Source organism: Nicotiana tabacum, chromosome 6 (genome assembly GCF_000715075.1).
Source record: "Nicotiana tabacum cultivar K326 chromosome 6, ASM71507v2, whole genome shotgun sequence".
NCBI lineage: Eukaryota > Viridiplantae > Streptophyta > Magnoliopsida > Solanales > Solanaceae > Nicotiana > Nicotiana tabacum.
Window position 1 is genome coordinate 185,578,009 of NC_134085.1, and position 72,089 is coordinate 185,650,097.

At 37.7% G+C, this 72,089-nt stretch overlaps 1 protein-coding gene across 1 annotated transcript; it reads left to right on the top strand.

Annotated features, from left to right (window-relative positions):
* Positions 1–35,463: 35,463 nt before the first annotated feature.
* Positions 35,464–38,563, top strand: LOC142182230 (uncharacterized). Its single transcript, XM_075256344.1, has 4 exons — positions 35,464–35,887; positions 35,993–36,485; positions 36,700–36,976; positions 37,748–38,563. Exons 1-4 carry the CDS (start codon positions 35,464–35,466, stop codon positions 38,561–38,563), a joined length of 2,010 nt encoding a protein of 669 aa, XP_075112445.1.
* Positions 38,564–72,089: the final 33,526 nt, after the last annotated feature.

Here is a 72,089-nt window from a genome sequence, read left to right on the forward strand (position 1 = left end):
CAGCATTCGAGAGATCATATATCACACTTGTCTGATACATTTTAGATTTTACGCAAATTTAATATGAAATTAAATCCAGAGAAATGTGCATTCGGTGTCGGATCAGGTAAGTTTTTGGGTTTTCTTGTTTCTAACTGTGGTATTGAAATGAATCCCGCACAGATTAAGGCCATTGAAGAAATTCCTGATATGCTTTCAAGCAAAAAGAAGTACAAAGGTTGACATGAAGAATTGCAGCCTTGGGAAGATTCATTTCTAAATCATCAGAAAAGTGCTTTAAATTTTTTTCAGCTCTTAAAAAGCAATATCACTTTGAATGGAACGAGGAATGTCAGCCGACACTCAAAAATTTGAAGAAATATTTATCAAATCCACCATTGCTCGCAAAATCCAAGGCTGGGGAAAGACTGCTCATCTACCTTGCTATTTCAGAAGTAGCGGTAAGTGTTGTTTTAGTCCGTGAGGACCAAGGTAAACAATCTCCGATCTATTATGTTAGCAAATCTTTGTTGTCACACCTCCTTTTTCCGCCCCCGCGAGGGGTGAAGGAGTTTTTTCCAATTAAAGGACAATCGAAACGGGATTTGTTTATTTATTTCAGAGTCGCCACTTGGGAGATTTAGGGTGTCCCAAGCCACCAATTTAATCCCGAATCGAGGAAAAGAATGACTCTGTATTACAGTCTGCGTACCAGAAATCCGGATAAGGAATTCTGTTAACCCGGGAGAAGGTGTTAGACATTCCCGAGTTCCGTGGTTCTAGCACGGTCGCTCAACTGTCATATTCGGCTTGTTTATCTGATTTTATACAATTATGTGCTCATGTGCAAGTTTTAACTCTTTACCGCTTTTATTATTATATTTTAAAAGAATGTGAACATCGTTTAAAAACATGTCTTTGGATTGCGTCACATGAAATGCACCCGCAATCCGGAACACATTTTTATTCAATGTTTTGGGATTTGGATTTGGGTCGCATGAAATGCACGCCCGAGTTTAAGAAGGTAAGATTATTAAAATGCGCGCCTAAAGTGATTAGCGTATTTATTATTTTTTTGGGTAAGGCCGTGGAGTTCGCTAAGCGGCCGATCCTGAGTTCTAAGTAATTAACACATACATTTTGTGAGGGCCCCGCAATCTGTGCGTTTTATTTGGCGAGGCTCGTCTCATTTTTATTTAAAAGGATAAACCTATAGTGACTACATTTTTTCTATTAAGTTTGTCTCTGAAATAAAAGAAAATCTCTCAATTAATTACATGCTGAAAAAGACGTAACTTATTAGTTATTATTTTACGGCTAATGCAAATGGAAAATTGCAATCGAGTTTGTACAAAAAGAGATTGCTTTCGTTCTATATTCTATTATCTAATAACACTAGAACATGAGATTGACACATAACATCAAAACAAATTAACTATTCTTTGATTAATTTAAACTAACATTATTAGATGAAGGAGCTATTATACATATGCAACCCCATTACTCATTAATCAATCAACTACATTTTTATACAAAGAAAGAAAAATTCTATTCAAGCACAAATCTAAACAGGAGGAATTCAACAGGAACAATGCCTAATCAATATTTCATTTCACCTCAAGCCAAGAGTGTACAAATGTGTACCTGAAAATGGTAATACAATGAGAAGAGAAGTTGGAGTCAGCAACAGTAATAACAAAGCAACGCAACAGCAACCCAACAACAACAATTTGAACCAGATTCAAGGCCCAAAAAAATTTGAAGAAAAACCAAACAAGCTCAATAGAACAAACCCAAAAGTTTGTAAACAAACTAAACAGCAACAACCCACGTGTGTATTAAAACCCGAAACTAAACTCCTTTCTCACTTTGTTTTTGTTTTCTCTTTTTAAACTCTCTAACACTCTTGAGATTTTCAGAATGTCTTCCTAAAATATTCTCTCCAAAAATCTCTCTCTAAGTAAGTCTTTCAAGTTCAAGTGTTCTCATGTTCAAGTCTTACTCTCAAGTCTTAAAGCTCTCCTTAAAATGTGTCAAATGACTCTATATATAACAAGACTCTTGTCTTGAATCCCCAACCCGAAATATTCCCCCAATTGCATGCTTTATCCCCACTACTTAATGTTTTCTTTATTTTAAACCCTTGTCCCCCATTCCCACATGTTTTGTCCCCCACTATATTAAATAAATGTATCAATCTCACCCCATTACATCTTGTCCCCCATGCTTAACATAAAGAATTACATTATTCCCACCCCACTACATTATGTCTTGTCCCCATTATATTAAACAATTATATCAAATGTTCAATTCCAAAATACCCCTCCGATCTTACAAAAATTACCAATTTACCCCTGAATGTACTGCAATTTACCAAACTACCCTCATCAGCTATAATCAATTCACCTAATCGATTTCAACCAAAATACAACAAATATGACCAATTTCTAAACAAATTCAAACAACAAATCACATGAACACAGATTGAACAACATCAAATTAATGTGAATAAGTTAGCCATATTGGGAACCAATCCTGGTTAACTTAGACAAAATGAATGAGCAAAGAGACAACAATATCAACAACAAAAATAAACTGAAACAACATGAATCACAATTAATGGAAATGATGAAAACTTAAATCATACCATGAACAACAAAAAGCTGGAATTATTTTGACTGAACAAATTTTTAACAACAATCCTACTTTCAGATTTAACAAAAATAACAAATTGATCATAACAACCAAATAGATTCAAATCACTAAACTTCAATAAATAATTGAACTTCAAATTTAATCTAACAACATCATAACAAAGATGAATGATTCAAACTAAACTAAACACTCGACATTATGAACACACTTGAAAAATTCACAAAGCAACAAACTTAAAAAAAAATACATGAACACAAATTTTTTCCAATACAAACAAAGAACCTGGGTTCGAATGGCAACCTCGATGCGCTGTAACTCGACGAACTCGAACTATGTATGAACTGTTTCGACAAACTCCGACCAAAGCTTGAATAAGCGAGATGGTGAGTCTCGTTTTTTTTTGGATTGGAGGCGCCGGAAAAAGGGTGAAGCAGCAGTAACGCAGCAGAAGCGATGCTGGACGGGGCTTGACGTTGACGAAACAGCCGGTGAAGGCTGGCCAACGACTGTGTGTGTGCGTGGGACACACAGTCGAGCTTGGAGCGAGCTTGGAACTCACGTTGTTCATGGGAGGAGCCTTTTTTATTGGTTTTTTTTGTTGTAGAAGACGATGACAGAGAGGGTCTCAACGAGGCAGCTGGAGGTAACAACAAAAGCAGCTTGGTTTTGGAGTGACGGGGTCTGTTTGGACGTAACAGAAGCAGGAGCAAGAGATGGAGGAGGCAACCATTGGAGGTTCGACGATGGGGGAAGCTGGACGAAGCAGCAGGGGGTTGTTTGGGCGTGAAGGAGAAGGTGGTGGAGGGTTGTTGGTGCTGCTGCCATGGACGAGGCGATGAAGAAAACGAAGCAGTGGCAGCGAGGTCATTTGGTATGGCTATGGAGGTTCGACGACGACTGTGTGTGTGTGTGGTTGTTTGGACTGGGGTGGTGGTGGTTGTGTCGAAAGTGTTGGAGGTGTGAGGGGTGGCAGCCATGGTTGGCTAAGGTTTGGAGATGGTGGAGTCTTGGAGAAGAAGAAGAGAGGGTGGCAGATGGGATTAGCTTTTAGGTTTTAGGGTTTTTTGTTTTGTAAAATGTAAGATAGGGGGGTGTTGGGTATTTGGGTTATGGACCGGGTCGACCCGGTTTGAAATGGACCGGGTCATGGGGAAGGTTGGGTATTTTTTGGGCTTGTGGTTTGAATTTGAAGAAGAGCCCCATTCCGATTTTTCTTTGTATTTTTGCTCTCTTTTCTTCTTTTATTTTTCTAAAACTAAATTCTAAAAATCCTTAAATTATTATTAAGTTATAAAAGCGCAAATTAACTCCCAATAACAATTAACGCACAATTAAGTAATAATTAAGCATAAAATTGCACATTTGGACATTAAATGCTAAAAATGCAAAAAATACCTATTTTTGTAATTTTCAATTTTTGTAAAACAAACTTAATTACTAACAATTGTAGAATTAAATCCTACATGCAAAATGCGACATATTTTTGTATTTTTTATTAATTTAACAAATAAACATGCATAGACGAATACAAATAATTATCCAAAAATGTCACAAAAATTCTCAAAATTGCACACCAAGGAAAATCATTTTATTTTGAATTTTTTGGGAGTAATTCTTTCATAGGGCAAAAATCACGTGCTTACAGCTGCCCCTCTTTGCCCGAAGACACGAAGGGTTTTCGTGCAAAGATAAAGTGAGCGATTTTTGCCCATCCGAGTACTCCATGTGAAGCATTTTTTGAAAAAGATTTAACCGAACCTTTGCTTCAAAGGTTTCCTACATATCCCTGGCTAAAGGGGAATCAGGTTAATGTAGTTCGGGAAGTTTTGGTAGCTGGGACTACCGTGGGACTGCAATGTTACTGTTGTTGCATGCTATTACCACCGCTTACCGATCTCCTTGTTACACCGTGCTTAAAGAAAACAAGAAGCTAGGCTAGACTACGGATCATAAGATCTCATCTATCTTCAAATTGTTCTTGTTGCCTTGCTTTATTGTCGGCTTGTGCTTCCTCCGGTGCTTTTCTTCCGTGAATTTGGGGATGACACTGGCCTTTTGCCTTTCTGAATACCAGTTTTCATCATTTTGTTCGGTCCACTGGGGATATGGCTTACTTTATTAAGCTTTTCGGCGGTTCCTCTGGGGATACGGCTTTCTTCATCAGATTTGTTATGCTGGGCATAATTTAATGTTCACAAGCCGCTTCTTTCAAGACGCGTCTTTTCTTCCTTTTGACTCAGGCGCTTGAATTTGTGCTGGGACCTCTTGTTGCAAACTTCTACTTCCCGGTGCTGGGGATTTTTATTGTTTCCTACTGGGGATTCCTGTTGTAACCTTCTACCTTCCGGTGGGTTACTGATTTCAAGATCTGCAGTATAAGACTGAAAAGTATTCCTCTCGTTATACAAGTGGGCGCCTAAAACATGAAATGTAAAGACTGAAAAGTATTCCTCTCGTTATGTAGGTGGGCACCTGAGACATGAAATGAAAAAACAAACTGAAAAGTATTCCTCTCGTTATGTAGGTGGGCGCCTGAGACAGGAAATGTAAAGACTGAAAAGTATTCCTCTCGTTATGTAGGTGGGCGCCTGAGACATGAAATGTAAAGACTGAAAAGTATTCCTCTCGTTATGTAGGTGGGCGCCTGAGACATGAAATGTAAAGACTGAAAAGTATTCCTCTCGTTATACAGGTGGGCGCCTGACTTCAACAAACAACTCTGAAAATAAAATGCCATTCCTTTCTTTAGGCTGGCGAGATTTCAACAACTTTTAAAAATAAAACGCCTTTCCTCTCTTCAGGTGGGCTCCTGACTTCAACAACTTTAAAAATAAAATGCCATTCCTTTCTTTAGGCTGGCGAGATTTCAACAACTTTTAAAAATAAAACGTCTTTTCTCTCCTCAGGCGGGCTCCTGACTTCAACAACTTTGAAACTAAAATGCCATTCCTTTCTTTAGGCTGGCGAGATTTCAACAACTTTTAAAAATAAAACGTCTTTCCTCTCTTCAGGCGGGCTCCTGACTTCAACAACTTTGAAACTAAAATGCTATTCCTTTCTTTTGGCTGGCGAGATTTCAACAACTTTTAAAAATAAAACGCCTTTCCTCTCTTCAGGCGGGCTCCTGACCTCAACAACAACTTTGAAAAATAAAACGCCTTTCCTCTCTTCAGGCGGGCTCCTGACTTCAACAACTTTGAAAATAAAATGCCATTCATTTCTTTAGGCTGGCGAGATTTCAACAACTTTTAAAAATAAAACGCCTTTCCTCTCTTCAGGAGGTCTCCTGACCTCAACAACAAATTTGAAAAATAAAACGCCTTTCCTCTCTTCAGGCGGGCTCCTGACTTCAACAATTTTGAAAATAAAATACTATTTGAGGGCGGATGAACCCAAAATATCCTATTTTGAGGGTGGATGAACCCAAAATATCCTATTTGAGGGCGGATGAACCCAAAATATCCTATTTTGAGGGCAGATGAACCCAAAATATCCTATTTTGAGGGCGGATGAACCCGACTAGGAAGTGCGTCTCCTACGAGTAAAACTTGAATGAACCAAAATCAGGAAGTGTGTCTCCTAGTGGTAAACTCTCATTTTTAGGAAGTGCGTCTCCTAAAGCAAAAATATAACCTGAACGACCCAGACTACGAAATGCGTTTTCTAGGGGTGAAACTTCAATAATTCAAACTAGGAAGTGCGTCTCCTACAAATGAACTTAAATGAGCCAGACTAGGAAGTGCGTCTCCTAGGGGTGAAACTTAAATGATTCAAACTAGGAAGTGCGTCTCCTATGCATGAACTTAAATGAAACCAGACTATGAAGTGCGTCTCCTAGGGGTAAAATAAACTTAGGCAGTGCGTCTCCTATGAGTGAAACTTTGATGATTTTAAACTACGAAGTGCGTCTCCTATTAATGAAAACTTAATTTAGGAAGTGCGTCTCCTATGCCTGAACTTAAATAAACCAGACTAGGAAGTGCGTCTCCTATAAATGAACTTAAGTGCGTCTCCTAGGGGTGAAACTTAAATGATTCAAACTAGGAAGTGCGTCTCCTAGGGGTGAAACTTAAATGATTCAAACTAGGAAGTGCGTCTCCTATGCATGAACTTAAATGAACCAGACTAGGAAGTGCGTCTCCTAGGGGTAAAATAAACTTAGGAAGTGCGTCTCCTATGGGTGAAACTTTGATAATTTTAAACTAGGAAGTGCGTCTCCTATGAATGAAAACTTAATTTAGGAAGTGCGTCTCCTATGCATGAAATCTTAATTCAGGAAGTGCGTCTCATATGCATGAAATTAAACTTAGGAAGTGCGTCTCCTAGGGGTAAAAATAAACTTCAGGAAGTGCGTCTCCTATGGGTGAAACTTTAACTCAGGAAGTGCGTCTCCTATTAATGAAAACTTAATTTAGGAAGTGCGTCTCCTATGCATGAAATAAACTTAGGAAGTGCGTCTCCTATGGGTGAAAATAACTTCAGGAAGTGCGTCTCCTATGGGTGAAACTTTAACTCAGGAAGTGCGTCTCCTATTAATGAAAACTTAATTTAGGAAGTGTGTCTCCTATGCATGAAAGTAAACTTAGGAAGTGCGTCTCCTATGGGTGGAACTTTAATGATTTTGAACTAGGAAGTGCGTCTCCTATGAATGAAAATAATTTAGGAAGTGCGTCTCCTATGCATGAAATTAAACTTAGGAAGTGCGTCTCCTATGGGTGGAACTTTAATGATTTTGAACTAGGAAGTGCGTCTCCTATGAATGAAAATAATTTAGGAAGTGCGTCTCCTATGCATGAAATTAAACTTAGGAAGTGCGTCTCCTAGGGGTAAAAATAACTTAGGTAGTGCGTCTCCTATGGGGTAAAAGTAAACTTAGGATGTACGTCTCATATGGGTGAAAATAAACTTAGGAAGTGCGTCTCCTATGGGGTAGGAATAAACTTAGGATGTGCGTCTTCTATGGGTGAAACTAAAATTAGGAAGTGCGCCTCCTATGAATGAAATCTTAATACTTGTGTTGTCTTCCCTCGAAACTGCTGGGGATAACACTGCTGGGGAATTATTTACTTACCTGTTGGGGGATAAAATGTTATCAGCTGGGGATAACGCTGTCGAGGATAACACTGCTTGGGGATTTTGATTCCTTCAAAACTAGTGATTCACTCTTCGGAAGGCTGCTGGGAATGACACTGGCCTTTTGCTTTTTCCGAGCACAAGTTTCATCCTTTTGTTCTGTCCACTGGGGAACAACTTCCTCCATTGAAACTTATTATGCTGGGGGCAACACTGGGTCAAATACCACTTCCCTTGAGACTGGTGCTATCTTTATTCTTCCCTAAATGGTTACCTGACTTCCAGAAAATTTTCTAAATGAAAGGAAAATTTTCTGCCCTAGTTTGATAATCTCCCATGTGGCATGCATTTCTGTCATCAATGCCATTTCCTTTACCTGTTTCAAATCAAACAAAATTTGTTAGTTTAAAACGCGGTGGTTGGTTGTGATACTCCTACTGTGATGGCTTTTCCCTTTCTCCTTCCTTGTTCTGCGTTCCAAAAAACTTGCTGGGGATGATGTTATTTGCTGGTGATAATGCTTTTCTGTTGGGGATATCCCTCTTCTCTCGGAAACTGGCATTTCCCCGACCTTTTAGTCTCGTATGAATTTTCCAAATCATGCTCATTTGTTTCCTTGCTTTGTCCTTTCTTGATTTAGACCATTTGGATGTTCTAATCGGATCCGGTCTTGCATAATTGGAAAGCTGATGGCAGATTTTGAAGTCATTTCTCACTTGTTCTGACCAAATAGACTCTACTGGGGAATTTTTCTATGAAAGGAGAAAGATAAAAAGGAACAGAATAAAAGACAAAGGAAAAATATGACTCTTTAACAAAAGAAACTATAAATAAAAACCTATCAAGCACAGATACCGACTCTAATGGTCATAACATGCACATGTGACTTATCCTCCGCCGTCAATCGTCTTTCAAGCTCTTCATTTGGGGATTCCCCATCTGATTCTCAATCTTATTCGACTTGTAGTGACCGAAGGGTTTTCACTATCAAGCCTCTCTCATTTTGGTTTTTCTCTCAGCTTTCATCGCCTTATGGTGTCCATGAAGATTTTCATCGATAAGACTCTCTCATTTGTATCACTTTCCAGTTGGGGATTTGGAGTGTTGCCGGTATGACTCTCTCTGCTGGGGATTAGAGTCCTTTCTGCTGTGGAACAGAGTGTTATGTTCACCGGTAAGACTCTCATTTGTCTGACTTGGCATCTTTTGAAGACTGATCAGAAGGTCTTTCTTTGGACCGTAATATGGGGTTTTGTATAGGCTAGAAAGAAAGGGTATTAAAGGCTCAAAAAACAAATCAATTTGGGGTTCAATATTACAACCTTCGGAACCATATTTGTTTAATACAAGCGCAACCCTTGCCCCAGTTTCTTGCTTGGGGATTTTTAATTTTTCTTTTTTTTGTTACACTATGCCACTATGCACATTATGCACATTATGCATCCTATGCACCCTATGACCGAGCCGTGAGGCTCCTACGTATCCTCTTTGAGGAATCAGGTCAAACGTAGTTCCCAATTCCTCTGTTTTCTTCTGACTTTCTTTTGTTTTTTGTTATCATTTTTCTTTTATTTTCTCTTTTTCTCTTTTTCTCCTTTTTTTCTTTTCCCTTTTTCTTTTCTTTTCTTATCTTTTATGTTTGTGTTTCTACTCTTTTCTACTGATTCTGAAAGAGGGGTATGAAAGAAAACAAATAAGGCTCAAAGGGTTAACGAAGGATAAGTGTTTAGGTAGCAGAACAAAATGCCTTCGTCATTGCAGTTTTCAAAACATGCCAAGTGCAAACAACACAATTAAACAAAGATTTGTAGCCTCTTCTGATGGTGCTGAACTTGACAATTATATTCACACATTTGCTTTTTCATTTGTCATTTCTAAAGCACCGTTGGGCGACACTCTCACTTCTCATTATCATGAAGACCCTTATGTCAATTTGGCGAATCTTGGTTTTAACGGTTTTCTTTATATTTTACTTGCCCCAGTTCCATATGACTCGAGCTCTGAATAATCTCAAAACCGTCCTTATTTTCTTTAAATGTTCTGATCACCTTTCCGGGGTTTTATGATTAACTTTTAAGATTAGGCCCAAACTTTGTGCGTATGTCATGTCACGAGAATCGACGCTGAACAAAAATGATAAAAAGACTAAACAAAAAGATGACTGGAAATAATAAAAGACCGGATTTTGCATTAGACTACCGGTGAAATGGTTTGAATAACAAAACGAACAAAAACAAACCAGAATAAAATCCTAAAACAACCTGGACAAAACTTAAACAAACCGCTATGACAAAATGGAAATATAAGAAAGTTTGACACAAGACAACATCCGAATTACAACCCTAATAATCCGGACAACAGAAATGACAACAAAATAAGCCACCAAAAGCTTCTCTCTTGCTAACCAAGGAACGGAGCGTCCTCCCACTTTGTCAAAACTGACATCTTAGCCACGGAGCCTCACATCAGTATTGCCCAGACCATTGCCAACTTCAATATCATCAACCTTAGTCAACAAGTCCCCAATAGGATTCGAGTGCTTTTGTCATCAGGTCTGATCCCCACAAAGTGTGCTTCTGGATCTTGTATTTCCGGCTTACCACAAACCAACCACCTTAACTTTCTTTGTGATTCAAAACAAAACAGGTTAGAATGGACTCAATCGGTCCTCATTATTAACAACATCTTTTTCCCCTTTTTTCTTTTTTTGTTTTCCTTTTTTTTTTGATTTTTTTTGATTTTTTTTTCATTTTTTTGTTTTTGTTTTTCATTTTTTTGTTTTTCTTTTGTTGTGGTCGAATCTTATGGAGATTGCCTACGTATCATGACCCCGCATGAATCAGACCTTGCGTAGTTCGGCCACATAAAAAGTAAACAATAATAAAACATTTTTTGGAATTATTTAAAGACGAACAACAGGCTCGAAAGTCAAACGGCCCATATTCTCTAATCTAAAGAAGTACAAATTCAAGCAAAATAAAATGACAGATTCCTTCCCTAATATGCTGATTTTGACCAAATGGGTGTTTTTGCAAATATGGCACCTTCCCAATTTCAAATGAATTTTGAGGCCGGGAAGATTATTTTATGACATTTCACAAACTTGTCCGTTCTTTTACGAAAATAGCCTTTCGACAACTGAAAGATACTCTAAGGCTATTTCGGCAAGAACAGTTTAAGACACTGCCGTAGTTGGCTCGACTTATTTTGACTAAAAATCAAAACAGTATTCACCTGGCCGCTGACTCTTTTTTTATTTTTTAAAATAAAATACAATAAAATAAAAGACCTGGTGTTGCAAACACGACCTTTCAGCACTTCGGAGACGAAGATTTTAAGGTTGTGCGGGATAACTGGTCGCAACCCAAAAGAATGACCAAAGATGGTCGTTTATGCAAAATCAGCCTTCCGGCGTCCTTTTCGAGAACATTCGGCTATTTTTGACAAAACGGCGTGACCCAACTTATTTATGACTCTTTTTTTTTTCTTTTCAAATTATAATAAAAGACCGGTATTGCAAACACGGCCTTTCAGCGCCTCTAGGACGAAGATTTTTAAGGTTGTGTGGGTCAACTGGACCAAATCTAATAAAAAATGACCCAAAGGTGGCTGTTTATGCAAAGTCAGCCTTCCGGCGTTCCTTTCGGGAACATTCGGCTATGTTTTGACAAAACAGCGTCACCTGACTTCTTTATGATGAAATTAAGATTTGGCGTATTTTGTTTTGGCTATTTTAGCAAAAGAGGAGGTTCGACATCACCCGAAAAATTTTGACATTTTTTTTTATTATTTGTTTTTGGCTATTTTAGCAAAAAGGGAGGTTGGACCCGATGATGGTTGCCTACGTATCTCACGTCCAGTGAGAATCAAACCCGCGTAGTTCGGGACATCATGAATAAAGTAAATAAACTAACTTTTTATTATTATTATTATTATTATTATTTTTTTTATTTATTTTTTGAAGGAAAGACTTATAAAGAAGAAATGAAGCATTTTTTCAAAGAAGGATTTCTAAAGAAGAAAGAAAATATTTTTGGAATTTTATTTTCATTGAAAGAAATGCTTCTAATAAATATTTTTGAATTTTGACTTTTCTTTTTAATTTTGAAAGAAGAATGAAAATATTTTCGGATTTTTTGGAAGAAATTAAAAGAATTTTTTTTAAAACAATTAAAAAGACTTTCTAAAGACATCAATAATGGAAAATATTTTTGGATTTTTTCTTGAAAATTGGGGGTCTAAAAAAAACTATTTTAGAAAGGAAATAAAGAAAAATACTTTTTGGATTTATATATATATTGCAACAAATAATAAAACCACGTTCAACGCAAGACTCTTTTTATTCATTTTTTTGCATTTTTAGAAACAAATAAATAAATTAAAAAACCATTTTAAAAACAAGACTCTTTTTACATTTTCACTTTTCATGGCAAGACAAACTATTTTTCTTTATCTTTTTTTTTTCATTTTGAAAACAAGACAAAGTGAAGATTTTTTTTTTCGTTTCAACAAAATGACTAACCTATTCTTCAACCTAAAAATAAGAGACTCTTTTCTATTTTTTCTTTTGTGTTTTTGAGTGAAACAAACTATATAAAAAAAATATTTTTTCCTTTTTTCCCTTTTTCCAAAATTTCGGCAGAATTTCGCCAGTATTTGGGGCATTGGGGTTTTTTTTTAAAAAAAATAGGCAATTAACTCTCTACATAGTTACTTCCCTCTTTTTCGCAATTTTCCAATATTCCCGATTTTTCGAAGCCGGTCAGCATGCAAGTCTGAAACAAGTAAATGCATAAAGCACACAGGATGCAGCAGGATGGTCTTTTCATTTTAGGTTGCTAGTCCTAGACGGACCCAACTCATGTGTTGAGTCCCCTAAGTCAAAAATGCACATGATGCAGATAAGCGTTCCTACTAGGGATCCGGCATGTGGCTTTGTTATACTAGGTTCAGAACCTGGGTGTTTGTTCTAGACCTGGCTTACCTGAGCGGACAGCTCGAGCCGAGGGGGGGCAGCGTACCGGGAATACAGAAGCTTCATCGGCTTAGCAACTTGTCCGAACCTCATTCTAAATTGGGATTTGACACTATACAGAAAAGAAGTCGTACGAAGTACACCCTTCTTCATGATTCAGAAGACTCAGAGAGAAGATGGGTTTCGGCACAGTTTATATACAGTTCACGTAATATCAAAGCGGTAAAAGGCAACCAATTAGCACATTGAGCCAAAACATGTAACAAAATCAGAAAAAACCAAATATAACAATTTATATAAGCTCGAATTTCTAACCCCGAACCAGTGGTTCTGGGTCACATCCCCAGCAGAGTCGCTAGAGCTGTCACACCTCCTTTTTCCGCCCCCGCGAGGGGTGAAGGAGTTTTTTCCAATTAATGGACAATCGAAACGGGATTTGTTTATTTATTTTAGAGTCGCCACTTGGGAGATTTAGGGTGTCCCAAGTCACCAATTTAATCCCGAATCGAGGAAAAGAATGACTCTGTATTACAGTCTGCGTACCAGAAATCCGGATAAGGAATTCTGTTAACCCGGGAGAAGGTGTTAGGCATTCCCGAGTTCCGTGGTTCTAGCACGGTCGCTCAACTGTCATATTCGGCTTGTTTATCTGATTTTATACAATTATGCGCTCATGTGCAAGTTTTAACTCTTTATCGCTTTTATTATTATATTTTAAAAGAATGTGAACATCGTTTAAAAACATGTCTTTGGATTGCGTCACATGAAATGCACCCGCAATCCGGAACACATTTTTATTCAATATTTTTGGATTTGGATTTGGGTCGCATAAAATGCACGCCCGAGTTTTAGGAAGGTAAGATTATTAAAATGCGCGCCTAAAGCGTTTAGCGTATTTATTATTTTTTTGGGTAAGGCCGTGGAGTTCGCTAAGCGACCGATCCCGAGTTCTAAGTAATTAACACATACATTTTGTGAGGGCCCCGCAATCTGTGCGTTTTATTTGGCGAGGCTCGTCTCATTTTTATTTAAAAGGATAAACCTATAGTGACTACATTTTTTCTATTAAGTTTGTCTCTGAAATGAAAGAAAATCTCTCAATTAATTACATGCTGAAAAAGACGTAACTTATTAGTTATTATTTTACGGCTAATGCAAATGGAAAATTGCAATCGAGTTTGTACAAAGAGAGATTGCTTTCGTTCTATATTCTATTATCTAATAACACTAGAACATGAGATTGACACACAATAACATCAAAACAAATTAACTATTCTTTGATTAATTTAAACTAACATTATTAGATGAAGGAGTTATTATACATATGCAACCCCATTACTTATTAATCAATCAACTATATTTTTATACAAAGAAAGAAAAATTCTATTCAAGCACAAATCTAAACAGGAGGAATTCAACAGGAACAACGCCTGTTCAATATTTCATTTCACCTCAAGCCAAGAGTGTACAAATGTGTACCTGGAAATGGTAATACAATGAGAAGAGAAGTAAGAGTCAGCAACATTAATAACACAACAACGCAACATCAACCCAACAGCAGCAATTTGAACCAGATTCAAGGCCCAGAAAAATTTGAAGAAAAACCAAACAAGCTCAATAGAACAAATCCAAAAGTTTGTAAACAAACTAAACAGCAACAACCCACGTGTGTATTAAAACCCGAAACTAAACTCCTTTCTCACTTTGTTTTTGTTTTCTCTTTTTAAACTCTCTAACACTCTTGATATTTTCAGAATGTCTTCCTAAAATGTTCTCTCCAAAAATCTCCCTCTAAGTAAGTCTTTCAAGTTCAAGTGTTCTCATGTTCAAGTCTTACTCTCATGTCTTAAAGCTCTCCTTAAAATGTGTCAAATAACTCTATATATAACAAGACTCTTGTTTTGAATTCCCAACCCGAAATATTCCCCCAATTGCATGCTTTGTCCCCACTACTTAATGTTTTCCTTATTTAAACCCTTGTCCCCCATGCCTACATGCTTTGTCCCCCACTACATTAAATAAATATATCAATCCCACCCCATTACATCTTGTCCCCCATGCTTAACATAAAGAATTACATTATTCCCACCCCACTACATTATGTCTTGTCCCCAATTATATTAAACAATTATATCAAATGTTCAATTCCAAAAATACCCCTCCGACCTTACCGAAATTACCAATTTACCCCTGAATGTACTGCAATTTACCAAACTACCCCCATCAGCTATAACCAATTCACCTAATCGATTTCAACCAAAATACGGCAAATATGACCAATTTCTAAATAAATTCAAACAACAAATCACATGAAAACAGATTGAACAACATCAAATTAATGTGAATAAGTTAGCTATATTGGGAACCAATCCTGGTTAACTTAGACAAAATGAATGAGCAAAGAGACAACAATATCAACAACAAAAATAAACTGAAACAACTTGAATCACAATTAATGGAAATGATGCAAACTGAAATCATACCATGAACAACAAAAAGCAGGAATTATTTTGACTGAACAAATTTTTAACAACAATCCTACTTTCAGATTTAACAAAAATAACAAATTGATCATAACAACCAAATAGATTCAAATCACTAAACTTCAATAAACAATTGAACTTCAAATTTAATCTAACAACATCATAACAAAGATGAATGATTCAAACTAAACTAAACACTCGACATTATGAACACACTTGAAAAATTCACAAAGCAACAAACTTAAAAAAAATACATAAACACAAATTTTCTCCAATACAAACAAAGAACCTGGGTTCGAATGGCAACCTCGACGCGCTGTAACTCGACGAACTCGAACTGTGTATGAACTGTTTCGTCAAACTCCGACCAAAGCTTGAATAAACGAGATGGTGAGTCTCGTTTTTTTTGGACTGGAGGCACTGGAAAAAGGGTGAAGCAGCAGCAATGCAGCAGAAGCGATGCTGGACGGGGTTTGACGTTGACGAAACAGCCAGTGAAGGCTGGCCAATGACTGTGTGTGTGCGTGCGACACACATTCGAGCTTGGAGCGAGCTTGGAACTCATGTCATTCATGGGAGGATCCTTTTTTGTTGGTTCTTTTTGGTTGTAGAATACGATGACAGAGAGGGTCTCGACGAGGCAGCTGGAGGTAGCAGCAAAAGCAGCTTGGTTTTGGAGTGACGGGGTCTGTTTAGACGTAACAGAAGCAGGAGCGAGAGATGGAGGAGGCAACCATTGGAGGTTCGACGACGGGGGAAGCTGGACGAAGCAGTAGGGGGTCGTTTGGGCGTGAAGGAGAAGGTGGTAGAGGGTTGTTGGTGCTGCTGCCATGGACGAGGCGATGAAGAAGACGAAGTAGACGAAGCAGTGGCAGCAGGGTCGTTTGGTGTGGCTATGGAGGTTCGACGACGACTGTGTGTGTGTGTGGTCGTTTGGACTGGGGTGGTGGTGGTTGTGTCCAAGGTGTTGGAGGTGTGAGGGGTGGTAGCCATGGTTGGCTGAGGTTTGGAGATGGTGGAGTCTTGGAGAAGAAGAAGAGAGGGTGGCGGATGGGATTAGCTTTTAGGTTTTAGGGTTTTTTTGTTTTGTAAAATGTAAGATAGGGGGGTGTTGGGTATTTAGGTTATGGACCGGGTCGACCCGGTTTAGAAATGGACCGGGTCATGGGGAAGGCTGGATATTTTTTGGGCTTGTGGCTTGAATTTGAAGAAGAGCCCCATTCCGATTTTCTTTGTATTTTTGCTCTCTTTTCTTCTTTTATTTTTCTAAAACTAAATTCTAAAAATCCTTAAATTATTATTAAGTTATAAAAGCGCAAATTAACTCCCAATAACAATTAACGCATAATTAAGTAATAATTAAGCATAAAATTGTACATTTGGACATTAAATGCTAAAAATGCAAAAGATGCCTATTTTTGTAATTTTCAATTTTTGTAAAAACAAACTTAATTACTAACAATTGTAGAATTAAATCCTACATGCAAAATGCGACATACTTTTGTATTTTTTATTAATTTAACAAATAAACATGCACAGACAAATACAAATAATTATCCAAAAATGTCACAAAAATTCTCAAAATTGCACACCAAGGAAAATCATTTTATTTTGAATTTTTTGGGAATAATTCTTTCATAGGGCAAAAATCACGTGCTTACATTTGTTAGATGCAGAGACACAGTACCCTCAGTTGGAAAAGCTTGCACTTGCATTAATCATGACATCTAGAAAATTAAGGCCTTATTTTCAATGTCATCCTATTGCTGTAGTAACTGCTTACCCATTACGTAATATATTACATAAGCATGAATTGTCAGGTAGGTTAGCTAAGTGGGCAATAGAATTAAGTGAATATGATATCACCTACCAACCTAGAACTACTATAAAATCTCAAGTGTTAGCTGATTTCGTCGCTGATTTTAGCCAAGGGATGCAATTGGAAGCAGAAAAAGAGTTGCAGGTGTTCGGAGCTAACCCAGGAACTTGGACCTTGTTTACTGATGGTTCATCTAACATAAAGGGTGCTGGTTTAGGGATTATTTTGGTACCACCTACGGGTGAAACCATTCGAAAAGCCATTAAATGTCATTTTATAACTAACAATGAGGCAGAGTATGAAGTTGTGATTGCAGGTTTAGAACTGACACGAGAACTTAGCATAAATTAGATTATAATCAAAAGCGATTCACAGCTCATAGTTAATCAAATGCTGGGGACTTATACGGCCAGGGAAGCAAGGATGCAACAATACTTAGCGAAGGCACGGGATTTGATAAAGCAATTTCAAACTTGGAAAGTAACACTAATACCAAGGGATGAAAATGTTGAAGCCGACGCCTTAGCTAATCTTGCATCTGCGGTAGATGTGGCAAGCAATGAAAATGCTTCAGTTATTCACTTATTTCATTCAGTTCTCGACCCCGATAAGAATGAGGTAAATTTTAATAACTTAACTTGGAATTGGAGGAACGAGATTGTTGCTTTTTTGTAGTATGATACCGTCCCTAAAGATAATAAAAAAGTTCATGCGCTTTAAAAAGGGCCGCTCGGTATTACTTAAAGCAAGGCAATCTTTACCGAAAAATGTTCGGTGGTCCCTTAGCAAGATTTCTCAGACCTTCTCAGACGGAATACATAATAAGAGAGATACACGAAGGGCATTGTGGGAATCACGCAGGAGGAAGATCGTTGGTAAGAACCTTAATTAGGGTAGGTTATTATTGGACCAAAATGGAAGAAGAAGCGGAAAGTTTCGTGGCTAAATGTAATAAATGCCAAAGGTACAGTAATAATATGCATAGGCCTACGGAGTTACTACATTTGGTCATTGCACCATGGCCATTTATGAAGTGGGGGATGGATATCGTGGGTCCACTACCACAAGTAAAAGGTCAGGTAAATTTTTTGCTCGTACTCACTGATTATTTTACTAAATAGGTGTAGGCCGGAGCATTCAAACAGGTGCGAGAAAAGGAAGTTAGAGATTTCATTTGGCGGAATATCATATGCCGATTCGGTGTGCCAAAGGAAATCGTGTGTGATAATGGCCCTTAGTTTATAGGCGCTCAAATCACAGAGTTCTTTCAAAGTTGGCAAATCAAAAGGATTACATCCACACCTTATCATCCGGTGGGTAATGGGCAAGTTGAGTCAACAAACAAAGTCATTATCAACAATTCAAAGAAACGTTTAGAGGAATCCAAAGGTAATTGGCCAGAAGTGTTACCTGGTGTTTTATGGGCATACCGCACAACAGCGAAGACAAGTACAGGAGAAATACCATTTTCTTTAGTTTATGGAGCTGAAGCTTTAATTCCAGTTGAGATAGGAGAGCCGAGTACAAGGTTCACACATGCGTCAAAAGAATCTAATGACGAGGAAATGCGTGCAAATCTTGATTTACTTGAAGGAAGAAGAGAAGCTGCGCTAATAAGAATGGCAGCACAGAAGCAGGTCATAGAACGATACTATAACCGAAAAGCACGCCTCAGATTCTTCAAAATTGGGGAATTCGTGCTAAAAAAGGTTTTTCAATCTGCAAAGGCAGATAATGCGGGAAAATTAAGTCCAACATGGGAAGGACCCTATAGAATTCGTGATATTGCAGGAAAAGGAGCATACGAGCTGGAAACAATGGATGGCAAGATACTACCTTCACATTGGAATGCTGTTCATCTGTAGAGATACTATTTCTAAGGAATACCCGCGGTCAAGTATCCATATTTCTTTAATTTAATTTTTGAATTGTTAAAGTATTACTAACGATTTTAGATGATAGGCAAAAAGCTAACTCGTACTAAATGATGAGTCACGACCTGCAAGGCACGTGGAATAAATTAAACTTCCTGGCCTAGGGTTACAGTTATTCTGATAGAAATTCAAACGGGTTAAGCAGTCTTCATCTATAATCGTACCTCCGAGTCCCGTATGTTTTTCCTTTACAGGGAAATGACCAAATGAGAGGAACAATCAAGTGCTCGAGGCTTCATACTTCAACGCTCAAACACTTGGGGGACTACATAATATACACGGGCATGTGTATAAGAAAAGGCAAAGAAGATCAAGCCCTGAAAAGTTCACTCATTGAATAAGTCAAGTACAGAGCAAAGTCACGAGCTAAGGCCAAAGAAAAATCTTATCATAGTTAGGGTAAAGGCTATGTACTGAAACAGGTTATAGATAAAAACCTCGTATTTATTTTTCTTTTTTAAATCTGTTACAAGGAAAACAGTTACGAGAAAGTTATAGATGTAATTCAAATACGTGTAAAGTGTTATTCAAAACTAGACAAAGTTCAAATAAAAACTTGTCAAAGTTATTTCAAAGAAACATGTGTATTCCTATTTCTTTTATTGTATGATAACACCATTATGAAGTTGAGACGTCTTCTTCATTAAGTGTCGAGTATAAAAGGGCCATCTTTTATAAAATTCGTGATTAATGTAAATATTCATGAAGTTAATAGAAGCATTTTTTAAAGAATAAAAATGCAAATTATTCTATAAGTCTTTAGAAATAAAGGAAAGAATAAACTAAACGGAAGTTCAAGAAAACTTCTTAATATTAAAAAGCTTAAGACTAAGTACGAACTTAGTCATAAACTGCGAATTGTTTATACAAATTGCCCCATGAAAAGCCCGAGGACTTGAATTTCCAAAACAAGCCCTCAAATAAGACCAAGAGTTTTACCACAGTTTTCTCAAAAAACAAAACAACACAAAGAAATTCAAATAACTTAAACTTATCACTAAGAAGATGTGGGAACTGAAGTAGGTGCATCAACAGCAGCGGGCTCAACTAGGCTTGAAGGAGTTGGGATACCTGTATCAACTTCAACATTCACGGAAGCCTCGACCACGGGAGAAGGAAAATCTTGAGTTAGCTGAGCCTTCTCAATAGTTTCATTGATTTTAGCTAACTCAAATTCCAAGTTAAAAGTCTCTTGGCTAGCCTCAACTAGGGTATCACGGCGAGAATTCAAAAATGTCCAACTCACTTCAATGGCAGACTTATCCTCAAGGATTTCGTAATCTCTTTCCCAGTCAGCAATTTCATTCTTTAACTTTTATTTTCAGCCAAGGCAGACGTGTAAGAAGCTTGAAGAGAGGTATGAGAACTTTCTAAGGCACAAACCTTATCAGAAGAAGCTCGGAGGTCTTCTTGTGTCTGAGTCAAATTCTGCACGAGCTCACCAACATAAGCTTATTTCTCACCCAAGAGAGCCTTTAACTCTCTAATCTCTTTGCTAGCTTTTGACAGCTGCTCTGAGAAAGAAGTTTCAAGACGAGCTTTTTCTTTATCTGCTTGACTTGGGGAAGCCTTTTCAACTGCCAACTCTGTAGTCAAGGCCCGAACCTGCTGCTCCAAGGTACTCTTACTTTCTTCTAAATATTCCACATCAATCTGAAGGCTTTCATACTGTTCCTTCCAATTGTACGCCTCTAATTGAGAATCACGCACTAACTGCTCTGAGAGGACGACCCTTTTCATCATCTCCGTGCCAATAAGATTGGCCTAAAAAAGGGAGAAATAAAGGGAAATAAGAACCCCAAAGATAGAAAAATTACAAAGTAAAAGTTTTAAAAAAAACAAAAGAGAAGGGGAATGTCTTTAAAGAAGCGTGCACAATGTCATTCATCAAGGTCAAGGAACTATGGCTCTCTAGTTTGGCTTTCTCAATTGGTCCAATTAAGGGCTTTAGCCATACATCTTCTTGACCCAATTTCCTTAAAAGATTGCCCTTAGCGGGGACTTCAATGATCACTTGCCTCATAGAACCACTCCTACTTGTGGAGCCAACTTCAGCACGGGGGGTGATTGGAGGAGAAATTATTGAAGGAGGAACAATAGAAGTAGTAAAGACCGTCTGGGGAGGAACGGAAACAGCCGAGACCGGCAAATAAGGAGTCATAGACACAGGTGTAGAAAAAGAAGCCAGGGGTGCTTCATCAAGAATTGGGCCTAAGCCTTCACCACCAAACCCGTTAATGAAAAGCTGCTCAACAGAATCATGAGTAGCAACGGGAGCAACGTCATCATCAAAAATTACAAACGGGGCCTCAGCAGACCCGGTAAGGATAATAGAACGGTGAGGGGATGCTTCTTCTTCATCATCAGAAATGATGTGTCTTCGAGCCCGTGGCCTTGTTACCAAAGAGCCCCCATCTTCCTCTTTTTCAGAGCCTTGGTCATCAATGACTTTTCTTTTCGATGAAGAACCCAAGATTATTTCTTGGGCCCTTTCCAAAGAGATACGAGAAGTCGCGACCGCCTCAACAGTGACTCCTTGAATAGCAAATCCTGATAGAAATAAGGATTGAAATAGGTTTAGGAGGAAACAATATGTAAAGTAAAATAAAAGGCTCTTACATGAGTTTTTACTTTCTAACCAAAACGTTGAGAAAGGGTTTTCCAAGATCTACCATCCATTGGTGCAATCTTCAATAGTTGTCTACCCAATCACAGAAATTGGGAACATCTTCCACAACTCCCATGATTGCTGTAAAAGAAAGGCAAAATTAGAAAAATCAATAAAGTTGAAGAAAAAGGTACGAGAAAGTTAGAAGACTCACGTGTAAAATTCCACTTCTCAGGGAAGGGAACGTTCTCATCATCCACTAAACCAACAGTGGGAGCAGCGACAAACCGGGCATACCAGCCACGGTCTTTGTCATCTTTAGGGCTAACTAGAACTATTTTGCTCATGGCTACTAGTGTAAAAACACCATTGTGAAAGAGTCTAGGAGAGTAAAGGTGAATCAGATGCGGGAAAGTAAAAGGCACACTGGCTGTGTTGATCAAATGCCTCAAACAGGCGACAACCCTCCATATTATTGGGCCAATTTGACCTAAGCAAACATCAAAGAAACGATAGAACTCGAGAATAACAGGATCAATAGCATGTTTGAATCTTAAAGTGAAAGGGTACGTATAAACAAATGAAAATCCGGTTAACTAGGAGGTAATGCTTTGATTCAGATTGGGAATAATGATAGGAAAGTCATGATCCCAATGATAGTCTCTACGAAATAAAGAAGTCAAACCTTCAGTGATTAGAGTGGGATAGATATCGGCGTGATCTAAAGAAGATACTTGATTTCTAAGAGATTCTCTGTCGTTATAGAAAGATAGTTCCACGGGAACTATCTCCTCTACTAGAGGTTCACGAAGAGGTTCAGAAGATTCCTTACCTCTAGAAGAAGATATGTGTAAAAGGGAACCTCTATTTCTAGAAGAAGGGCTAGAACTAGGCGAAGGAAGGGAAGGACCACGCAAGGATAAAGATCCTAAATTACGAAGCCTACCTCCTCTTCTGCTCCTACTGGGGACATCAGGGAAGTTATCAACTATGGGGACTCTTCTAGGGTTAGGGTTTGATGAAGACATGATGATACGATGAAAAAACAAGTAAAGATTTGAGAAAATTGGTCAAAAAACTTTATGTGGTAAAGACAAAGAAGGAAGTCATATTTATACTGCTAAGCAACCGCCAAAGGAAAATGTACAATGATGGAAAGACCATAATAATGATAACTGACGCTTCGTGAATAGTGAAGCCGTGGAAAAGCCTTAAAAAGTGCTGCAAAACTGCAGAACTAATAAAAAAATGACACGTGTGAAGAGTATTAAATGGAAGTGACAATTAAAGCATCGATTCTGTCATAGTATTAACGGTGACTAAAATCCTCATTTTTAATGAAATCCACTTCCCAAATATTCAATCGATGAATAAATGGCAAGTGAGGGGACTATCTGTATTGAGAAAAATTGAGTTTACATATTAAAGTGGTGTAAAGATGACGTATCATGACACATAGACTGGTCAAAGAGTTACAACTGGCAAAGTGGCACGAGTTGCAACAGATATGAGCAGAGGCAAAAGAAGAGGCACGAGCGGTTATGTAAAAGACTCAGCGCTCGTACTTATTTAAGTCCAAGAATCAAGGGGAATGAATCTAACACTACATGAGAGTACAGATACAGTATTTAATGAGCCTTAAATACTAAAAACATTAGAGAATCTGTATTAAATGCAATGATTATGTAACGTAACATTTAATGTCTTTAATTGTCCATAATGCCCTTATTATGACAAAGGCAAAACGCATATCCTCAAAATAGCTATAAAAGGGGGAGAATGGGTCAATTGTAACACACACGAAAAATTATCTGAATATACTGGTTTACTTGTTTTCTTCTGATTATATCATTGCTAGTAAAATTACTTTCTTCTATACTTTTTTGATTATCAGTAACCCGAGTTCTTCTAAATTATCGCTTTGACCGAAACCCCACTTTTTGGTTAAACAGAGATAGCCCGTGATGTGCACCGTCCCAAACTCAAATGAATAAATTAAGTTAATTAATTGAACTTTGAATTATGCCGATTTGAGTATAATAAAGAAATTTCATCTCAATTTTCTTCACTAAATTCAATATTTAAATAACGGGTGAAATATTGAAAATTGTTCAAGGAGTAGCTCAGACGACATAAATGTGGTTTTCTAATCACAAATTTTTAGATACTTTTCTTTAACCTCAATCAGATATATTTTGAATGCTTATTAAGTTTTAAATTTGAACTCTAGCAGATATTAGGCATAGCCTAACATGTGTTAATCCGTTTTATTTTGAGGAAATAATAAAATACTACTAAGATAGCTATAACGATATTATTTTCCATGTCTTTAAAAGAACGGCATACACGGTATGATGGTCAAATTATCTTATTTTTGTTTTATTATTAGTATGAAAATAATTCATTTTCATTAATATCATAATTTATATTTAATCCTCTAATTCCAGATACTTACCTAAGTACTATTTCATCTCTTTTATCGTTTCACTATTTCTTCCAACATTTATTTAAGGTGTTAAGTTTTTAAATGAAATCATCTTCTTCCTCAAGCTAAGACATAGAAGTTAATATTTTTATTATTATTTTTGTTAATCTTTATAATTCATTTAGTGCCCTTTTGAACCCAATTAAATTCTTCTTTTGCTCTTAATTCTTCTATAAGTATTCTTTAAATTTTTGTTCCATTTCCATAAATTTATTAGTATAAGTAGATGTCCTTCTATTTTAGCAAAGAATTTGTCTTTAATATCATTGTGAATAAGCTAATACTTCCAACAATAATACACTAAATTCAGACCAAGTATAATCACATACTTGTATGTAAACTTTAAGCTTTGCATGTTATCGATTATGTTAATTCATATCACTATTGTGTGCCTCATTCTTTTTAATATTATAAAAAATTAATTGAATAAATTTTTTAATTTTCCTCAACTTGATTTCTGAGGCATAACTTATTATTCTTATTGGAATAAATATCTTGTATTGCTTCTATTGAATTATGTTTGTATGTTGTTTTCTTTTTGATAAATTTTCTATAATTTATTATTATCAAAAATAATTTCTTTAGTCCAATTAAAATTGACACTAAACTGGAATTGATAATAAATTCTTGGGAGTTTAAAAATTAATGAAGTGATTTAAAGTGAGTTTTCGTCCAGTAAATTCCTGCAAGTAATATAAGAATTTGCACGACGGAATGATAATGAAATTGTTTGGAAAGAAAATACATAGAAATTGAAGTGGGCTAAGCTAAATAAACTTGAAATTGTTTATGATTTGTTGGAGAGTTCAAGGATAGGTCCGGAGAGGAAAAGGAGGGGGGTGGGGGACGTGGGGACCATGGGACTGGAACTTGATAACATTTAAAAGGAACGGATCTCACGTTTATTAAATTTACAAAAGAAAGTGATTATCTAGTCTAGGGATATAAATAAGTGTTAGGTGTGAATGCATGACATGGAAAATTGAGGTGGTTTTCAGCAAATATTTAGCGTGTACAAACTTTAGGTCCTTACTTACTCTCACTTATAGAATAGTAAAAATCTATTTATCAATATTTTGAATCAAATTATTTCTTTCCGCATCTTCACCAACTTTAGGTTCCGAACATCAAAATTGGCATCCCAATTGTAAGACATATGTCCGTTTAAGTAAATTGAACAAACAACCTTTCTGAGGATTCATAAACTTTTAGCAGGTGGATACAACAACAACCCAGTATAATCTCACTTAGTGGGGTCTGGGAGGGTAGTGTGTATGCAGACCTTACCCCTGCCCTGGGGTAGAGAGACTGTTTCCAGATAGACCCCCGACATCCTTCCCTTCAAGAACTTCCCACCTTGCTCTTGGGGAGACTCGAACTCACTACCTCTTGGTTGGAAGCGGAGGTTGTTTACCATCAGAGCAACCCCTCTTGTAGATAGTGCATCAGTAATATCTGATAATAGCCATATGTCGTGGTAATCGTGTGCCCCGATGAAGTCATTCTTTTTGGAGCTCGCATAATAGATCTTTACTACTTTTGAGAGTAAATGAAAAAGCAAGGTTTTCTGGGGATGAAGCCCGCTAATTTTTTTTTGACCAAATAATGTTAGAAATTACCGCTCTTCTAGATACTTCTAGTGTGACCCACATATAAAGTAATAAATTATTTACGTTGTCTCCCAAAGGAAATAATATATCAGATAATATTCTGTAATTATGCATATATGGTAGTTTCTTTGATGGAAAGAAATTACCATATATTAGGAGTCCCTAGGGTAATTATAATTTATGGAGAAGTCCCTAGGGCTAAAGTATTTGCCTAAGAGTCCCTAGCCTACCTATAAATACGCCTGTGACTCCATTAGTCTGGCATCTTACGATAGGCACAGGCTAGAAGGCTCTCTAGGTTTTCTGCTAAAGGTTTCAAAGACGATTCCCTGCAACGCTTGAACAACAATGGCTGAAGATACGTTCCTGTTAATATTCCGCTGCGTAGGCTCTGTGTATGTTCTTAATCTCAACATGTTGTATCAGAGTTTGCCTTTAGCTGTGTTGTTTGGTGATCCGAAATAATTGTTGACATCATAGTTTACTCCTGTATCGATAAAGAGATTAGTAATATATAAGGAGATGTGTTGCTCGCGCCTTTATAGTGCAATAGAGTATTAATATAATATTTTGAGTCATTGGTAGTATTTTGTTAAGAACATTCTGTGTGTTATCTTTTACGATCGTCGCCGCATAGTGTTACTTCAAAAGTTTATTTTTCAACCAGTACTAATCTCATCTAGGTAAAATCCCTATTTCTTTAAGTAGATATTTGGGTATATATTCTTAGTGACGATTTTAGTTTTGGCCGGATAAGGCAAATAAAGTAAAATATTTTATCTTGGGATATGGATGTACATAATTATTGAATCTATGTACACTGTGCACTCTTTATTCATATTGTTTGATCAAATAGATCTGAAGCTATAATCCCAGTACGTGAGATATGTTCTAATTTATTTATCCACAAGTCTTTGTTTAAATTTTTATTTAAAATCGATGTCCAATAGTTAAAAGAGATTCCAACAAATGATTAATGACTTTGTGTTGTTATGTTCTTAAAGGTAATTTTAATCCAGATCGTTTAAGTTCTATTTTCTTTTCTTTTGGAATAAATATTGTATTATTGATATGATTCTATGAGTTCTTATACTATTCTGATAGGTTACAAGATTACTTTTATTATTTGGGATAATACAGTAAGTCATATCAATATTTGCTAAAGTTGATTATAGAATTGTTCTCCTTATGGGTCTATATAGGCCTCTGCTTATACTTCGTTTGCCCATTGTTAGAATCTAATCAATATTTTATTTAAGTTGATTATTAAGGTTAATTACTAAGATGTCATTTTTTGAGTTTTCTTTTATGTGATGTATTTAGGAGTGACCACAACATCTTGAGTACTTAATATAAAAGAAATTGAGTTAATTAATCACATAACGTTTATGTGATTAAGAACATACACACATTTCTGTAGTGTGACCCACATATAAAGTAATAAATTATTTACCTTGTCTCCCAAAGGAAATAATATATCAGATAATATTCAGTAGTTATGCATATATGGTAGTTTCTTTGATGGAAAGAAATTACCATATATTATGAGTCCCTAAAGTAATTATAATTTATGAAAAAGTCCCTAGGGCTAAAGTATTTGCCTAAGAGTCCCTAGCCTACCTATAAAATACGTTTATAACTCCATCAGTCTGGCATCATACGATAGGCGTAGGCTAGAAGGCTCCTAGGTTTTTTGTCAAAGTTCTACAAGGCGATTCTACAATACTTGAACAACTATGGCTGAAGGTACGTTCCTTATTTAATTTCCGCTGCGTTGGCTCTGTGTATGTGTTTAAATTACAACATGTGATATTAGAGCCTACCTTTAGTCATGTTATTAAGTATCGAGGTTGTATTTACGATGATGCAAAATTAACTTTGGATAAACCGTATGTTCTAAATATATAAGTCACCAACTGTTTTTTTTTCTGGATAATGGAATTGATATTCTGTGAGTTAGAATTTATGCAAAGAGTCGGTAACTTTTATTTGCAATAGCTATTTTTGATATAAGTGGATCTCTTGTGATTCTTTTAAGAATTTATCTACTGCGGGGATCCACATATAATTGATGGGTTTTTAGGCTCTTAAATAGAGAAGTATATTACTAGAGGAGCTTTATTGACTTGTTAGCATGTCTCACTAATTTATATCTAATTAATTGAATTCTTAAAGAATCGGCAACTCCTAATAGGTCCTTGTTGAAATAGGTTTGGCCTACTGAATTTATGCTTTATTTGTTAAGACCTTTTGTTGACTTTAATCGGTCTTCCTAGTATTATAAAGCATCACCCAATTTTCATTGATGCATTTGTATCGACCTTGTATTTTGGTAGCGGTTTTGCGGATTCAAATAATGGTTTTAATATTTGTTTAAATCTTGAAGAAGTCATCGTGAAATTTTGCATCTGTTTGTTTATTGTATGTTTATGCTAATAAATAAATTTGCTGCTACATGAAAATATTCTTATAATAGTATAAGAATTAGCAGTTTGGTCCTTTATATCTATTATTATGCTTAAAATGTGTATTCCCAGTTTTGACTCTAAGCAACATACGATGAAGTTGATTATTGGACATATTATACTGAGATATCTTTATGAGTTTTCTTTTATATGATGTACTTAGGAGAAGCCACGACATCTTGAATACTTGATATAAAAGAAATTAAGTTGTTTAATCACATAAAGTCTAGTGATTAAATTTTTTAATGACATCTATTTAGTCCAGCTATCTCGTTAGAATAGTAACCCGGCCCTATAGGGAGGTAACTATTTTGGTGAGATTAGTTGGAATGAGATAGTAAACCTTTAAGTTGGAAATTATCTTATGCCCACATGTATAGATTAATTTTTACGTATTTTGGTTTACTAGTCTAATAAAGTTAGTAAATTCTATGCATGGGTTGCAACCTCTGCCCATAGGAAGGTCTAGAATTTACTAAGAATCGGTATTTTACGCGATTCACCTTTGATGGATTGTACTTCATAGCTTATGTATGTTTATCCTTATTTTGTAGTCTTTACAGCTTTTCCTACAACTATTTTTAATGAGAATGCTCGAATTCCAATGCTTTCTGGTTACAATTATGCTGAATGGAAGGAGAAAGTCCTTCTCACTTTAGGGTGCTCGGATCTAGACCTGGAACTCCATGTGGATAAACCACCTATTCCCGTGGAATCAAGTACGCCAGTTGCTAAGGCTAATTATGAGTGGTGGGAGCGATCTAATTGCTTAAGTTTAAAGCTCATAAAAGCTCACATAAGCCAAAGCATTAGGTGTTCTATCCCTAATAGCGATAAGGTCAAAGCTTACATGAAGGGAATTGATGAACAATTCATAAGCTCTGACAAGACATTGGCCAACACCCTTATGAAGAGGCTCTCAAGTATGACTTTCGACAGAAGTCGTATAGTGCGTGAGCACATTATGGAAATGAGAGACATTGCTGCTAAACTCAAGTCCCTTGAGGTGGATATGTCTGAACCATTTCTTGTGCATTTCATTCTCAACTCCCTTCCTGCGGAATATGGTCCGTTCAAGATTTCTTACAACACATATAAGGATAAATGGTCAATCAATGAACTTTTGACCATGTGTGTTCAAGAAGAAGAGAGGTTGAAGCATGAGATACCTGAAAGTGTTAATATGGTGACTCATGGTAAGAGAAATGCAAAGAAGGGAAAAAGTGTTCCCATGAAGAAGAAAATCACCTTTGACAAAGATGCTTGTCGTTTCTGTAAGAAGAAGGGAAACTGGAAGAAGGATTGCCTGAAATACAAGAAATAGCTTGAGAAGAAAGGTAATTTTATCTTGGTATGTTATGAATCTAATTTTACTGAAGTTTCTGATAATACATGGTGGATTGATTCTGGTGCTACAATTCATATTGCCAAAATCATACAGGGTTTTCTAACACAGAGGAAGCCGACAGGAAGTGAACAATACGTCTATTCTGGCAATATGACGCGTTCACGTGTGGAAGGCATGAGGACTTATTGGCTCATTTTGAAGGATGATTTTAACTTAAATTTAGAAAATACTTTTTATGTTCCAGAATATTCTTGAAATTTAATTTCTCTTTCAAGACTATTGATTAGTGGATATGATTTGAATTTTCATTATCCTTCTGTGAAACTTCGAAAGATAATAAAGTTATTGGTTTTGGAAATTTGAATGGAAATTTATATAAACTTGAGCTATACCCCACATTTGAATGCAATGTTTTAAATTTGCATGATAAAGAAATTAGCACTAAGCGATGTATTATCAATGAGAACTCATCTGGTCTTTGGCACAACAGATTGTGACACATCTCTATTGATAGAGTCAAAAGGTTGGTTAATGACGGAGTTCTAAAAACTCTTGAATTTTCTGACTTTGGAACTTGTGTGGATTGCATAAAGGGTAAGCAGACCAACAAATCAGCTAAAGGTGCCAAAAGAGTTCTCAATTACTTGAGATCATATATACAGACATATGTGGACCTTTTCCTACCCCTTGCTTGAATGATGAGAGATATTTTATCTCGTTTATTGATGACTATTCAAGATATATGTATCTCTATTTTCTGTTTAACAAATCAGAAGCACTTGATGCTTTTAAAGTTTACAAAACAGAAGTAGAGAAACAAACTGGTGCTCAGATCACAATTGTAAGATTTGATAGGGGTGGAGAATATTATGGTAAGTACACAGATAAGGGACAAGTTAAGGGTCCATTTGCAGAGTTCCTTGAAAGTGAAGGTATAATTGCTCAATATACCATGCCAGGAACACCACAACAAAATGGTATGACAAAAAGAAGGAACAGAACATTAATGGACATGGTAAGAAGCATGATTAGCAGGTCAAGTTTAGCTTTATCCTTATGGAGTGAAGCCTTAAAACCGCTGTGTATATTTTAAATAGGGTTCCATCCAAGGCTGTCCCCAAGACACCTTTTGAGTTATGGAAAGGATGGAAACCTAGTTTAAATCATTTACACGTTTGGGGATATCCAACTGAAGTGAGGGTTTATAACCCACAACTAAAGAAGTTGGATGAAAGAACAATAAGTGGTTATTTTATAGGCTATGCGGTTAACTCTAAGGGATTTAGGTTTTACTGTCCTTCTCATTATCCTAAATTGTTGAAGCTAGAAACGCTAAATTTTCTTGAGGAGCATGAAGAGGGTGGGGGTGGTTTGACTCAAAGGGTGGAATTGAAAGAAATAAGGGAATCACATGTGGTACCTTTATATATTGGGAACTTGAATGTTGCTCAGAAAAATTCTCATGAATTATCTGAACAACAACAAGTTCAAGAGACACCACCACTTAAGGAGCCACATGAAGATCAACCCGCTTTACCTGAACCCACTGAAGAAGTGTCTGAACCAGTGGGAGTGAGAAAATCCTCAAGAATTCAAAAATCAGCAATTTCTAGCGACTATGTTGTATATCTCCAAGAGTCTGATTATGATATTAGACTAAAAGATGATCCATGCTCGTTTTCAAAAGCCATGAGTGGAGAAAACTCCACTCTGTGGTATGATGCCATGAAGAAGAGTTAGAATCTATGGCTAAAAATAAAGTCTGGGATCTCGTCGAATTACCAAAGGGATCCTCTACTATAGGTTCCAAGTGGGTCTTTAAAACTAAAAGAGACTCATCTGGTAATATCGAACGATATAAAGCCAGACTTGTAGCCAAGGGTTTTACTCAAAGTGAAGGCATTTATTACCATGAAACCTTCTCTCCAGTATCAAAGAAGGATTCATTGAGAATAATCATGGCATTAGTAGCTCATTTTGATTTAGAGTTACATCAAATGGATGTGAAAATAGTTTTCCTGAATGGAGATCTTGAAGAGGAGGTATACATGCGTCAGCCTGAAGGATTTTGTGATAAGGACAAAAGTCACCTTGTTTGGAAGTTGAATAAATCAATTTATGGGCTAAAACAGGCTTCCTGCCAATGGTATATTAAATTTCATAATGTTGTTTCTTCATTTGAATTTACGAATAACATCATTGATCAGTGTATATACCTTAAGATAAGTGGGCGCAGATATATTTTTCTAGTCCTATATGTGGATGATATTTTAATTGCAAGTAGTGACTTGGGATTGTTGCACGAGACTAAACAGTTCCTTATCCAGAATTTTGAGATGAAGGATATGGGCGAAGCCTCTTATGTCATTGGCCTAGAGATTCACAGAGACAGATCCCAAAGATTACTTGGATTGTCTCAAAAGTCCTAAATTGAAAGAATTCTGGAAAGATTCGGGATGAAGAACTGTTTACGTATAGCAGCACCCATAATTAAAGGTGACAAATTTTCATTGAATCAATGTCCACAATATGTATTGGAAAAGGGGCAAATGAAAGACATTCCCTATGCTTCGCTTGTTGGGAGCCTTATGTATGCACAGGTCTGTACTAGACATGATATTGCTTTTGCAGTAAGAATGCTTGGCAGATATCAAAGTAACCCTGGTCTTGACTATTGGAAAGCTGGTAAAAGGGTGTTGAGATATTTTCAAGGAACCAAGGATTTTAAGCTCACATACAAATATTCTTACTCATTGGAGGTAATTGGATATTCAGACTCTGATCTGGGTGGATGCAAAGACACTGGTAAATCTGCTTCAGGATACATTTTCCTTCTTGCTAGAGGTGCTGTGTCTTGGAGAAGTGTCAAGCAGACCATTGTTGCAACATCCACAATGGAAGCTGAATTTATAGCATGCTATGAAGCTACATCACAGGCGTTATGGTTGAAAAACTTTATTTCCAGCCTTAGGATTGTCGATTCAATTTCAAGGCCATTGAGAATCTTTTGTGACAATTCAGCTGCAGTTTTCTTTTCTATGAATAATAAAAGTGGCATCCGAAGCAAGCACATCGACATAAAGTACTTGATGGTTAGAGACTATGTGAAGAAGCAAGATGTGAATTTTGAGCATATTAGTACTACTTTGATGATTACTAATCCTATGACTAAAGGTCTGCCGGCTAATATTTTCAAGGATCATGTAACCCATATGGGGATTAGTAGCTCAATTTAGTCTTGCTTTGCTCTCTAACAGTTTGTCTAGACATTATGTTTATTTTGATATACATGATAGTGCACACTTTTGGGTTTTTTATGTATGATCATTGGATCAATAAAATTGGACTCTGAATGACTTATATTAAGTTCATTCATAAAGTTGTTAGACACTTTGTTAGAATATATTGTGCATTATAATACATGGAAGGAAGTGTTTGTCTAAAAGGATGACCGCCATGATTCGTGTAATAATATATTCTAGTTCTAGTTAAAGTGATTGTAACATAACTTTTAGTTGAGTGATAAAGTTTGTGGCCATACTATATGTTTATCTCTCATAAATGATTATCTGATTTTAATATGTGGGCCAAGTTGAAAAATGTTAGAAATTACCGTCTCTTCTAGAGGCTTCTAGTGTGACCCACATATAAGGTAATAAATTATTTACCTTGTCTACCAAAGGAAATAATATATATCAGATAATATTCTGTAGTTATGCATATATGGTAGTTTCTTTGATGGAAAGAAATTACCATATATTAAGAGTCCCTAAGGTAATTATAATTTATGGAGAAGTCCCTAGGGCTAAAGTATTTGCCTAAGAGTCCCTAGCCTACCTATAAATACGCCTGTGACTCCATTAGTCTGGCATCATATGATAGGCGTAGGCTGGAAGGCTCCTAGGTTTTCTGTCAAAGTTCTACAAGGCGATTCTACGACACTTGAACAACTATGGCTGAAGGTACGTTCCTTGTTTAATTTCTGCTGCGTTGGCTCTGTGTATGTGTTTAAATTACAACATGAAATGTTAAAAATTACCGTCTCTTCTAGAGACTTCTAGTGTGGCCCACATATAAGGTAATAAATTATTTACCTTGTCTCCCAAAGGAAATAATATATCGGATAATATTTTGTAGTTATGCATATATGGTAGTTTCTTTGATGGAAAGAAATTACCATATATTAGGAGTCCCTAGGGTAATTATAATTTATGGAGAAGTCCCTAGGGCTAAAGTATTTGCCTAAGAGTCCCTAGACTACCTATAAATACGCTTGTGACTCCATCAGTCTGGTATCCTACGATAGGCACATGCTAGAAGGCTCTCTAGGTTTTCTGCTAAAGGTTTCAAAGGCGATTCCCTGCAACGCTTGAACAACAATGACTGAAGGTACGTTCCTATTAATATTCCGCTACGTAGGCTCTATGTATGTTCTTAATCTCAACATGTGGTATCAGAGTTTGCCTTTAGCTGTGTTGTTTGGTATTCCAAAATAATTGTTGATATCATAATTTACTCTTGTATCGATAAAGATATTAGTAATATATAAGGAGATGTGTTGCTCGCACCTTTATATTAAATGAGTATTAATATTATATTTTGAGTCATTGGTAGTATTTTGTTATGAACATTCTGTGTGTTATCTTTTACGATCGTCGCTGCATAGTGTTAATTCAAAAATTTGTTTTTCAACTATCCTAATCTCATCTAGGTAAAACCTTTGTCTCTTTAAGTAGATATTTGGATATATATTCTTGGTGGCGATTTTAGTTTTGGCCAGATAAGGCAAATAAAGTAAAATATTTTATCTTGGGATATGGATATACATGATTATTGAATCATTGCACAATGTGCACTCTTTATTCGTATTGTTTGATCAAATAGATCTGAAGCTATAATCCCAGTATGTGAGATATGTTGTAATTTATTTACCCACAAGTCTTTGTTTTAATTTTTATTTAAAATTTATGTCCAATAGTTAAAAGGGATTCCAACAAATGATTAATGACTTTGTGTTGTTCTGTTCTTAAAGGTAATTTTAATCCAGATCGTTTAAGTTCTATTTTCTTTTCTTTTAGAATAAATATTATATCATTGATATGATTCTATGAGTTATTATACTATTCTGACAGATTACAAGATTACTTTTATTATTTGGGATAATACAATAAGTCATATCAATATTTGCTAAAGTTGATTATAGAATTGTTCTCCTTATGGGTCTATATAGGCATCTTCTTATACTTCGTTTGCTTATTGTTAGAATCTAATCAATATTTGGTTTAAGTTGATTATTAAGGTTAATTACTAAGATGTCATTTTTCGAGTTTTCTTTTATGTGATGTATTTAGGAGTGACCACAACATCTTGAGTACTTAATATAAAAGAAATTGAGTTAATTAATCACATAACGTTTAGTGATTAAAGGTTATAATGACATCTATTTAGTCCAGTTATCTTATTAAAATAGTAACCCGGCCCTACAGGGAGGTAATATTTTTGGTGAGATTAATTGGAATGAGATATTAAACCTTTAAGTTGAAAATAATCTTATGCCCATAGGTACAGATTAATTTTTGTATATCTTGGTTTACTAGTCTAATAAAGTAAAGTAAATTCTATGCATGGGTTGCAACCTCTGCCCATATGAAGGCCTAGAATTTACTTCGAATCGATATTTTATGCGATTCACCTTTGATGGATTGTACTTCATAGCTTATGTATGTTTATCCTTGTTTTGCAGTCTTTACCGCTTTTCCTACTGCTATTTTTAATGAGAATGCTCGAATTCCACTGCTTTCTGGTGACACTTATGCTGAATGGAAGGAGAAAGTCCTTCTCACTTTGGGGTGCTCGGACCTAGACCTGGCACTCCGTGTGGATGAACCACCTATTCCCACGGAATCAAGTACTCCAGTTTTTAAGGCTAATTATGAGCGGTGGGAGCGATCTAATCGCTTAAGTTTAATGCTCACATAAGCCAAAGCATTAGGGGTTCTATACCTAATAGCGATAAGGCCAAAGCTTACATGAAGGCAATTGATGAACAATTCGTAAGCTCTGACAAGGTATTGGCCAGCACCCTTATGAAGAGGCTCCTAAGTATGACTTTAGACAGAAGTCGTACAGTGCGTGAGAACATTATGGAGAAGAGAGACATTGCTGCTAAACTCAAGTCCCTTGAGGTGGATATGTCTGAACCATTTCTTGTGCATTTCATTCTCAACTCCCTTCCTGCGGAATATGGTCCGTTCAAAATTTCTTACAACACACATAAGGATAAATGGTCAATCAATGAACTTTTGACCATGTGTGTTCAAGAAGAAGAGAGGTTGAAGCATGAGATACCTGAAAGTGTTATTATGGTGACTCATGGCAAGAGAAATGCAAAGAAGGGCAAAAGTGTTCCCATGAAGAAGAAAAGCACCTTTGACAAAGATGCTTGTCGTTTTTGTTAGAAGAAGGGACACTGGAAGAAGGATTGCCTGAAATACAAGAAATGGCTTGAAAAGAAAGGTAATTTTACCTTGGTATGTTATGAATCTAATTTTACTGAAGTTTCTGATAATACATGGTGGATTGATTCTGGTGCTACAATTCACATTGCCAAAATCATGCAGGGCTTTCTAACTCAGAGGAAGCCGATAGGAAGTGAACAATACGTCTATTCTGGAAATAGGGCGCATTCACGCGTGGAAGGCGTGGGGTTTTATAGGCTCATTTTGAAGGACGATTTTCACTTAGATTTAGAAAATACTTTTTATGTTCCAGAATATTCTAGAAATTTAATTTATCTTTCAAGACTATCGATTAGTGGATATGATTTGTATTTTCATTATCCTTCTGTGAAACTTTTGAAAGATATTAAAGTTATTGGTTTTGGAAATTTGAATGGAAATTTATATAAACTTGAGCTATACCCCACATTTGAATGCAATGTTTTAAATTTGCATGATAAAGAAATTGGAACTAAGCGATGTATTATCAATGAGAACTCATCTGGTCTTTGGCACAAGAGATTGGGACACATCTCTATTGATAGAGTCAAAAGGTTGGTTAATGACGGAGTTCTAAAACTCTTGAATTTTTTGACTTTGGGACTTGTGTGGATTGCATTAAGGGTAAACAGACCAACAAATCAACTAAAGGTGCCAAAAGAGTTCTCAATTACTTGAGATCATACATACAGACATATGTGGAACTTTTCCTACCCCTTTCTTGAATGGTGAGAGATATTTTATCTTGTTTATTGATGACTATTCAAGATATATGTATCTCTATTTTCTGTTTAACAAATCAGAAGCACTTGATGCTTTTAAAGATTACAAAACAGAAGTAGAGAAACAAGCTGGTGCTCAGATCAAAATTGTAAGATTTGATAGGGGTGGAGAATATTATGGTAGGTACACAGATAAGGGACAAGTTAAGAGTCCATTTGCTGAGTTCCTTGAAAGTGAAGGTATAATTGCTCAATATACCATGCCAGGAACACCACAACAAAATGGTGTGGCAAAAAGAAGGAACCGAACATTAATGGACATGGTAAGAAGCATGATTAGCAGGTCAAGTTTACCTTTATCCTTATGGAGTGAAGCCTTAAAACCGCTGTGTATATTTTAAATAGGGTTCCATCCAAGGCTGTCCCCAAGACACCTTTTGAGTTATAAAAAGGATGGAAACCTAGTTTAAATCATTTACACGTTTGGGGATGTCCAGCTGAAGTGAGGATTTATAACCCACAACTAAAGAAGTTGGATGAAAGAACAATAAGCGGTTATTTTATAGGCTATGCGGTTAGCTCTAAAGGATTTAGGTTTTATTGTCCTTCTCATTCTCCTAAAATTGTTGAAGCTAGAAACGCTAAATTTCTTGAGGAGCATGAAGAGAGTAAGAGTGGTTTGACTCAAAGGGTGGAATTGGAAGAAATAAGGAACCACCTGTGGTACCTTTATATATTGGGAACTTGAATGTTGCTCAAAAAATTCTCATGAATTATCTGAACAACAACAAGTTTAAGAGCCAACACCACTTGAGGAGCCACCTGAAGATCAACCCGCTTTACCTGAACCCACTGAAGAAGTGTCTGAACTAGTGGGAGTGAGAAAAACCTCAAGAATTTGTAAATCAACAATTTCTAGCGACCATGTTGTATATCTCCAAGAGTCTAATTATGATATTGGACTAAAAGATGATCCATGTTCGTTTTCATAAGCCATGAGTTGAGAAAACTCCACACTTTGGTATGATGCCATGAAAGAAGAGTTAGAATCTATGGCTAAAAATAAAGTCTGGGATCTCATCTAATTACCAAAGGGATCCTCTACCATAGGTTCCAAGTGGATCTTTAAAACTAAAAGAGACTCATATGGTAATATCGATCGTTATAAAGCCAGACTTGTAGCCAAGGGTTTTACTCAAAGGGAAGGCATTGATTACCATGAAACCTTCTCTTTAGTATCAAAGAAGGATTCATTGAGAATAATCATGGCATTAGTAGCTCATTTTGATTTAGAGTTACATCAAATGGATGTGAAAATAACTTTCCTGAATGGAGATCTTGAAGAGGAGGTATACATGCATCAGCCTGAAGGATTTTGTGATAAGGTCAAAAGTCACCTTGTTTGCAAGTTGAATAAATCAATTTATGGGTTAAAACAGGCTTCCCGCCAATGGTATATTAAATTTCATAATGTTGTTTCTTCATTTGAATTTACGAAGAACATCATTGATCAGTGTATATACCTTAAGATAAGTGGGAGCAAATATATTTTTCGAGTCCTATATGTGGATGATATTTTGCTTGCAAGTAGTGACTTGGGATTGTTGCACGAGACTAAACAGTTTCTTATCCAGAATTTTGAGATGAAGGATATGGGTGAAGCCTCTTTTGTCATTGGCATAGAGATTCACAGAGACAGATCCCAAAGATTACTTGGACTGTCTCAAAAGACCTACATTGAAAGAATTCTGGAAAGATTCGGGATGAAGAACTGTTCACCTATAGCAGCACCTATAATTAAAGGTGACACATTTTCATTGAATCAATGTCCACAAAATGCATTGGAAAAGGGGCAAATAAAAGACATTGTCTATGCTTCGCTTGTTGGGATCCTTGTTATAAGCACGTGATTTTTGCCCAATATGAGAATTACTCCCAAAAAATCCAAAAATAAAATGATTTTTCTTTGGTGTGCAATTTTGTGATATTTTGAATAATTATTTGTATTTGTCTGTGCATGTTTATTTGTTAAATTAATAAAAATACAAAAATATGTCGCATTTTGCATGTAGGATTTAATTCTACAATTGTTAGTAATTAAATTTGTTTTACAAAAAAATAAAAATTACAAAAATAGGCATCGTTTGCATTTTTAGCATTTAATGTCCAAATATACAATTTTATGCTTAATTATTACTTAATTGTGCGTTAATTGTTATTGGGAGTTAATTTGCACTTTTATATCTTAATTTAGTTCTTAATAATAGTTTAAGTATTTTTATAATTTAGTTTTAGAAAAATAAAAGAAGAAAAGAGAGCAAAAATATAAGGAAAGTCGGAATTGGGCCTCTTCTTCGATTTCAAGCCACAGGCCCAAAAAATGGCCCAATCTTCCCTACGACCCAGTCCATTTCGAACTGGGTCGACCCAGTCCATAACCCAACACCCCTATTATCTTACAAACAACACAAAACAAAAAGAAAAAATGAAGAAAACCCTAAAAAATTGCTAAACAATCCGCCACCCCCCTTCCCTATCTTCTTCTTCTCCAAGTTTCTCCAAAGCTCATCCATGGCTTCCCCCTCAAGCCCCCATGGCTGCCTCGTCCTCATCTTCTTCATTGCACCATGAACGAGCAGTCCAATGGCTGCTTCTTCTTATTTTGAACACCAACAACTCCACCATCGCACCATGAACGACCCTCCCTCAGCTTTCTTTGTCGCGCCATGAACGACCCCAAGCTCAAGCTCGTTCATGGCTGCTTCCTCACAGTCCCTTTCATCCTCTTCGTCGAATAACCAGCCTCGTCTTCCACCCGAGGCAACCCCAGTCATGCCGGAAAAAACCCTCGACCAACGAAGGAGGAACCCCATCGCTGCGGCTTCCCTTCCTCCTTCCAGCTGCCTCGCGACTGCTGCTGCCATAATCTCCACTGCTGCTGCTGTTCGGCGTCGATCAACTGCTACTGCTTCACCAAAGTACATTGACAAAGCTCCTCCGTTGCCGCAACGCTGCTAGCCCGTCCGTTGCTGCCTTGTCTGCTGTTTCAACGACTTCCATGGCCATGCTTCGGTTCTTTCGTTGCCATGGACACAACTAGATTGCTGCGCACGTTGCCGTTTCTGCTGTTCCTTCATCTTCTTCGTGCTTCATAGTTGTTTTGAACCGGTTAGTTTGGTTTTGAGTCTATTTCGTTTTTATATTTTTCGAAGTAAAAGTCAATAAATGTTCGATCCTTGTTTTGTTCATGTCTATGGTTAGATATTTGATTTTTGGTTTTGTTCATGTTCATGTGCTTTGTTAAATTAATTTTCAGATTTCAAAATAGAAGTTTAATTAGTTGTTTTCATATTCATTTCATGTTTGTATTATTGTTTAAGTGAATATTTGTTAGTTTGATGTTTGTTAGATTCAAATTGAAATTTAATTAACTATTTCTTCAATTTGTTTCATGTGTTTATATATTGTTAGAAATTGTTAATATTGTTAAGTTCAAGCTTAAGTTCATAATTGTTTATTCGTCGATCTTGTTATTTGTCTAAAAAAGAATTTAGTTGTGTTAAAGGAAATATATTGATTTAATCGTTTGAGCCCGTCATGCTTGTTGTTTAATATAGATTTCATTCATGTTCATACTTTGTTTGGATGATCTTGAATCCGAATTTTGTATAGTTTGATTTCTTGTTTATCATTTATGATTATTTCTTGAATTGGTCTCATAATCTTGTTTAAAGTTTAAATATAAGAATTGTTTGTTGTAATGTTGTTAGAATAGTTGATTTTAAGTTCAATATTATTGAATTTAGAAATCTAAATATACTTGTTTGTTGTTGTTGTTGAGTCCGAAAATAGGCTTGTTGTTACTAAAAATATTGTTCAATCAAATTTTAGTTGTTCTTTGTTGTTCAATTTGTGTTCATGTGATATTGTTGTTATGATGTTCATCCGTGTTCATATTGTTGTTTGAACATTGTTAGAAATTGATCATATTGTCTATATTTTGGTTAAGTTTGATTAATTGATTGTTATAGTTGATGGGGTATTTTGGTAATTTGTAGTACGTTCAGGGTTAAAATGGTAATTACAATAAGGTCAGAGGGGTGGTTTAGGAATTGTACATTTTGTAATTGTTTATATGAAGCATGGGGGACAAAATGTAATGGGGTGAGTTGTGATATAGTTATTTAATATAAAGGGGGGACAAAACAAAATTTAGTGAGGGGAATCTTGTATTATTTTATGTTAGGCATGGGGGACAAAATATAATGAGGTGGTGTGATATATTTATTTAATGTAATGGGGATGAGTGGGAAGATAATGGGTTGGGTAGAGAAAAAGTATTGATTTTAATTAATGGAAAGATTTATGGGATGAGTTATAAGAAGTCTTGAAATCAGAATAGAAAGAGAGGAGAGAGATACAGAAGAGAAAGACGAGAGAAAAAAAAGAACACAGAAAAAGAAGAGAAGAACGAGAGGAGAATACAGAAATAGAGAGAAAAAAGGCTGAACATTTAAGAGAAAGAAAAATTCCGAAAAATATTTAAGCTTTCAAAATAAAATAAAAACTAAAAAAAATCTTCTGCTTTCTTTGTTTGAAATCAGTATTAATTGTTATTGTTTCATTCAAATCTTGAAGCTTTTGTTTTTGGGATTACTATTGCAAACTCTTTCCTGGGTTGTTACTGTTATTGGGTTGTTGTTGTTGTGTTGTACTGTTATTACTGCTGCTGATTCTCATCTTTATTTTCTTTTGCTTCCAATATCAGGTACATATCTGTAAACTCATGTCATGAAAAGCTTCAACATGGCAAGTAAATGAAGTTTGAAATTATAAGGATGTCTTCTACTCATTTAAATTTTATTAGTTTAAGTTTCAGTTTTGTTTTAGTTGGTTAATATAGTATTATACTTGACATGATAAACTGTTAACTAATTAACCTTCTGGAGTAGTAAATTTCACAATAATCTTATGTGTTTTGAGGACTAGTGATGACATTTATTGTTTGAATTGTTGAGATAGGAACATGGTAGAAAGTTTGCCATTAATTAAAACTTGTAATATTGTTAGCTAAGTATAGAATAGTATGGAAATATCAAAAAACTATATCACTAGCCTATTTTGTTAAAAATCCGATTTTGTTTAAGGCTAGATAATGTTAGTTGTATTTAGTTCATATATGGCGTAATAACGGTTATGTGAATAACCATAGTGAAAATGTGAATTGATGTAATCCGTCACGTTTACGATGTTGGAATATCACGAATAGTTCAGATGTACAACTATGTTACATGTAATGTCATCTTATTAAATCGATTTGTAGATTAGTTTTTTTTTATAACAGATAGCCCAATTACTTTAAGAATGCGATCAATTCATTTTTTTAAAAATAGTATAAAAAAAATAATGTCAATAATTTTTACAAAGTGTAAAGTTAGTGTTTGCAAATAGTTCACATAGGCTGAGAATAAGAATCGGTTTGATTATATCTATCCCAAACTCAGTCATCGTAAGCAAAATTAATCAAATAATTATAACCTCGGACTAAAAAATAAGTAGATGAGAAAAAGGTGAGATTTATAAACACGAACTGCAATGTTTAAGTCAAAGACATACAAAAATAGAGTTCGCTATGAATATAACAATGAAAATTCTTTGAAAAATATTACTTCGTTTCATAAATCAATTCTTTTCCTAGTATATACGCAATTCACTTTTTGGGTATAAAAATATTGTATTTACGAGAAAAATGGTAGTATTAATCACACGTTGTTTATTTTTTACTCTTTAAATGTGAATGGTTTGGAGGAATATAATTCATACGCGAAAAAATATAATTTGCGGTCACATTCAATAAATTGTGAATTCTTTTCAAGGAATTTAGAGGCGTCCCAAATAGTGATTTCTCATGACTTTCACATAAAAATATATGGATGTGATAAACAATTTGTGGAAAATTTATACTACCATCAAGAATATTTTGTGTGATTAGGGATGCGTTCGCGTGACCTGATTATATTTCTAAAGGCAATTCGGATTATGCGTTCGCGCAACTTCGAGCAAACACTTAATAAAAAAGGGGTTCTTCGGAGAATATCAAATTAATTTCATATAACCCGAGATGTGCAGTTCACTATTTAATCATACAAGAGCGACGAACGCTCTTAATTTTATTTTAAGCACAATTTCGAACATAAGTTTGTTTTTTATAATAAAAATAAACAAAAAAATAACATTATCAATCTTATTGTGTACACGTATGCGTGACACGATTCTTTACGTTTATAAAAAATATATAATACGAATATACGTACGCGTGATTCGTTTCAAGAAAATCTTTAATTGTAAACAATCTAAACAGAAGCGGTAACAAAATCATGCAATAAAAAAAATGTATTTAGCAAATCGAGATAATTAAGCCAAGTATAATAACGGTTAAGCGACCGTGCTAGAACCACGGAATTTGGGAATGCCTAACACCTTCTCCCGAATTAACAGAATTCCTTACTCGGATTTCTGGTTCGCAGAATAACAAACAGAGTCATATTCTCCTCGATTCGGGATTAAAACCGGTGATTTGGGACGCCATAAAATTCCCAGGTGGCGACTCTGAAATAAACAAACAAATCCCGTTTCGACTGTCCTTTAATTGGAGAAAACTCTCTACGCCCCTCGCGGGGGCGGAAAAAGGAGGTGTGACACTTATGTATGCACAGGTCTGTACTAGACATGATATTGCTTTTGCAGTAGGAATATTTGGCAGATATCAAAGTAACCCTGGTCTTGACCATTGGAAAGCTGGTAAAAGGGTATTGAGATATTTGCAAGGAACCAAGGATTTTAAGCTCACATACAAATATTCTGACTCATTGGAGGTGATTTGATATTCAGATTCTGATCTGGGTGGATGCAAAGACACTGGTAAATCTACTTTAGGATACATTTTCTTTCTTGCTAGAGGTGCTGTGCCTTAGAGAAGTGTCAAGCAGACCATTGTTGCAACATCCACAATGGAAGCTGAATTTATATCATGCTATAAAGCTACATCACAGGCGTTATGGTTGAAAAACTTTATTTCCGGCCTTAGTATTGTCGATTCCATTTCAAGGCCATTGAGAATCTTTTGTGACAATTCAGCTGCAGTTTTCTTCTCTAAGAATAATAAAAGTGGCATCCGAAGCAAGCACATCGACATAAAGTACTTGATGGTTAGAGACTATGTGAAGAAACAAGATGTGAATTTTGAGCATATTAGTACTACTTTGATGATTACTGATCCTATAACTAAAGGTCTGCCGACTAATATTTTCAAGGATCATGTAACCCATATGGGGCTTAGTAGCTCAATTTAGTCTTGCTTTGCTCTCTAACAGTTTGTCTAGACATTATGTTTATTTTTATATACATGGCAGTACACACTTTTGGTTTTTCATGTATGATCATTGGATCAATAAAGTTGGGCTCTGAATGACTTATATTAGTTTATTCATAAAGTTGCTAGACACTTTGTTAGAATATATTGTGCATTGTAATACATGGAAGGGAGTGTTTGTCTAAAAGCATGACCGCCATGATTCGTATAATAATATATTCTAGTTAAAGTGATTGTAGCATAACTTTTAGTTGAGTGATAAAGTTTGTGGCCATATTATATGTTTATCTCTCATAAATGATTATCTGGTTTTAATATGTGGGCCAAGTGGGAAAATGTTAGAAATTACCATCTTTTCTAGAGACTTCTAGTGTGGCCCACATATAAGGTAATAAATTATTTACCTTATCTCCCAAAAGAAATAATATATCAGATAATATTATGTTGTTATGCATATATGGTAGTTTCACTGATGGAAAGAAATTACCATATATTAGGAGTCCCTAGGGTAATTATAATTTATGGAAAAGTCCCTAGGGCTAAAGTATTTGCCTAAGAGTCTCTAGCCTACATATAAATACGCTTGTGACTCCATTAGTCTGGCATTGTACGATAGGTATAGGCTAGAAGGATCCTAGGTTTTCTGTCAAAGTTCTACAAGGCGATTCTACGACACTTGAACAACTATGGCTGAAGGTACGTTCCTTGTTTAATTTCCGTTGCGTTGGCTCTGTGTATGTGTTTAAATTACAGCATGAAATGTTAGAAATTACCGTCTCTTCTAGAGACTTCTAGTGTGACCCACATATAAGGTAATAAATTATTTACCTTGTCTCCCAAAGGAAATAATATATTAGATAATATTCTGTAGTTATGCATATATGGTAGTTTCTTTGATTGAAAGAAATTACCATATATTAGGAGTCCCTAGGGTAATTATAATTTATGGAGAAGTCCCTAGGGCTAAAGTATTTGCCTAAGAGTCCCTAGCCTACCTATAAATACGCCTGTGACTCCATCAGTCTGACATCTTACGATAGGCATAGGCTAGAAGGCTCTCTAGGTTTTCTGCTAAAGGTTTCAAAGGCGATTCCCTGCAACGCTTGAACAACAATAGTTGAAGGTACGTTCCTGTTAATATTCTGCTGTGTAGGCTCTGTGTATGTTCTTAATCTCAACATAAATAAAGGACTCCACAACGCCAGGAAGCCTTTACTGCTGTGTCTATCAGTCACTGAAACAAAATTATTCTCTGAACTTTTTATCAATATAAGGTGTGATTAATAGGGATGCTTTCTGTGGTATTGAAAGGGACATGTACAAGTGTAAAATTCTAATGCTAAAAACTTTATTCTTCTACCTAATTTCTAAATATATCGAAGTCCTGGGTAGTAAAAAAAGTGGGATGCTTTTCCATGTCGGGTTACCCGGTTCAAGGCTTATTCTTACTAGATAATATATTGGTAGTAATAACCGAGAGGTAGCCAGAGAAGCAAGAGCAACAAGGAAAAAAATGGTCTCAGGTGCCCGTGCCTCTGCCGATTAAAACATTTTGGATATGGCTTCATCAGCGGAATTGAACACAAAACTGACTTCGGCCATGTTCTTTTATCAATCTCCTGACCAACTTAATCTATTTTTTAATCCGATGATCTTCACCCTAGGAAAAACTATGTTACCCATATTGGAACTCAACAAAATAGGACATGGATTGTTAATATATGAAAAATGGCACTGTATAGCCGCTGTAAAACTAATAGCCAAAAATATATATAAAATTTGTATATATATATATATATATATATATATACGCTAAAAGAAACTGCCAAAAAAGTGTATAAAATTTATATAATTGTCATATATAGTATACAGAATGTGTGTGTTTGTGATGACCCAAAAGGTCATCACTTATTTAGAAAAATAAATTCTGTGTTCTGAGGCCTTAAAATCTCCTTTTTATCTCACCTCGATTTATGTGCACAGTCCGGGCGTGTATCCGGAAAGCCATTATGTGAAAATTTGTGAAGAATGATACATTTTTCTTTTAAAATGAATTTAAATTGACTTCGGTCAACCTTTTAGGTAAACGGATCCGTACCTGTGATTCGACAGTCCCGGAGGGTCCGTAGGAAAATATGGGACTCGGGCGTATGCCCGGAATTGAATTCCGGGGTCTCAAGCCTGAGAAGTGAATTTTTGAAGAAAATTATTTTCTGGAAAGAATCGGAAGTGGTTTTGTATAAAATGGACCTATAGTTTAGAGAAATTGGAATTTTAATGTGTTTGAGTAATTTTATGAATTTGAGGTGAATCCATAGTTGTTGATGTTATTTTGATGATTTGATCACACGAACAAGTCCGTATGATGTTTTTAGTCTTGTGTACATGATTAGTTTGGAGCCCCGAGGGCTCGGGTGAGTTTTGGACAGGCGTCAGAGTGCATTTAGACTTAGAACATGACAGTTGCAGGTTCAGAAAAAAATTACAGGTCTCTGAAACTAAGCTACGCGGTCCGCGATAGGAGCTTCGTGACCGCGGTGGGATTTATGCGATCAGCGGTGAGCAGGTTGAGTCTTCGCGGCCGCGCTCGATATTTCGCGGTCCGTGGTGGAGCTTCGCGGCCGTGGTCCTTTTTATGCGGTCCGCGGTGAGGGTTTGCGAGGAGTATATAAACGGGACTTCTTAGATATTTTTTCAATTTTCAAAACCTTGAAACATAAGAGGTGGAAACACTTTTTCTTCCCTAAAACACTAATAAATGATTTTGAACTTATTGCTTTCACTCCTTAACTTCTTTTTACAAGATTGCATCCTAGAATCTAGGGTTTTCATGGTGGAATTGGGAATTTTGGGTAAAACCTAAGAATATTGAAATTTGGGGATTTAGACCTCAAATCGAGGTCGGATTCTAAAATCAATTATATATCCGGGCTTGAGGGTGAATGGGTAATCGGATTTTGGTCCAAATTTTGGGTTCGGACCAAGCGGGCCCGGGGTCGATTTTTGACTTTTTGGGAAATTATTGGAAAACCTATTTTCATGCATTAGAATGGACTTATTTAGCATTTACTAAAATTATTAAGTAAATTGTGGCTAGATATAAGCAAATTGGAAGTGGAACCAAGAGTAAAGCGGTAGTTGAGGATTGAATTGTGTTCGTGGCATCGAGGTAAGTGTTTGGTCTAACCTTAGCTTAAGGGATTAAAAGTTGTGTCTTATTTGCTATGTGTTAATTATGGAGTACGACGTATATGCATGGTGACGAGTATCTATACGTCAGTGTCAAGCATGCCCATGAGTCTCGTATTGTAATTTTTGTGACTCCGTTGTGCTTTATTTATGCTTAATATGATGATTATAATTATTGGTTCCTTGCCGACACGTTAGTGTTTATAATGTTGTCTCTCTTGCCGGGATGTTATTATTTATGATATTGTCTCCCTTGCCGAGATGTTGTTGGTATACTCTTGTTCTCTTGCCAGGATTCTTTTATGATTTACGTTGAATTGTATATGGGATCGGGTTGCACGCCGCAAAGGTAATATATGAAATGAGATTGGGTTGCACGCCGCAATTGTAATGTATAAAATGGAATCAGGTTGCACGCTGCAACGGTAATATATGAAATGGGATCGAGTTGCACGTCACAATGGTGATCTATGAAATGGGATCGGATTACATACCGCAATGGTAACATATGAAATGGGATGGTGTTGCATGCCGCAATGGTAATATATGAAATGGGATCGGGTTGCACGCCGCAACGGTATTACATGATTTGGGATCGGGTTGCACGCCACAATGGTAATATATGAAATGGGATCAGCATTTTGTTGTTATCTGATACTCCCCGCAACATGTTTTCCCCCTCCCATCTTTAACTGTAAATATCTGCTTTTATTTTTCTACCGTATATGATTTAACCGCACATGTTTATTTGGTAGTCTGGTCCTAGCCTCGTCACTACTTCGCCGAGGTTAGGCTAGGCATTTACCAGCACATGGGGTTGGTTGTGCTGATACTACACTCTGCACTGTGTGTAAATCCCGGTGCTGCAGCTTTTGGATCGCAGTGAGGTTGCGGCCTTCAGACCATTCAGGCGACCCGAGGTAGTCCTGCAGGCGTCCGCAGGCCCTGGAATCTCCTTCCATTCTTCCCATGTTTCTTTATTGTATTTTAGAGACAATGTTGTATTTATCTTTCGGGCCCTTATTTGTAGTATTCTTAGACAGTCTGTAAAATTGTGACACCAGTTCTGGATAGTTTATATTTAAGGATTTGTATCGGAAATTTTTAAATTGTTACATTTCGTTATTCCGCTTGTTTAATTCCGTTGTTTATAAAATATTAATTTACAACTGTTAAAGGATTAAAAATGGAAAATGTAAATATCTGGAATGATTAGCTTGCCTAGCTTTCACTAGTAGATGCCATCACGACTCCCGAAGGTGGAAAATCCGGGTCATGACAAGTTGGTATCAGAACTCTAGGTTATTTAGGTCTCGCAATTCACGGACATGCTTAGTAGAGTCTGAGGGATCCGTACAGAGACGTCTGTATTTATCCCCAGAGGCTACAGAGTTAGGAAAAAACTTCACATCTATTCTTTCCTATCGTGCGGTTTGGTTTCTCAATGCTAATTGAATTTCTACTCTGTTCTTTCGCAGATGGTGAGAACACGCGCTTCTTCATCCACTGATCAGTAGCCTGATCCCCCAGCAGTAGCTCCCACGAAGGGCAGAGAGCGAGGCCGAGGCCGTGCTAGAGGTCGAGGAAGGGGCAGAGCTCAGCCTAGAGCATCAGCACCAGCGGCGGAGCCTCAGGTTGAGTTTGACGAGGAGGTTCCAGCCCAGTCAGTTCCAGTGGGGCCAGCTCAGGTCCTAGAGGGGTTCATCACCACCCCAGTACTTCAGAATGCTCTGGTCCATCTAGTGGGCCTTATGGAGAGTGTCGCCCAGGCAGGCTTGCTTCCTGTAGCACCAGCTATCTCTCAGGCTGGAGGAGGACTCTAGACTCCTGCTACTCGCACTTCGGAGCAGATGGCTCCCCAATTTCAAACTCCAGCAACTCAGCCAGTTGGGGTAGTTCAACCTGGTTTTGTGGCACAGACCGAAGAGGGGCCAACTATGTCTGTTGTCGCACCTCCTTTTTGCCGCGCCCTCGGGGCGCGTGGGGAGTTTTCTCCAATTGAAGGACAGTCGAAACGGGATTTGTTTGTTTGTTTCAGAGTCGCCACCTGGGAATTTTAAGGCGTCCCAAGTCACCAATTATAATCCCTGAATCGAGGAGAGTATGACTCTGTTTATTATTCTGCGAACCAGAAATCCTGAGTAAGGAATTCTGTTAATCCGGAAGAAGGTGTTAGGCATTTCCGAATTCCATGGTTCTAGCATGGTCGCTTAACTGTTTTTATTATTGGCTTAATTATCTTGATAATTAAATATATTGATGTTATCTGATTTTACTACCGCTTATACTTATTGTGATTGAGAACCTTTCTTTGAATCGAATTACGCGTACGTATATTCGTGTTATAAATTGAAAAGATGCGGAATTGTGTCACGCGCACGTGTACACAATTATTTTTGACAATATATTTATTAAGCACATTTTTTCGAGATTGTGTTGAATCAAGAATAACTATTTTTCTTGAATAGTGAACCGTACATATCGGATTTTTATGAAATTGATTTAATGCCTTTAGAAAAATCCTTTTATTAAATATTCGCTCGAAATTGCGCGTACGCATAATCCGAAATTTTGCTTTTAGAAGTATAATCAGGGTACGCGAACGTATCCCTAATTGCGCAACATATTTGTAATGATATTATGGAATTTCCAAAAAAAATGTTTGTTATATCACGAGAAATCTCGTTTTAAGATATTCTTTAATTTTTTGGAAAATAATCCACAATTTATTAAATATTGACCATTGATTATAATTTCCGAATATAAATCATATTCATTCCAATTATTCAAATTCAAAGGACAGAATAAAAATATGATTAATACTAACTTTAAAACAAATATGACATATATATATATATGCCAAAGAATAAATTGCATATGAAACTGAAAATAAATGATTCATAAAGGAAGGAAATATTTTCCTGGAATTTTCATGAAACTGAAAATGAATGATTCATAAAGGAAGGAAATATTTTCCAAGAATTTTCATTATTACTTAATGCAAATTCTACTTTAATTACCATTGATTTAAAGTGTTGCCATTTGTGTATATACAACTCAACTTATTCTCACATACTCGTTTTAATCTTAATAGATGAAATTAACTTACTTAGTTATACCTATGATTGAGTTAGGATAGATATAGATATAATCAAACCAATTTGATTCTCAATCTATGTGAATTATTACTAACTATTAATTTTCACATTGTATAAGTTCCTAAACCCTTTATTACTAAGAAAGAGAATAAGTCTTGTTGACTTAATAAAATGATATTGCATACAATATTACTTACTATATTTGACACTTTTGAACATACGGATTATACTAATACATCTTTCAACTATAAATTATGAACACCACCAATGTTATGCCAAAAGATGGCAAATTGCAGCTAATCATCATCTAACTCTAAACAACAACTAATTAACTAACAAGATAAACTTATAACATATTTTCTTTGATAATGCTATATTATGCTATACCTATCTAACAACACCATGAAGTGTAAATAAAAACCAACTTTCTGCCATGCTTCTTATTTACACAACTCATAGATAACTAAACTAATGGAATTTGACATGGATAACATTATTACAAAGTTTTATATGAATTTCAAAAAAAAAAAACAATTTAACTCATGGCTATCAAATTGAGTTCACTACTAATTAATTAACATAAAAAATGAAAATAATGAACTTGGACAATTGGAAATAGCATTTCAATTCAAGCTTCATTGATGGGTCATGCTGAAATCTCTTTCCAACTTAAAATTTAAAAGATATATACCTGAAAATGGAGGTAGAAGAAGTAAGTTTCAGCAGTTACAGCAGTAACAAATTCAGTAGAATATACTGATAACACAGTAAATCTGAACAAGAATAGGATTCGAAGAGCCCAGATGCACAGTAAAGTACTTCTAAGAAACACTTCGGATTTTAACTGAACAGTGGAATCACATAAAGTTGAACAGATTCAACAAAAGAACAACATTTCAGATTTCAGTTTTTCTTCAGTTTCAAATTCAGTTTGTTTCTGATTTTCTGTTTCTGCTGCTGTATCTGTGTGTGAGTGTGTATGTGAGTGTTCTATTTTCTGTTTCCTTCCTTCAAAATCTCAGCCCTCAAAATCTCTTAAAAATTCTCTCTTAAAAATTCTCTCTGTTAAAAATTCTGTCCCTTAAAAATTCTGTCCAGCTCCTGTATTTATACAGGGCTGGTTGCACCCTCTTCATGTTGGATGGACCCTTTCTTTCTTTTAAAAACAGAAAATTTCCATTAACAAAACTGTTTTTCCACTTTAAATCCCATTAGGCTAACTTTTCCCTGATTTTCAGCAGCCCATTATCCCTTGTTCCCCATTAGTATCATTAACTAATAGCCATTAACACTACATTATAATACACTAGCCTTAACACCCTGTTTTTTACTGTTTCATTCCCAAAAGTGCCCCTGAAATCCTGATGTTATTACTGAAAAATCAGAACCGACAGCAAAACAGATTCTAAAATCTGTACAAACTTAGTTATTCTTCTGATTTACAGCTATAACCAATCCTATTAACCTCCTAATACAATTGTATTTGACCAACTTTTGTAAACTTGAATCCAAACTTGACATTACATCAATATTTCACTGAATTCAGAACTAACAACATATTACTGAAATTATCATAATAATTCAGACTGGACCTAACACTGAACTAGAATCAAACCCACACAGGATCATTGTCAATACTGACAATGTCCTGAAACCTTATTGTTCAGACAATAACATATATACAACCTTTATTTTGACAGATTCATATAAACCAGGATGATTTAACTGACGAGTATCTACAATATCTGTCAACAAACAGTACATAATGATAGAAAACAGGTTGTTTCAATCAGTATTATTATGAATGAAAATTCATAATATAACTAATCGACGAACTAAATCGAGTCGATTACACACATTGTAACTAAGCACAATCAATCAGAAACAATTCACATTTAAAATTAGGTAGACGAGTAGGAGGCAGTATGATAATAACAGATGGAAAAATTATACGAACTAAAACAAACACAAAAATACATGTATAATACACAAAAATAAATAGAAAAAATACCTATGAATCTTCAATTTTATTCCGACTCGAACTCAACTTGGATTTCGGATTTTTGTTTGAAATCAAACTGACCTTAGTCGAAGTATTTTCCACTGAAAATACTTCGACTAATGTCGATTAAACCTCAATCTTCACTTAATCTGAACAGAATCCAAAAGTTTAGTATTTTTAGGGTTCTTAAGAAAAACTCGGTTTGGGATTTAACCATTTCTGGTCAGATTCGAGAAGAACCAAAGATGTTCTAGGCACGAGGGAGGCCAGGGGGGTAACTGGTGTGAGTTTGAAATGGATCTGAGTTTGTTCTTGTTTGGTCCGAATCTTCTTTCAAAAGAAGATTCGAGAAGTTCCGAACTGATTCGAACCAAACAAACGATAGATCCATACTTAGGGTGACTAGGGGAAGCTATGGTGTCGGTTTGGGACTGTTAGGTTTAGATCTGAACTTGGCTCGAATCTTCAAATGAAGATTCGAGAACTTTCGGGGAGATTCGAACCAAGCGGGTAACATATTCGTATAGAGGGTGTTCAGGGGGTTATGGGGTGTCAAGATGGTGACCGGCGGCGTTGATGCCGCCGGGTTTCAGGCGGTGGAATCCTAGGGCGGCTAGGGTTAGGAGTGGGGGTTTGGGACGATGATGAACAGTGTAGGAAGGGGGGGGGTGTTTGGTTAGGGGCCGGGGTAAGGTTTGGGATTTATATAGGGGTGGGGTGGACTGGTATCGTCCGTTGGATCAAGTAGAATGGATGGCTGAGATCTACTCACTTAACTAAACGGTATCGTTTGGTTTAAGTTAGGGGGACGGGTTGAACCGGGTATCGGATCGGGTAAGGGTCTTGGGTTAGGGTGATGAGATCTTGGCCGTTGGTTGGATTTAATCCAACGGCCCTTGATGAGAGGTGACCAAACGGCGTCGTTTGGTCTTATCTTGGGACTGGGTCAGACTTGGCTGTTTGGATTGGGCTGTGAGGGGGGATTAATGTTTTGTATAACTTGTGTTATTATTATTTTTTTTATTATTTTTTATTATTTTCTAATTTCATTATTAACAAAAATCTTAATTAAAATTATAAAAACAAAATTACCATTACAAAGATATTAATTACCTTTTTAACAACTATTAACACATAGACAACATTAATCACACAGTGGAACATTAAAATAGAACAAAATGCATATTTTTATGATTTTATTTAAATTAACTTAATTAAATGCATACTTAAATCCTAGACGAAACATGTATTTTTATTTTAATTTTGTTTAATTATAACAAAGCAGACATTTTACGGACATAAACAAATATTTAACACCACGCAAATTCAGAAATTACACAGTAAAAGAAATTTATTTTGATTTATTTTGGAGCAGTTTTTCGTAAGGCAAAAATCACGTGCTCACAGTTGTTGATGCCTTGTGGAGATTGGACAGGTTTACCAAGCTCTTCACTACCATTTACAACGGTGTATCTTCTGAGGATCTCCAGGATTATTTAGATAGTTGTCATGAGGTTCCTCGGAACATGGGGATAGTGGATACCAATGGGGTCGACTTTGCTATTTTTCGCTTGTTTGGATCTGTTAAAACTTGGTAGAAGGATTATTGTTTGGCTAGACCAGCTGGGTCACCAACTTTGACTTGGGATCAGTTTTCTCAGTTATTTCTGGAGAAGTTTCTTCCTATCACTCAAAGGGAGAACTATCGGAGGTAGTTTGAGCATCTCCAGCAGGGTTCTATGATCGTTACTCAATACGAGACTAGATTTATTGACTTGGCCCGTCATGCTCTTCTTATACTTCCCACTGAGAAAGAGAGAGAGAGAGTAAGGAGGTTTATTGAGGACTCGTTCAGCCGATTTAATTGCAGATGGCTAAGGAGATAGGGAGCGAGATTTCTTTTCAGGATGCGGCCAATGTGGCCAGGAGAGTTGAGATGGTTCTATCACAGGGGAGTGGTTATGTAACGACCCGACTGGTCATTTTGAGCTTTTGCATTTCACTTGCCAGTTCTCGGGCATGACTAGCCCCGTGTGATGTATTTTGACTTATGTAAATTGCCAGTTTTGGTTTTCAGGATAATCGGAATAAATTTAGAAGAAACAATTGACAGTTTGAAGCTTAAAATTTGAAAGATTTGACCAAGTTTTTACTTGTTGGTATATGATCTCGGATTGGAATTTTTATGATTTGGTTATCTCCGTTAGGTGATTTGGGACTTAGGAGAGTGATCGAAATGTGTTTTGGAGGTCCGAAGTAGATTTAGGCTTGAATTGGTGAAATTGGAATTTTGATATTTTCCGGTTGATAGCGGAGATTTTGATATAGGGGTCGAAATGGAATTTCATAAATTGTAGTAGGTATATTGTATCATTTGGGATGTGTGTGCAAAATTTCATGTCATTCGGACGTGGGTTGATATACCTTTTGATCAAAAGCGAAATTTGGAAGATTTTTAGAACCTTAGGCTTTAATTCGATGTTATTTGGTTGATTTGATGTTGTTTAAGGTATTTGAAGATTGATATAGGTTTGGATAGTGGTATATGACTTGTTCGTGCTTTTGGTTGAGGTCCTGGAGGGCCTTGGGGTGATTTTGGGTGGTTATCGGGAGATTTTGAGTTGGGTTTGGCAGTTAAAGTTTTCTTTTGCTATCATAATCGCACCTGCAGCTAGGGGACCGCAAGTGAGGACTCGCAGAAGCATATATGAGCCGCAGATGCAGCCACAGGTGAAGAGAGCAGAAGATGCAGATGTGGTAGGTGAGCCGCACCTGCGGGTCCGTAGATGCGGAGTCTATGTCGTAGGTGCGGAAAAGGGACTTAAGTGAAAAACCGCAGAAGCGGTGCATTTGACTGTAGAAGCGGTAGCGTAGAAGTGGAAATAGACCACATGTGAGAAAAGCCTAGGTCAGAAAGTATAAAAGATTTCCTTCGCGATTTTTGGTCATTTTTCTCAATATTTCATTCGGGGTGAAGCTTTTGGGAGCAATTTTAAGGGAGATTTTCAGAGGGATTCATTGAGGTAAGGTCCTTAGTTCCTAAGCTCGTTATTATGATGATTTTTATCGTTGTTAGCATGAAATATAAGGGAAAATCAGCGGTAAATTGGGGGTTAGGGCTTGGTTAATTGGAGAGCTTTGAGTGGTGATTTGAGGGGCCATTTGAGGTCCGATTTTGGTACTTTTGGTATGAATGAACTCGTGGGAGGATAAGGAGTCTATTGATGTAATTTTTATCGGATTTTGAGAAGTGGGACCGGGGGCGGGTTTGGCCAATTTTGGGATGATTATTTTCGCATGGGCCTCGTTCCCTTAGCATATTTTGACATCATGATTCTTATTTTGGATAGATTCAACGCGAGTTGCGGCCGAGGTGAGAGGCAAGGGCATCACGGGCTAGAGTTTGGACCGAATAAAGGTAAGTAATGATTGTAAATGTTTGTCCTGAGGGTATAAAACCCCGAATTACACATCGTTGTGCTACTTTGAGGTGACGCACACGCTAGATGACGCGCATGGGGTCGTCCATCATTGGGGATTGTGACTTAGTTCGTCCCGTATGACTGTTTAGCCGTGTATTTGATTGAAAACTGTTTGCTCCCATCATGTTTTGGGTTGAATGCCATATTTAGGCCTCGTGCCAACAGTTTTGGGCCCTTAGGGGATTATTACTGCTATTCCTCACTGTTTTGACTTCATAATTGTACTCAGTCAAGTTGTATTCTACTGTTTTCATAATTCAACAATATTTACTTCGTTTTTGATATTTTTAAATGATATTTTGGGTTGAGCATCATGTTAAAACATGATGCTCAAGTGGCATGAGAGATTTCTGACTGAGTGAGGCTGAGGGCCTGTGTTGTGAGGATATTATGGGATCAGGCTGCGCGCCACAGCAATGTGGTATCGATTTATGATTATGAGGCTGAGGAATTGATTTGTTACTGCATGAGGTGGCTTGATATGAGGTCGAGAGCCTGTTTGATTATGCCACGAGATGGCTTATTTTTGCGCTTGGGCCGTAAGGGGCCCCTCCCGAGTCTGTACACCCCCAGTGAGCGTGGGTACCCAGTGTGAGTGATATGTTGTAGCCCGAGGGGCTGTTGTTGTTTCATATTGATGCCCCAGGGGCTGTTCTTGATCCATGTTTGCCCGAGGTGCGGTTCTTGATTCATGTTATGCCCGAGGGGCTGATTACGAGTGATTGCGAGGTAGCCCGAGGGGCTGGCCCTATTGATATTATGCCCGACGGGCTGTTTATGGTACATATTTTGCCCGATAGGCTGTTTACGGTTCTATTATTTTTACTCACTATCGTTATCACTCATTTGAAACTATTAAAAGTTGTTTTAAAAGGGTTTTACTGAAACTGAGCTTGATTTACGAAGAAAACGATGCCTGTACTATTTTGGAAATGTACTGCATTTGTTGTAGCGTTATGCTGTGTTTTATGTGTTTTCTTACTACTCAGCTTTCATTTGCTTTTATTACTTACTGAGTTGGCATACTCACATTACTCCGTGCACTTTGTGTGCAGATTTAGGTGTTTCTAGACCCGGTAACGGGTGTTGATTGCTCAGTGGCAGAGTCATCAGAGTTAGTAAGGTAGTTGCCCGATGTTCGCAGCACTGTTTTTCTCCATCTTGTCTTCCTTAGACTGTATTTAGTACATTTTTAGACTCTTCGTTGTATTCAGACCTTAGTAGATGCTCGTGACTTGTGACACCCCGATGTCGGGCTTGTGTATTTATTCTACACTGTTCATTTAGACTTTCATTATGAAATATTTGATTAAGTAAAGACTTAAAAATGACTTTAATTAATAAATGGTTAATTTGAGAGTTGTGTCGACTGGCCTAGTTTCATGATAGGCGCCATCACGACCAGACCGGTTTTAGGGTCGTGACAAGTTTGTATCAAAGCCTAGGTTACATAGGTCTCGCGAGTCATGAGCAGGTTTAGTAGAGTCTCGCGGATTGGTACGGAGACATCTGTACTTATCCTTGGGAGGCTGTAGAACCTTTAGGAAATCCCACATTCTTGAATTCTTATCGTGCGTCATTGATTCATCTTGAAATTCCTTCTAGACATTCGTGTGCGCGCATGAGCGCTTATTATCAGATGTGCATCGATGACTTGTGATTCCCTAATCGAGAGGCGAGATGAGATCTCGGTGTATTAATGTTAGGCTAGTCTGAAGGACTTGAGGTCAGGTTTTGCCAGTAGCTTATGCACTAAGGTGTTGATTGTTTGAGCACGCGCTTTTTGAATTTATATGTTCGGCAGCATCCCTATTAGTGGAAGTAATGGCTGGATGACTATGTGATGAGTATGATATGACTGCGAGATGTGTTCATATGATTTGGAAGCGACGAGAAGGGTCTGCTTGAGGATAGAAGAACTATTTGGTGCTTGATTTCCATCTTGATTTGAGGTATAGCCCCGAGTTACGGGTGCGTGAAGAATCCTTTCATGTTTTCTAGTAGGGGAGTGAAGTAGATTTCCCGTTGTGTTATAAGTTCAGAATCAGGAAGATTAAGTGACTGCGTAATGTTTATGACGGTGGAAGGGTATAAAGGGATATCAGTTTGAGGCGAATTAGGTGAATTATCTCATGCGGAGTGTTATAATGTTGTGTGATCCTTATGTGGTTTGTTGGAAAATCTCATTTACCAGTGAAATGTATATGTTGCAATTTGAATTTGGGTTGCGTAAGAGAGTGCGCTTGACTGCTACGAGGGCGAATGCGAGATTTGTAGGAGATTTGAGGTACTAGATGGTCTGTGTTGTACGAGCTTATGAAGTATTAAGTTTAATGTCACTATGGTATTATGACAGTGATAGAGTATATGCATTAGGAGTTATTGTATGTTTTGACCTATTGCTTTGAGCCAAGTTAGGGAGTCTGCTATTGATTAGTTGATGGCATGGTTATGTGATGTATTGGTTTCTGTTTGAGGGATGCTAGTGAATCAGTTGTGGCTTGCAAGGGTTGAGATTGAGAATGGTTCGAGTATAGGGAATTTTAATAAAGGCTATGTTATCTTGTATAGGTGTATGAGAATCACGGAATGACTTGAGTTGTTATTGGTAAAGATATGATTAGTTCTTTGGGTGCTTACTAGGTAATGAATATCTACAGGTGCTTCGCGACAATTCTCTAGGGTTTTAGTGTCCTGCATAACTTGGTTGAGTTAGAAGGATTCAGTCCTGACGGTTTAGTTTTGTGCAAATAGAATTCAAAGAGTTCTTAATGGTTTATACCACGGTTAGAGATGTATATTTTCTACTAGCGTGGGGAGCATGGGATGTATAGCAATTTTCTTCTAGATGGGACCAATGGAAAGTTCTTGGCTAGTTGAGTACGTAGTTGCTTGTGGCTCGGAATGGATATGAAGCTCTCATGTTTATTCGAGGATGGTATGGTATGTGCGGTATGTTATGTAGGATTTAGATTTGCATGTGTAAGGTCATGGTTCAGTTTTGGAAGGAAGGTCACAATTCTTGGGTAGCATAGACAGTTTCAGATGACTAGATAAATGATATCACTAACTGATATGGCTTTATGAGAGTATGCATTTTCAGAAAAAGGGCAAGTGTTTGAGTTGATGATACTTCAGTAGTATTGCGACACTCTCTTATTGGATCGACTGCTGATATTTGAGTTTTCTTGGTGGCACAAAAGAATTTTAGGAGTATCTCTCGTGGAATGATTAGGTATTAGAGGTGTGGTATGTATTCAGACGGCAGAATTGGGATCGGATATGGTGATTCGTGTGCTATATGGAGTTGGAGACTGGGAGTTCTCATAAACAGGTTAGGTCGTGGTTGTGGACCGCGTATATCAGTCTTGAGTGGTAATTATTGGAGGTTTGGAGACTCGAGTGGATCCTTATTGCTTAGTATGCTAGATTTTGGTGTGATATTGGGTATGAACTGGCTGTCTCTGTGATGTGTTATTCTAGGCTGTTGCGCTAAGGCGACTGCATTGGCTATGTCGGGGATGCCACGGATTAAGTGGTGAGGTTTGACGAGTTATGTTCCCAGTAGGGCGATTTCATTTTTGAAGACCCAGCGGATGTTTGGGAAGGGTTGTATTTCTTATTTGGCCTTTGTGATGGATGTCAGTGCAGAGACTTCTACCATTGATTCAGTTCAGGTGGTGAGGGATTTTTCGGATGTGTTTCCTACTGTTGGGCATGTTGCCGGATAGGGTCATTGGTTTCGGTATTGATTTGGTGCTGAGAACCGTATCTTATGGCACCGGCAGAGTTAAAGGAGTTGAAGGAGCAACTACAGGAACTTCTTAACAAGGTTCATTGGTAGACCAATATAGATGCGTGTTCTAACTCAAGTCGGCTTGGTTGACTCCGAGTTGTATTGTCGAGAGATGTGTCGATTCGATTGTATTGAGCTTCTTAGTGATTTGGGGAGATCTATGAGTTATCTTTTCGTGTTGCGAGGCGTTAGGATTCGTTGGTTATAGGCACATGTGGTGCGGTCTTATTGGGGACTCTTAGTGGAATTAGAGTGGGAGGAGTATTGGGTATTGCTCAACGGATGGCGTATCGGTTGTGTCCCTTCGGGTTTGTGTAATGTTATGTCAATTACCTCGCCATGGTTATGATGAATTGCTTTGGTTCTAGACATTAAATTTGCGTGTGGTTGTCGATTTTGAGCATAGTGACTTGAGGTGTTTCATACGGACCAGTGTTTGGATAGGGTCGCGCATTGCAGCGAAGTTATGTGAAGGTATGACCCTTCGGGTTAGATTCATGTGTTCTGTTTCTACGATATGTGACGGGTTCTCAAAATTGTGTGTGGTAATACTGGTGAGCTTGCGGTACATATCTTTCATTTGAGTCATTTTTCATGATTTGAGTACGTTCAGATTGTTACCTATGGGTGCGCGGATTGCACGAGTTGTGGCTTTAGATTGTATTGATGTGTCATGTCACCAGGGTAGTTGTGTTGGATTGGATGAGATCGTCGGGATCTAGAATGAATACAAACGAATTCGGTTTCAGCGTGTTGGAAGGATAATCTCGATGTTCGGCTTAGAAATTTGCTATGGTCATTGCCAGGGGAGATGTGGCTTCACGAATGGTTGATCTGAGGAATGGTTATGGCTTTTTACGTGTTTCATTTATCGTTGGCAGTATTCAGAAGTGTTGGAATGAGGCTTTATTGGATAAGAGGCTTGTCGAGCCCCCATTTTTCCTCCGCGGAGAGAGGTCTGGGTTTCGACATTCCATGGGGTGTGATGACTCATTTCCTTTTGGGAACTTGGGTATTTGAAGAGTCTCCACCTAACGGATTATGGTGCGTTAGGGCACCTAGAGCGGTTAACTCTTAGACTAGTTTGCATTACTAGAGATTTAGGGTAAGAGCTCGAAATAACCTCGAGGGGAAGGGGTTAGGCATCCCTCTTGGTCCACAACTGTGGGTCCCGACCGAACTTATATTCACAAATTAGTCCATAAACCGTTGAATCAAATAGGTTGCAAGTAAAGCACATTGGGTAACTCAAATAAAGATTTTTGAACAAGTTGTATAAAACAAAGTTTTCAAACAGAAAAAAGGAATTTTGGAAAAGGATGAGTCCTAGGTTGGTTAGCCTATAGGATCACCCCACACAATGTCCGTTAAACACTCTTCGATGAGGGGCTACATGTGACATTAGCGCGTAGTCATCATATCTCATATCTACCCTTCCCATCCCCTTAGTGGTCATTCAAAGCGAGTGTTGGTCAACGATCTCTATTGCGTGCTGTTACCCGTCCCTTCTTAATGGTCCTGGAGGGATTTAGGACCTCTACCTATAGGTGGTTCTAGACAGACCTCTAAAGTTTTAAAGGTGAAAAATGCTAAAGTGACAAGCAAGAACAATTAGGACTCTTTGCAAATAAGAACAAAAGGGAGCAATTAGAGGCTCAAAGTTTCCTCCTCAAACAAGGCACATAAACAACATGACTCAAGCAAAAATAAGGACTTTTGTTAAACAGTATCCTAAAGCATAATGTCTAAGTGAATGTACAGAAAACAGGCAGTTTGTTTTATAAACTCAGAAGTAATGACCCTATTAGTGGCCTATTGATTTTAAAGCTTGCTTAAGCAGGACAACATTAAGTCACAGAAACAGTTTCAAAATTGCAAGTTTTGAGAACGCCCTACAGGCTTGCCTATACGCAGAATACTGATGACTACACTTTATATAGAATGAAACAAGGCAGGTTTTGAAACGGACTTTTTAATCCTTATAGGCATGCTGTCTAATAACAAATTAAGGCACTTTTTAAAGAACTTATTTCAGGAAATATAAACCACTAATTAAGTCAATTTCTGAAGTGAGCTAATCATTAGTTTATTTAAACCGAACTAGTTCAGATTGACAGGCAGAATTTCTGGTGTTGTCTCCTATAGGCATAATATCTAGTTGAATACTGATTTTAGAAACTTGCAGGCATGAACACATGTAAACACTTGTCATAACAGAATTTGGTTTAAATTATATCCTATAGGCATGTCATCTATTTGTGAAGCTGATTTTAAGACTTGTAGGCATGATTTCTATTACGGAATTATTTGAAACCTATAGGCATGATTTCTAATATGGTGAGATAAACATGACAAGATGTAAAGTCCTATAAGCATGATTTCTACGTGGTAAGGCAATCAAATCAAAATGTAACGTCCTATAAACATGATTTCTACCCGTATTACCCCATAAACACGTAGCTACCCATCCCTTTTTTACTAATTACCCTAATATTCGTTTACAAGTTATTACAGGCCATATGAATGAATTACATAAGTAAAAAAAGAAAATAAGAAGTTATTCTATAGAGAGCCTACAGATAGGCCCAGGTTTTCAAAGCCTCTAATAGCCTCAAATGCCTCAATTCCATAGACAAATTCATAGTCTAGGTGCATCAAAATTCCCTAAGGATCTCAAAGATCCCGGGCAGTGCTTACACCCAGACATGGTAACCAAAATTGAATAAGTGTAGTATGGAAGGGCCAACCTCAGTATGCCAGAGTTCATAGGGTTCTCAAGAGGATCCCAAGGCAATACACATACTGGAGGGGGCGGAACTTATTGACTTAGGAGTAGAGTGAGAGTGCTTGACACAAGTTGAAAGGTTTTTAAAAGGAAGTTTGTTTGAAATATTTTAGTAAAACAACAGGGCAATTTGAAAGAGAGTGGAGTAGTGAACAACAATCCAAACACAACACCTTTAGGACAGGTTCATATACAGCCAGGGGTCACAGACCAAAGCAAGTTCAGTTGTCACAAACAGGGGTCAAAGGGGGATACATAGGACACATGATTGTAAACACATAACAAGCAAAGGTCTTGGAAATTGGTACAAACATGCTCAGACACAACTAACCAGACATAGTCACAGAACCAAAAATAAAGAAGAAACTTACATACATGGGTGATAGGGATTTGGGGGTACATGGAGCATATGAAGATAAGCACACAACAGGCAGAGGTGATTGGTACAGAAATGCTCAGAAACGATTGATCAGACATAGAGGGGGGAACATATTTATACTAATTCTAAGGAAGGGGAGTTCATAACATGCTAATCATGTAAGCATATTAACTGCAAGTCTCACAACAAAACTATAGATAAAAGCAAACTAGAAACAGGATGAATTGAAGCAATAAAAGAACTATATTATTGTTGGAACTTGAATTGAAAGTAGAACATACCAGTAGAGAAGACAGTAAATAAAAGTGAAGGAGCAGGAGAACACAACACTTAGCTTTGGCTTGTAGCCGGCTAACTCAGAATAGTAGCAAGTAGCACAAAAGAGAGACAACAGAAAGTTTAAGTGTGAGAGAGCTTTTGAACCAAAGTATTCGTCTGTTTGTGCTAATAAGAGAATGTGTATATATAGTTTGAAAGCAGATAGCAAATAAGGTAAAATCAAAGTTCATCAGTAATTATGGGGCTCAGAATCAATCAGTCATGAAATCAAAACAAGTACTCCCTTTAATTGAGGAGTTAACTTCAAACGGTAATAAACATGTGACAAATAAGGAAGGAAATCATATAAGGCTAAGGAAATATTTTCAGCATAGTACAAGTACACAACATGTAATAGAGGTTAGGTTCAACATATTTCAATCAAGGAAAATACTTAGGAAATCAATTAATAACATAATTGACCATAGAATAAGGTCAGAAAATATTTTACAAGGTTAAAAATCAATAGAGGTATCATGCGAAATTAGTGAAAGATCAATCACCAAGACTCAAGGATTCAAAAGTAGAAAATAGCACTGATTTAGCATAACTTTATAAGAACAAGCACATAGTAAGCAAAAACCAGAACTCTAAGAGGTCGAATAGGACAAAAATCATGTATAAATTAGGGATTCATGTAGAGCATAGTCTGAATTAGTAGAATAAGCATGATACAGGTAGGAGAAGTGAAAAATCAGAAATATTGGTGAACAAAATAGGGAAAAATTACACAATAAGTAGGAATAACCATAGTTAGGAATCTTAACAAGCAATCATAGGGTAAAATCACAGAATCACGGAAACATATAGATTAACTGAACACATTATCAAAACAAAACTTAGAAACCCCAAGATTAAAACTAAGAAATTAGGGTTTTCAACAAAGGCGAGTTGAAAAGGGAGTAAAATCGTAGAATCAGTCGAAATATGCAAGAGATAGAAGTTTAAACATAAATAATTGGTTTAAATAAAGTTTTAAAAAGAGTTCTGAAACCCTAATTCTAGAAGAAGATGAAAACACTTTGAAATTGATGATTCTCGTAAAAGAGTTTCAAGAACAGTGTTAAATACTAAAGAAATCAACTCGAATCGTCTTAGATCTGTACAGATCTAGGAGATACAGGGAGAAATTAGGGTTTTAGAAGAAATCCATAGAGAAATGCAAGAACCTGTATAGAATCTCAAGGATCGTGCGAAACACAACATGATTTTGCTTGAAATCACACTGAAGTAACCAAGAATAGACAAATAACAAACCTTAGATGCAAGTCAGCATGGCCCAGGGCCCTTGAAGGCCTCAGAGAAGGCGAGCATGGCAATAAAGGAGCCATTGGAGGCTTAAGAGTTGAAGGGAGATCACCGGAGAAGACCGGAGAAGGGAGTCGGTGGTTGAAGGAGCTAGGGTTAGGTTGAGGGGTTGAGAGGGGAGAGGAGATGATAGAATACAGAGGCGGCGTATTTGAGAAATGAGATAGGGTTAGGGGGTCGTTTGGGATAAAAAAGGAAGGAACTCATGAGGGCCGTGGATCTTTTAGATCAATGACCAGGATTTTATGGGTCTTGGGTTGGGTAGGCGGTTTTAGGGTTTGGGTCGGGTGTTTTGGTTAGAAATTGGGCTGGGGTTGGGTTTAAATTCGGCTGAAATTGAAAGGCAAATCTGGCTATATTTTAAATAGCCAATTTTCCCCTATATAATTTATAATAAATAATAAATAATTTCTGGAAAATAACTTTGTGTACTAAAATGATTAAAAATATATATTTAATATTTTAAAAATATAGAAGATCAATTTCACGGATATACATGTAATTATACATTAAATGGGCTAATATTGCAATTATATGCAATTTAGCTTTAAAAATACGAAATGCAATTATAACAAATGCATAAAATATTTTAACCATATTTTGGCATGAATATAGAAATTAAATGACTAAATTACTACAATAATAATTTGAGGGATAATTATTGGAGATTTTATCAATAAAAAAGAAGGAAATAAATCAATTTAAATACTTAAAATTATGGGAAAATTATATAAACCTTATGCATGCTTATTGTCATGGGAGGCTTTTCAACCGTGCCCCATGACCCCTTGGGCGCGCCCCGTGGCGTCCTAGCAAGCCTTCCAATGCCTAGCGCCACGGACGACCCCGTGGTCTTGGCCGCGCCAAGTGACAAGCGCGCATGTACCTCTGTCGCCCCACTGATATCCCTTGTCAGCGCCTAACCGCGGGCAAGATCCAATAGCGCCGCGCGCGCAGACAACGCCGCGCGCGCAGACCCGGATGCCAAAGACTATGCTGCTGTCAACGGACCTGTTTCTGCCTTATAGCAAACTAAGTCTTTTTCATTGTAAATATAGAGTAGTTTTATTCCATGTACTTCCATTATGTTTATCTAGCTTAATCAAGTCTAGTCTTGTAGCTTTGGATTATTTTTTTAAGCATTATTAGGGGTGATCAAGCAATCAAACTTTCTAGCAAGCAAACAATTCTCTGTACTGGTGTCTCTCCCCCTCGACACCGCGTTGCCTTTCTGTAATAGATTTCATTAATGCAATCAGGCTTTCTTTCATACTCAATTCTCATTCCTGTTCTCTCAATTGATCTTGGCATTAGTTTTCCCGTACGACACTGACAATCTAGTCTAGCGTACGGAAGGGACCTCAGTTGGCGGACAACAACTGCACTGACATCAGTTGCTTAGCCTTACGTCGCCCTTCCAAGGAATCTCAGGAAGGCGCCGCGTAACAGTTGGTATCAGAGACTAGGCTCGACATCGGACGAGGGAACGCATTGCCATTACCATCATTTCTGACCATGGTGAATCATGGGGACCGCATTGCGGCCCTTGAATAGACGGTTGAGGGATTACTACCCATCATGGATACGGTACCTGAACTAAGAACCAGCCTAGGGCAAAGGTCGGACGACCTGGACCGCAGGGTGCTCCAGGCCGAAGTTGACATAAAAATCATCAGTCGTGACTCCGAGGGAGACCGGCAAACGGCAGCCACAGAGGCAGCCAAAATTTTTGGCAAATTCGAGGGACTCCAACAGGAGCGTGCCGAGGATTTAACTTACAGGGCACTAGAGGCAGACAGGGTGACTGCCATGCAACAAACTATTGACGACTTGACAGACAAGCTCAATGTCGTCATTGTTGCTTTACAGGGCCTGCTGCGAGGCGGTGGAAACCAGATCGGGGGCGCTGCAAACCCCACTTCTGCAACACAAGAACTGAAAATTTCTGAGCCAAAGCCATACAGTGGAGCTAGGAATGCCAAGGAAGTGGAGAACTTTATCTTTGATGTCGAACAATATTTTGATGCTGTTGGGGGCCTAGAAGAAGCTAAGAAGGTAGCAACTGCTGCCATGTATCTTCAGGGTGATGCTAAACTCTAGTGGCGGGTGAAATACGAAGCCATCAAGGCCGGTGAAGATGATCTCGAAACATGGGCAGAACTGAAGGCAGCCATACGCCTACAGTTCTTCCCCGAAAATGTTGAATACAATTCAAGGAGAAAGCTACGGGAGCTCCGCCAAACCAAATCCGTGCATAACTACGTGCGGGAATTTTCCGCACTCATGCTAAGCATATGCGACATAGGGGACAAAGATAAGCTCTTCACTTTCCTAGAAGGGCTGAAACCTTATGCCCATATGGAGCTACAAAGACAACGGGTAGATACCCTACCCAAGGCGATCCAAGCAGCTGAATGCCTTGGGGACTATCAAATGGAAGCTCGGAAGGATAGGCCTCAGCCGCCTGCCCGAGCGGGATTCAAAGGGGGCCAGTCTAGCAATGGTGGCCCAAGCAGAAGTGGGGGAGATCGGGGCTCAACCAAACCTAAGGCTCCCTCCACAGGCAGCAATAGTGCTGCGTCTAGCAACAATGATCGGGGGAGGAAGCCTCCTTCAGGATGTCGTCATTGCGGCAGACCACATTGGAACAATGAGTGCCCACATGCACAGATGAATGCCCATCAGACTTTTGATGATGGGACTGATGACGACTCAGACGATGCGGATCAGACTGAACCAGTAGGTACCCTCAATGCAATTGTTGGCTCCATTTCTGAGGCATTAGCAGAGACTAGTGCTGGCATCCGTAAGAAGAAGGATCCATGTCCAGTCACCAAGAAAGGGAAAAAGAAGGTAGATGATGAGACTTCTCTTAAGCATGAGAGGACCTTAATGTTCGTTGAGATGAAGGTGAATGGCAAGCCCATTCGGGCCATGGTAGACACGGGTGCTATCTACAACTACTTAGCCTCGACTCAGGTGGAGCACCTTGGTCTAGTTGTAGGGAAAGGTAGAGGCCGTGTCAAGGCTATCAACTCACCTCCCCAGCCAGTGGGTGGAATAGCCAAAGAAGTACCGGTGAAGCTTGGCCCTTACGAAGGAAAATTCAACCTGCGCGTGGTGATCATAGATGACTTCGAGTTGATAGTTGGATTGGAATTCTTGAGGCGTGCATGACCATGAAGATGGCCGTTGAAAACATCTCGGCCTTGCAGTTGAAGAAGGGGGTCAAAAGAAATGAACCCACGTTCCTTGCAACCCTCTGTATTGAATATGTAGAACGCTCCTCGGGCCCCATTCCTGAGCCCATGAAGGAGCTACTACTAGAGTTTGAAGATGTCATACCACAAGACATGCCAAAGCGACTACCGCCTAGGCGCACTGTGGACCATGAGATTGAGCTGGTGCCGGGTGCGAAGCCACCCGCATGGGCGCCTTACAGAATGTCACAACCCGAACTCACCGAGCTTCGGAGACAATTGACGGAAATGCTAGACACAGGGATTATCGTGCCCTTAAAATCCCCATACGGGTCCCCTGTGCTATTCCAAAAGAAACATGATGGTAGTCTACGACTCTGTGTGGACTATCGGGCTCTAAACAAAATTACTGTGAAGAACAAGTACCCTATTCCGCTAATGGCAGACTTGTTCGATAGACTAGGTGGTGCGACGGTGTTTACCAAAATAGACCTGAAGACAGGTTATTGGCAAGTTCGGATTGCAGAGGGTGATGAGCACAAGATGACCTGTGTGACAAGATATGGGTCGTACGATTTCCTGGTTATGCCATTCGGCTTGACTAACGCCCCAGCTACGTTTTGCACTTTGATGAACCAAGTCTTCCGAGAGTACATTGATGAATTCTTGGTGGTCTACTTGGATGACATTGTGATATATAGCCAAACATTGGAGGAACACCTGATGCACTTGCAGAAGGTCCTAGCTCGATTGCGGGAGCATGAACTATATGCGAAGCTATCTAAGTGCTCCTTTGCTCAAAAGCAAATTGACTTCCTCGGACATGTCATCGAGGAAGGGCGGATCAAGATGGACCAGCAGAAGATTCAGGCAATCACAGATTGGCCGCCGCCTAAGGATATCCACGCCTTGAGGGCGTTCCTTGGTCTATGCAATTTCTATCGGCGATTTGTGAAAAACTACTCCCTCATTACAGTACCATTGACAGAACTCCTCAAGAAGGTCACGCCTTGGGAATGGGGACCCAAGCGAGCAGAGGCCTTCAACGCATTGAAATCGGCTATGTCTAGTAGCCCCATCTTGGCCCTTCCTGATCTGGCCAAGCCATTCGAAGTACAAACAGATGCATCTGACTATGCCCTCGGTGAAGTCCTGTTACAAGAAGGGCATCCTGTAGCGTACGAGAGTCGGAAGCTGAAAGATACTGAGCGGCGCTATGCCGCCCATGAGAAAGAATTATTGGCTGTTGTCCACTGCTTGCGCCACTGGAGGCACTATCTACTGGGGACCCCGTTCATGGTCAAGACAGATAACACAGTTGTTAGCCATTTCATGACCCAGCCGAAGTTGAATGGTCGACAGGCCAGGTGGTAGGAACTCCTAGCCGAATTCCACTTCAACATGGAGTACCGAAGTGGGAAGACCAATCATGTTGCTGATGCGCTCAGTCGGAGAGCTGATCTAGCATCGGTGTGCCTACTCGCCACCCTAAGGGGGAGCGAAGTAGCCACCTCCATCAAAGACCAAATACAAGATTTACTCATCAAAGATCCTGCTGCACAGTATTTGGTTGATTTGGTAGGACATGGCAAGACTCGCCAGTTCTACATAGAAGATGGGTTTCTGAAAGTGAAAGGGAACTGACTTTATGTTCCTAAAGGAGGAGATCTGCATAGGACTCTTCTGGCGGAATGTCATGATACTCTGTGGGCCGGCCATCCCGGTGAAGAACGCACCATGGCGTTACTTCGTCGTGCATATTATTGGCCACAAATGGCCGATGACGTTGCTCAGTATGTGAAGACTTGTCTAGTATGCCAGAAGGACAAGTTAGACCGCATAACACAGGCGGGACTCTTGGAACCACTAGCTGTCCCAAAGAGACCTTGAGAAAGTGTTTCCCTGGATTTCATCACCGGATTGCCCAAGGTCGGAGATCTAACAACTATCTTAGTTGTGGTAGATTAGTTTTCCAAGTATGCTACCTTTATTGCTTCCCCACAATATATATCAGCAGAAGATACAGCTCGACTCTTCTTCTCTCATGTAGTCAAATATTGGGGCCTGCCCAAAGACATTGTTAGTGATCGTGACTCACGCTTCACTAGTAACTTTTGGACCCAACTCTTTAAGTGCCTTGGGTCGAAGCTGAGTCACAACTCAAGTTTTCATCCGCAATCTGATGGCCAGACGGTGCGGTTCAATTGTATGTTGTAGCAATATCTCCGTCATTTTGTAACCGGATCGCAAAAGAATTGGGTGAAGCTTCTGGATGCTGCTCAACTGTGTTTCAATTCATAAAAGAGCTCTAGTACAAACAAAAGCGCTTTTGAAATTGTTACCAGACATCAACCGCTACTCCCACACACAGTCAATGCACCAAATATGTCTAAATCTCCTCGAGCTGCTAGCTTCTATAAAGAGTGGAAGCAAAATTTGGAGATAGTGCTGAGCTATCTTGTCAAGGCTCAAAAGCGGATGAAGAGGCATGCTGATCAGAATCGTCGCTTTGTTGAATACCAAGTAGGAGACAAAGTGATGGTCAAAATTCCAAAGCGTTACTTATTTGCAGGGGTCCATGACCCTCGCCTATTGCAAAAATACATTGTACCCTTGTCCATTGAATGGCGCATTGGGAATGTTGCATACCGGGTGGATACCATAACTTGGTGGAAAATTCATCATGTCTTCCATGTCAGCCTCTTGAAACCTTTTCGGGAAGACACGGAGGACCCTTCAAGAAGCTAGCTCACAATACCCAGTATTCGAGGGCCCAATTCAACCGGGAAAAGGCATGTTGAAGCTATCCTTGATGATAGAGTAATTCATGCCTCAAGGAAAGATCACCAAGATTTCTTGGTGAAATGGCAGGGCTGTGATGCAGAGGAGAACACTTGGGAGAGGGAACAAACCTCAAAGACTACAAGAGCCTAATTGAAGATTATCTTGCCAGTAAGGCGTCGAGGACGTCGCCAACTCAGGTGGGGGAGAATGTCATGGGCGGCTTTTCAACCGTGCCCCATGACCCCTTGGGCGCGCCCCGTGGCATCCTAGCAAGCCTTCCAATGCCTAGCGTCACGGACGGCCTCGTGGTCTTGGCCGCACCAAATGATAAGCGCGCATGTGCCTCTATCTCCCCACCGATATCCCTTGCCAGCGCCTAACCGCAGGTAGATGCCAACAGCGCCGCGCGCGTAGATTCGGATGCCAAAGACTATGCTGCTGTCAACGGACCTGTTTCTGCCTTATAACAAACTAAGTCTTTTTCATTGTAAATATAGAGTAGTTTTATTCCATGTACTTACATTATGTTTCTCTAGCTTAATCAAGTCTAGTCTTGTAGCTTTGGATTATTTTTTTAAGCATTATTAGGGGGATCAAGCAATCAAACTTTCTAGCAAGCAAACAATTCTCTGTACTAGTGTCTCTCCCCCTCGACACCGCGTTGCCTTTCTGTAATAGATTTCATTAATACAATCAAGCTTTCTTTCATTCTCAATTCTCATTCCTGTTCTCTCAATTGCTCTTAGCATTGGTTTTCCCGTACGACACTGATAATCTAGTCTAGCGTACAGAGGGGACCTCAGTTGGCGGACAACAACTGCACTGACATCAGTTGCTTAGCCTTACGTCGCCCTTCCAAGGAATCTCAGAAAGGCGCCGCGTAACATTATATATGCTATTTTGAAGGTATTTATGCATATATAAAAAATATAGGAAACAATTGTGTATCAACAAGGCTTATTATTGATATTTAGTTGTTTTGAGCAACTGCTGTGATTAGAAGTTATCGATATGAGTGTTTGGGTTATGTGGTAATGATCGGTGCCAACCCTACACCACTACAAAGTGGCGAGAGCAGTCGATGCAGCTTTTACCCGAGATGGTCGAGATCGAATCCACAGGGAGCAAGAAGTGGGAATTGGATTCCTATCTAAACTAGAAATGCGTAGTGCTCTTAATTACTCTTCCAATCATCTTTTGGTTGGTTGTTACTTCTAATATTTATGCTAATAATAAGCTAAATTAAACTAAGAGTGATTGATTGTAGGGTTTTCTAAATAGTTAAAGAGGCACTAGGGAAGTGACTTTCTCCTAGGTGAATACTTGACGGGATCTAAAGCTTAAGGCAAAGACGTTATGTTGGGGATTGTGATATAGCCAATGCACGAAATTACTCACTCTATACCTCACGGTAGCTTGAGTGACTTTGCCTTAATTGACTTTCTCAAGACCAATTGGGTGTCAAAATTATGCAAACAATATAGGCTCAAGTTAGGTATTACTATCTCTAGGTTTAACCCTTTAATTGGGGCTATCAATATCTTGATTACACCCCAATTCCTTGTTGGACTGATTTTCCTAGACTCAAGCTCTCTTTCTCAAGAAGAACCCAAGACAAATAGACACAAATTAGTATTTGCAACCACTAATTCAACATGAAAAACACAAATCAGTCCAGGTATCAACTACCCATAAACATCTAAGCCTTATATCAAAAGACCCA

Excerpts from the sequence above, each read along its gene's own strand:
- LOC142182230 (XM_075256344.1), top strand. The coding sequence starts at position 35,464 with ATGAAGGCAATTGATGAACAATTCGTAAGCTCTGACAAGGTATTGGCC. Across the intron at positions 36,486-36,699 it reads TCTATTGATAGAGTCAAAAG|ATATATGTATCTCTATTTTC; the intron begins GTTGGTTAATGA and ends TGACTATTCAAG. Across the intron at positions 36,977-37,747 it reads ACCGAACATTAATGGACATG|GGATCCTCTACCATAGGTTC; the intron begins GTAAGAAGCATG and ends TAATTACCAAAG.